Source organism: Pelophylax lessonae (genome assembly GCF_965119305.1).
Source record: "Pelophylax lessonae genome assembly, chromosome: 12".
Lineage (NCBI taxonomy): Eukaryota > Metazoa > Chordata > Amphibia > Anura > Ranidae > Pelophylax > Pelophylax lessonae.
The window spans coordinates 198,548,670-198,620,758 of record NC_138779.1 but is presented as its reverse complement, the minus strand read 5'-3'; the positions used below and the strand labels follow the sequence as shown (position 1 = coordinate 198,620,758).

Sequence of the window (72,089 nt, the reverse complement as noted above, 5' to 3'; positions counted from 1 at the left end):
CAGTCCCTTCTCCTCCATCCCATGCCTCCCTCCTCCATCCCATGTCTTCCTCCTGATCCATCCCACCTCCTCCATCCCATTTCTCCGTCTGCAGTCTCATCTCCCCCATCCCATGTCTTCCTCCTCCAGTCCCATCCCCCCATCCCATATCCTCCTCCTCCTTCACTCCCATTTCTTCCATCCCATGTCTTCCTCCTCCAGTCCCTTCTCCTCCATCAAATGTCTTCCTCCTCCAGTCTCCTCCATCCCATGTCTCCCTCCTCCATCCCATGTCTTCCTCCTCCAGTCCCTTCTCCTCCATCTCATGTCTCCCTCCTCCATCCCATGTCTTCTTCCTCCATCCCATGTCTTCCTCCAGATCCATCCCATTCCTCCGTCTGCAGTCTCATCTCCCCCATCCCATGTCTTCCTCCTCCAGTCCCATCCCACCATCCCATATCCTCCTCCTCCTTCACTCCCATTTCCTCCATCCCATGTCTTCCTCCTCCAGTCCCATTTCCTCCATCCCATGTCTTCCTCCTGATCCATACCATCTCCTCCATCCCATTCCTCCGTCTGCAGTCTCATCTCCTCCATCCCTTGTCCTCCTCCTCCAGTCCCATCCCCTCATCCCATATCCTCCTCCTCCTTCACTCCCATCTCCTCCATCCCATGTCTTCCTCCTCCAGTCCCATCTCCTCCATCCCATATCGGGATGTTTGGGCCCCTTACATGTGTATCGCCTGTGCCCCCCTGATGGCAGCCCTGAGCAGCATAGTAATGATTTAATCTATCACTCCGCTCTCTCCTCATATCAGCATGCCCAGTTATCTCCAGTAATGTTTCCCCCTCCCACAATTTAAGCTCTGCTGTACAAGGACTGATACCAAGTCAAATTCAGGTATTTTATATCTGCTAGTCATCTTTGTTATCTAACACGGTATCTCCTTGTGACTTTCCAGTTTCAGTTCCTGCAGTGAGTCAAAAGAATGCCAACCTGATCTGCAGATCGTGCTACTCAAGCAGCTCTAACACCTGTCTGGTGGACAGCACCGTGCAGTGCCTGGCCAATCAGAATCGCTGCGTCACCTACAGCGCAGTAAAGAATGGTAAGTCCCGCTGTATGATAAATACAAGAGGTTGGGTTGATTCTGCATTCAGTGATTGTTATAATCCTGACTTTGTTCAGATGGGCATTAGGCTGGAAGCACTGATGAATGAAACCTCTGCATTAAACGCAGATAGCACAGTCTGCTTGAAAGCTGAACTCCATCCTTTCCCTCGCCCTTCAGTCTTGCACAGTTGTACAGGCTCCTCTCCCATACTGAAATGGCTTACTCTGATTTCCCTGCACACTCTGAGCTTCTCACAGTGTGCATTAGAAGCTGCAGCAAGTCAGATAGAGCCCCACCTCATTTCCAGGCTGGAGGACATCCATCCAGCCTTGTCTAGCTCGTTCCTCCCCAGCCTGACTGTCCATAGCCTGCCCCTCATTGCATTTCAGTTCTTTCCATTACAGAGGCTGGGCATCCAATCTGGGCATGACTTAGGGTGGTCTGCATGCATATTTAGCCCATCTAAGAACACTCACCTCTCTAGGATGACATTCACCAATCACAGTATTTTAATATTTGCATAACTCCTTCCAAGAACCGACCCACTAGATCCATCAGCCTTAGAGAAGCATAGAGATCCAGTGTTGACTAAAATTAGGTATGCAATGAAAATAGAAGGGTTTTATATTTACATTTTATTAGCATTGTTTTTTTCTTGTTTTTGGTTTTGTTTTTTTTGTTTTTTTTTTTTTAGGGGGGAGGAACCAGAAAAGCCAAAAAAAAAAAAAAAAAAAATGTCAGCATTTTTTTTATTTTTTTTGATGGGTGGGGATCCGTTATTTTGAATAATGTAATGAAAGGTTTGAACCCCTATCAAGTTTTATCAGTTTATGTCCATTCTAGGGAAGCCCATTCTCATTGGCACTGGGGTAAATATACAGTAAACCCCCCTCCATTGCGGGGGTTACGTTCCGGACCCAGCCGCGAAAAGTGAAATTCCGCGAAATAGAAAAACCCTATTAAAATGCATTGTAGGCATGTTTTTTTTACTGTCACTGTACGTGTAAAAGCATTTTAAGGTCTTTAAACACACTTTTAAAACAATAGAAACTCATTTAAACACATAAAAGATACTGAGAGACATAGCAAGAGCTATGGAAAACACAAAAATATTTCATTTCTAATGATTTATATAGTAAAATAACATTACAAAAAAAAACGCGAATTACCGGGACCGCAAAAACTGAACCGCGATGGAGCGGGGGATTACTGTAATGTGATATTAATAATATGATTAGTATTAACAATAGTGGTAGTAATAATAATAATAATAATTACTATTATTATTGCTATTATATTCAGTACTATTGTTAATTATGTTATTATTATCATTATTATTAATATTAGTACTGTTGTTATGTTATTATTATTATTATTATTATTATTATTATTATTATTATTATTAGTAGTAGTAGTAGTAGTAGTAGTAGTAGGGATACTGCTGTTGTTATTATTATTATTATTACTGCTATTAAATTATTATTAACATTATTATCATTATTATTATTATTATTACTATTATTATTAATAATAATTGTATTATTATTATTATTGTTATTATTACTACTGTTGTTAATGTTGTTATTATTTTATTAGTAATAGTTGTAGTAGCAGTAGTAGTAGCAGTTTTAATATTGTTGTTATTGTTATTATTGTTATCGTTATTATTAATATTAGTACTGTTGTTATTATGTTATTATTAGTAGTAGTAGTAGTAGGGATACTATTGTTGTTATTATTATTATTTCTGTTATTATATTATTATTTTTATTAATTGTAGTAGTAATAATATTATTATTATCATTATGATTATTATTATTATTACTGGTGTTATTATTTTATTAGTAATAGCTGTAGTAGTATCAGTTGTAATATTGTTGTTATTGTTATTATTATTAATAATAATAAAAATAATATACAATTACAATAATATACAGTAATAGATTTGTCATTCTCTTTGAGCCTTTTATAATCAAACCTTACTTTACTATATAAACTACCATCATGATCCAAAAAACAATCTTCAGATCCTCCAAAAAATATTGATATACCCTGGCTCAAAGTGGTGATATTAGGTTATAGATATTTTTATTTACAAAGCAGTTTTTTTTTTTGTTGTTTTTTTTTTAGCGCCGGTTCACACTGGCGCGACGCTACTTTCAGGGGCGACCTCCGAGATCGCAGTGCGAGCAGCGCGCCGCGACCTCGGAGCGGCCGCCACAGACTTCATAACATTGAAGTCTATGGCGGTCGCCTCCTGGTCGCCCCAAAGAAGCTCCGGACCCTTTTTCTAGGTCGGAGCGTCTTGTGTCGCTCCTATTAGAACGGGTCCGTAGCTTCCCTATGGGAGGCGACCTGCGGCGACCTGTGAGGCGACCAGGTTGCCTCACAGGTCGCCCTAGTGTAAACCAGGGCTTAATACAGACATACACTGATCAGCCATAACATTATAACCACTGTAAAGTGAATACAATTGAATATCTTGTTACAATGGCACCTGAAAGTGGGTGTGATATTTAAGGCAGCAAGTGAACATGTTGTCCCTAAAGTTGATGTGTTGAAATCAGAAAATAAATGGACAAGTATAAGGATTTGAAGGACTCTGACAAGGGCCACAGTGTTATGGCTATATGACTGGGTCAGAGCAAATCCAATACTGCAGCTCTTGTGGGATGTTCCTGGTCTGCAGTGGTCCGGACCAAGGTGGAGAAGAGCTACTGGAGCTCAAATTACTGAAAAGTTATTGCTGGATCTGATAGAAAGGTGTCAGAACACACAGAGCATCGCAGTTGGTTGTGTATGGAACTGTGTAGCCGCAGACCGGTCAGAATCCCCAAAATGACCCGTGTGAACAGCCAAAGCGCCTACAATGGACACGTGAGCATCAGAACTGGACCAAAAAGAGCAATGAAAGGAGGTGGTCCGGTCTGATGAACTCAAGAATGGCTTGAGGAATACAACAAAAAATTTGAGGTGTTGACTTGGCCTCCAAATTCTCCAGACCCCAATTCAATCAAGCATCTGTGGGATGTGCTGGAAAAATAAAGTCTGATCCATGGAGGCCCCACCTCGCAGCTTGCAGGGCTTAACGGATCAGCTAGTGACGGGTTGGTGCCAGATACCACAGCGTACCTTCAGAGGTCTAGTGGAGCCCATGTCTTGATGGGTTATGATGGGTGGTCATAATGTTTTGGTTGATAGGTGTATAGTTAGAGTGAATAGGCATCCATGTTTGTTTGGAGTTCCAATTTATAAGAAAAAAAAAAAATGTATGTTCTGATTTGATTGCAGGAAGTACATTGACGACCGAGACCATACAAGGCTGCGGAACCGACAGCGCCTGCAATTATGGGGTGACGGGATTAAGTCTAAATGGACAACAGCCTATCCAATTCAAAATATTTTGTAATGATAGTAACATTTTTATTCCCAGCAGTACTACATCCTCACCCAGTACTACTACAACCACTCCTTCTAGCACTACTACATCTATCCCCAGTACTACTACAACCAGCCCTCCCAGCACTACTACATCCTCCCCCAGTACTACTACAACCACTCCTTCTAGCACTACTACATCTATCCCCAGTACTACTACAACAAGCCCTCCCAGCACTACTACATCCTCCCCCAGTACTACTACAACCACTCCTTCTAGCACTACTACATCTATCCCCAGTACTACTACAACCAGACCTCTCAGCACTACTACATCCATTCCCAGCACTACTACATCCATTCCCACTACTGTTACAACCAGCCCTCCTAGCACTACCACATCCATCCCCACTACTACTACAACCAGCCCTCCCAGCACTACTACATCCATCTCCACTACTACTACAACCAGCCCTCCCAGCACTACTACATCCATCCCCACTACTACTACAACCAGCCCTCCCAGCACTACTACATCCATCCCCACTACTACTACAACCAGCCCTCCCAGCACTACTACATCCATCTCCACTACTACTACAACCAGCCCTTCCAGCACTACTACATCCTCCCCCAGTACTACTACATCCATCCCCACTACTACTACAACCAGACCTCTCAGCACTACTACATCCATTCCCACTACTACTGCAACCAGCCCTCCCAGCACTACTACATCCTCCCCCAGTACTACTACAATGAGACCTCCCAGCACTACTACATCAATTCCCAGTACTACTACAACCAGCCCTCCTAGCACTACCACATCCATCCCCACTACTACTACTACAACCAGCCCTCCTAGCACTACTACATCCATCCCCACTACTACTACATCCATTCCCAGTACTTCTACAACCAGTCCTCCTAGCACTACTACATCTATTCCCACTACTACTACAACCAGTCCTCCCAGCACTACTACATCCTCCCCCAGCACTACTAAATCCATTCCAAGTACTACTACAACAAGCCCTACCAGCACTACTACATCCATCCCCACTACTACTTTAACCAACCCTCCCAGTACTACCACATCCTCCCCTAGTACTACTACAACCAGACTTCCCAGTACTACTACATTCATTCCCACTACTACTACAACTAGCCCTCCCAGCACTACTACATCCTCCCCAAGTACTACTAAAACCAGCCCTCCCAGTACTACTACATCTCTTCCCAGCACTACTACAACCAGCCCTTCCAGCACTACTACATCTATCCCTACTACTGCTAGAACCAGCTCTCCCAGCACTACTCCACCCTCCCCCAGTACTACTACAACCAGACCTCCCAGCACTACTACATCCACCCCAAGTACTACTACAGTCAGGTCTACTACATCTTCTCCCAGTACTACTACAACCAACACTCCCAGCACTACTACATCCTCCTCCAGTGCTACTAAACCCAACAGTCCCACCACTACTAGACTTTCTACCAGAACTACTACAACCAGTACCACCAGAACAATTACAACTTCTCCCAGTACTACTAAACCCAGAACTCCCAGTAGTAGTAGCACCACCAAGGCTCTACAAACAACCACTAAAACCACCACCACTACCCCGAGTTTTGCAAACTTTCTTAAAAGTAAAAGTAACCGGAAAATCTGCAATCTCCCATTCACTCTGCTCTTCATGTGTACATTACTTGCCTTTATTCACTGACTTCAGCCCTGCGTACTGTACAGGGGCGTAACTACAGGGGTTGCAGGGGTTGCAATTGCATCTGGGCCCCATGCTCCTGGGGGCCTGAGCGGCTCCCCTGTACACCTGGATAGGAGGGGCGGTGGGAGCAACATGTAGAGAAATCACTGTCCTCCTTTTTCCTCCTGTAGCTGCAGGAGGAAAATGGAGGAGATTGGTTCCTCTGTATGCTGCCCCCGCCACTCCTCCTATCCGGTTCACTTGTGTTCTGCTGTGCCTGGTCCCCTGTGTGCCCCCCCCCCCCCTATTGTGCTGCCCCCCCCCCCCCCCACTGTGCTCCCTCTCCTGCTGGCTGCTGCAGGGGAGGTGTCACAATAGAGAACCAGGAAGGGGTCAGTAAATATGTAATTTACCAGCTCCTTCCTTTTCTGAATGGACAGAGTCATAGTCAGTGACATTGTAAAAAAATTAAATAAAATGATAAAAAAATAATAAAATTAACCACTTTAGCCCCAGGAGGATTTGCCCCCTTCCTGACCAGGCCCTATTTTGCGATTCGGCACTGCGTTACTTTAGCAGACAATTGCGCGGTCGTGCGACGCTGTACCCAAACGAAATTCACATCCTTTTTTCCCCCACAAACAGAGCTTTCTTTTGGTGGTATTTGATCACCTGCGCGATTTTTATATTTTTTTTTGCGCTATGAACATTCTGCTATATAACATTCTCAAAAAAAAAAAAAAAAAAAAAATTTAAAAATCAAAATGTTTTAACATTTTAGGCCAATTTGTTTTCTGCTACATATTTTTGGTAAAAAAAAAAATCGCAATAAGCGTATTTTGATTGGTTTGCGCAAAAGTTATTGCGTCTACAAACTACGGGAAAGATTTATGTAATTTTTATTGTTTTTTTTTTTACTGGTAATGGCAGCGATCTGCGATTTTTAGTGGGACTGCGACATTGCGGCGGACAGATCGGACCCCTAACTGACATTTTCGACACTTTTGGGGGGACCAGTGACATTAATACAGTAATCAGTGCTAAAAATATGCACTGTTACTGTAAAAATGACACTGGCAGGGAGGGGTTAACACTGTGGGTGATCAAGGGGTTAAATGTGACCCTAGGGGGGTGATTCTAACTGTGGGGGGGGGGGGCGTGGCTTTTGAAATGACCATAGACACCTGTGATCCTATATAGAAGGATCACAGGGGCTCTATGATCATTCCAGGAAGAAGAACGGTCAGCTATCTAGCTGCCTGCGCGCGACCAACATAGACCTACGTTGGTTTGCACAAGAGAGCCACCTTGCTGCAGTAAATTGGCGGCGGGGGGGGGGTCGGGAAGCGGATAATGACCAGGCCATTTTTTGCGATACGGCACTGCGTTACTTTAACTTACCATTGCGCATTTGTGCGACGCTGTACCCAAATAGAATTGATGGCTTTTTTTTCCCCCCACAAATAGAGCTTTCTTTTCGTAGTCTTTGATCACCTCTGCGATTTTTATTTTTTTGCTCTATAAACAAAAAAAAGACAATTTTTGAAAAATAAAAAAAATACAATATTTTTTTCTTTATGCTATTATACATATCCAGTAAAAATGTCTTCATCAATTTAGGCCAATATGAATTCTGCTACATATTTTTGGTAAAAAAAAATCTTAAAATAAGCGTATATTGATTGAATTGCGCAAATGCTAAAGCGTCTACAAACTATGGGATATATATTTTTTTTTTTACTAGTAATGGTGGAACTTATAGCGAGACTGCGATATTGCGGCGGACATTCTGACACTAAGAAGCAAAAACTAAAAAAAGCAAAAATAAAAGTAGGATTTTAAACGCCACAAAGGGAGGAATGGTCACAATTATATAAAATGATTCATTTTATTACATCCATAAAGCATAAAAATCATTGAAACAGAACACAAAATATAAACATGATAAAAAATATTCCTCATGGGAGTATTGTTGGGTACAAAAGGTCCCTGCTTATGATGTAGGTCTTCAAATCCGACGCGTTTCACCACAGGCTTCTTCAGGGCTGGACAGACCTTACAGTACTTATCTGACCACTAAATGAGGCAGGAGAGTTCCCTCTGGGGCAGGCGTCGGGACCATATAAACAGGAACGACCAGGCCAGTCAAGTTCCTCCACCCCAAACTCGCTCATCCATGTCTTTATGGACCTTGCTTTGTGCACTGGTGTGCAGTCATGTTGGAACAGGAAGGGGCCATCCCCAAACTGTTCCCACAAAGTTGGGAGCATGAAATTGTCCAAAATGTCTTGGTATGCTGGCACCTTAAGTGTTACCTACACTGGAACTAAGGGGCCAAGCCCAACCCCTGAAAAAAACCCTGCACCCTAATCCCCCCTCCACCAAATAAAATGGACCAGTGCACAAAGCAAGGTCTATAAAGTCATGGATAAGCGAGTTTGGGGTGGAGAAACTCGACTGGCCTGTACAGAGTCCTGACCTCAACCCAATAGAACACTTTTGGGGTGAATTAGAGCTGAGACCAGGCCTTCTAATCCAACATCAGTGCCTCACCCCACAAATGCGCTTCTGGAAGAATGGTCAAACATTCCCATAGACACACTCCTAAACCTTGTGGACAGCCTTCCCAGAAGAGTTGAAGCTGTTATAGCTGCAAAGGATGGGCCAACTCAATATTGAACCCTACGGACTAAGACTGGGATGCCATTAAAGTTCATGTGTGTGTAAAGGCAGGCGTCCCAATACTTCTGACATTTAGTGTATATACATATATATATATATATATATATATATATATATATATATATATATATATATATATACAGGGCTTTTTTTCAGCGGGAACGCGGGGGAACGCAGTTCCGGCACCTCCAGCACTGAATGTATGTAATGGCAAGGGGTGTAGGAATGCTGGCTGCTGGGGGATCTGTTGTCACTGGTGGGGACTTGTTTTTGTGTAAGGGTCTAATTTTGCTGGTGGGGGATCTATTATTGCTGGGAGGTCTTATGCTGCTAGTAAGGATCTACTGTTGAGGTAGAGGTATATTGTTACTGGCTGCTTGGAGATCTGTTGTTGCTGCTAGGAGATCTATTGATGCTAGCTGCTTGGAGATCTGTTGTTTCTGCTGGAGGGTCTATTGATGCTAGCTGCTTTGAGATCTGTTGTTGCTGCTGGGAGGGTCTAATGTTTCTGGGGTCGGTCTTTTATTTCGTGGGGTGTTTTTTTGCTGTGGGTGGTCCATTGTTGCTGTTTGGGGGGTCTATTGTTGTGTGGGGGGACTATTGCTGCTGGGGTAGGGTCTTTTGTTACTGTGCTTGGTTTATTGTTTCTGGGGTGGGGTCCATTGTGGTTGGGGGGGGGTCTAAAATTGTGTGAGGGATCTATTGTTGCTGGAGTGGGGTCTACTTTGCTGGGGGATCAATTTTACTGCCTTTCTTGCTATTAGACCAGAATAAATTCCATACAAATTATTTAGCACCACAAAATGATACTTGGGACGGTACTGAGAGGAGGGCAGGGGGTGGAATCAAGGGACGGCGCTCAGAGGTGGGTAAGGGGGCAGACACATCGGGGGAGGGGCTCAGAAGGGGAGAGTTCCTGCACCTATTTTCTGAGAAAAAAAGCCCTGTATATATATATATATATGTATATATATATATATATATATATATATATATATGTATATATATACTGTATGTGACCTTATAGGTAGATTATCAGATGTCCACGGACTTTGACCATATAGTATGGTTTTGTAGTGTTACATTAAAGAACATGTTTATCCAACATTGCTTTTATATTCCTGATATACGCCTGCTGTACTTGTATGAAATGTATCCTGTGACTGTCCTCTCTCTATTGCTTCCTTTGTGTGAAATCCCTGGTGATCCTGCCAGCCCCTCTGCTTTCTACTAAGAACTGACCACACTAGGCACAGCATGGTCAGTTCTGTAGTTGTGAACTCAGTCTGCTCTCCTCCAATGATCAGACTTGTCCTGACCCCCCCCCCCCCCCCCACCAATTGCACAGCCAATTACTGGAAAGATTAGTGTACTGCTGTTTCTCCCCCCCCCCCCCCCGATCTCTGAGCTCCTTTTGCAGCGGAGAAAATAATATTATGATTATGTGATCACTTATTTAAAAAGAAGGAGAAAAAGGAGGTATTCATATTGTTTAAATATGTATACTCAAATGGTTTGCCTTTTTGTTTCTGTATGTGATAAACATTTTAATTACATAATTTGTTGGCTTGCTAATCAATTAATAAAAGTGTGTTCCTGTTATGTGTGCATGTGTCTGTTTCTTCATCTTCTTGTTACAATGTATAATAGTATTGCAAAACTGGCACCTCATTTAACCACTTTCAGACCGGGAGGATTTGGCTGCTCAAAGACCAGGCCCCTTTTTTCAACTTGGCACAGTGTGACTTTAACTGACGATTGCGCGGTCATGCAATGCTGTACCCAAACAAAATGTACTTCCTTTTTTTCCCCACAAACAGAGCTTTCTTATGATGGTATTTGATCACCTCTGCGCTTTTAATTTTTTGCGCTATTAATAAAAAAGGGTGAAAATTTTGAGGAAAAAATGACATTTTCAACTTTGTCTTTTAAAAAATATCCAATATACTCAATTTATGTCATATATTTTGGCCAAAATGTATTTAGCTACATGTCTTTGACAAAAAAAAAATCTCAATGAGCGTATTTTTATTGATTTGCGCAAAATTTATAGCATCTACAAACTATGGTGTGAATACTGGAATTTATGCAGCTTTTACTTTCTGACTGCCTATCTCATTTCATGAAGTGCTAAAATGGCAGGGCAGTACAGATAAAGTTGATGAGTTTTTTCCTGAAATATCCTTTGCTGATGGTATGGTCGTACATGTATTCCCCTGCTTAGAATATCTTACATTTGGAATACTTATGTGTTGGATATTACCCACTGTCCTCTGTGGCCTTAGGCATCTGCTTTATTTATATTACTACCTCAAACAATATGAACTGAGTCCCTTTCTCGAAGCTATCTCAGACAGGACTACCAATGGCTCCTGCAACCCAAAGGAAACAGCACAAAATCCTCAGAACCCTGAGATCGGGTCAGTACTCGTAATGTCACAGGATCCCCGGATGCCTCCTTCCAATATCCACTCTTCAGTTAGTTAGAGGTTATTGTTCACAATTCCACAGGACAGCCATATCCATTCCAACTTCAACCGGGCACTCTTTAGTAGGCTCTCCAGACCAGGTCCTTGGGTGAGAGTTTTCTTGATTAGCTTCATAAAAAGGATCTTTAGGAGTAGGCTCCCCAGGAGCCAAGAGGAGGACAGGAGGAGAGCAGTGTGATAGGGGAATTGTGGCAGGAGGGGGGCAGTATGTTGAGGGTGTACTGTGACAGGAGGGGGGCAGTGTGTAAGAGGGGGGTAGTGTGATGGGGACATTGTGACAGGAGGGGGGCAGTATGATGGGGGGGGGTGTAACAGGAAGGGGGCAGTGTGATACAAGGGGGCAGTATGATGAGGGCACTGTGACAGGAGGAGGGAAATATGATAGGGGGGCATTGTGACATGAGGGCAGGATGATGAAGGGCACTGTGACAGAAGGGGGCATTGTAACAGGAGTGGGGCAGTATGATGGAGGGCAATGTGAAATGAGGGGGGCAGTATTATGGGGGCAGTGTGACAGAAGAGGAGCAGTATGATGAGGGGGCACTATGACAGGAGGAAGGCAGTGAGAGGGGGGGAGAGTGACAGGAGTGGGCAGTATGATGGGGGCCACTCAGACAGGAGGAGAGCAGTGTGATGGGGAAATGTAACAGGAGAGAGGCAGTATGTTGGGGGTGCACTGTGACATGGGGGGGGGGGGGAGTGTGTCAGAGGGGGGTAGTGCGATGGGGCATTGTGACAGGAGGGGAGCAGTATGATGGGGGGCACTGTGACAGGAAGCGGGCAGTATTATGTGGGGGCACTGTAACAGGAGGGGAGCAGTATGATGGGGGGGCACTGTGACAGGATGAGGACAGTATTATGTGGGGGCACTATGACAGGAGGGGGCAGTATGACAGAGGGGGCAGTATGGGGGGCCCTGTGAAAAGAGAAGAGAGTATGATGGGTGTACTGTGACAGGAGGGGCAGTATGACAAGGGCACTGACAGAAGGGGGCAGTTAGATGGAGGAGGGCAGTATGACAGGAGGGGGCAAAGTGATGACAGGGGGCAGTGTGATGACAGGGGGCAGTGGGACAACATGGGGCAGTATTATGGGGGGCACAGTATGATGGGGCAGTAATAAGAAGGGGGCAGTATGACAGAGGGGGGCACTAAAGAAATATTCTTTTTAAATTTGTAACTTTCATCAACCTGAGGATCTTGCCATTTTGTTCCTTGTGTAGGAGTTGGAACATCCTGTTACAGGTTGACAACATTTTGACCCTATCTCCAAGTAGGGCTCCTGCATTGTCACCCTGTAACATGGGCTCTTGTTGAAGACTACCGGTTGATGTTTCAACTCAGAACTATGCGCAGGCGTGGTCTACTGTTATCACCATCAGAGAGCCCGTCCTAAGAATTGCCATGCCATCATCACAGCAGTGTATGTAGACAGTAAGTGGCTACAAAGATGAAGTTAGTAGCACTGAGATGTAACATACAGTATCTCACAAAAGTAAGTACACCTCTCACATTTTTTAAAATATTTTATTATATCTTTTCATGTGACAACACTGAAGAAATGACACGCAGAAATTTGCTGCCCCCTCAAACAATTGAACACACAGCCATTAATGTCTAAACCGCAGGCAACAAAAGTGAGCATACCCCTAATTGGAAATGTCCAAATTGGGCCCAAAGTGTCCATTTTTTGTGTGGCCACCATTATTTTCCAGCACTGCCTTAACTCTCTTGGGCATGGAGTTCACCAGAGCTTCACAGGTTGCCACTGGAGTCCTCTTCCACTCCTCCATGATGACATCACGGAGCTGGTGGATATTAGAGACCTTGCGCTCCTCCACCTTCCGTTTGAGGATGCCCCTCCAATGCTCAATAAGGTTTAGGTCTGGAGAGATGCTTGGCCAGTCCATCACCTTTACACTCAGCTTCTTTAGCAAGGCAGTGGTCGTCTTGGAGGTATTTGGGGTCGTTATGTTGGAATACTGCCCTGCGGCCCAAGCTCCGAAGGGGAGGGGACCATGCTCTGTTCCAGCATGTCACAGTACATGTTGGCATTCATGGTTCCCTCAATAAATGGTAGCTCCCCAGTGCCAAACCATGATATTCCCACCATCATGCTTGACTGTGGGCAAGATACACTTGTCTTTGTTCTCCTCACCTGGTTGCCGTCATACATGCTTGACACCATCTGAACCAAATAAGTTTATCTTGTTCTCATCAGACCACAGTACATGGTTCCAGTAATCCATGTCCTTAGTCTGCTTGTCTTCAGCAAACTGTTTGCGGGCTTTCTTGTACGTACATCATCTTTAGAAGAAGCTTCCTTCTGGGACGACAGCCATGCAGACCAATTTGATGCAGTGTGCGGCGTATGGTCTGAGCACTGACAGGCTGACCCCCCACCCCTTCAACCTCTGCAGCAATGCTGGCAGCAATCATATGTCTATTTCCCAAAGACAACCTCTGGATATGATACTGAGCACATGCACTTAGCTTCTTTGTTCGACCATGTTGAAGCCTGTTCTGAGTGAAACCTTTCCTGTTTAACCGCTGTATGGTCTTGGCCACTGTGCTGCAGCTCAGTTTCAGGGTCTTGGCAATCTTCTTATAGACTAGACCATCTTTATGTAGAGCAACAATTTTTTTTTTCTTCAGAACCTCAGAGAGTTCTTTGCCATGAGGTGCCATGTTGAACTTCCAGTGACCAGTATGAGAGAGTGAGAGCGATAACACCAAATTTAAAATTCACACCTGAGACCTTGTAACACTAACGAGTCACATGACACCGGGGTGGGAAAAAGGCTAATTGGGCCCAATTCGGACATGTTCACTTAGGGGTGTACACACTTTTGTTGCCAGCGGTTTAGACATTAATGGCTGTGTGTTGAGTTATTTTGAGGGGACAGCAAATTTACACTGTTATACAAGCTCTACTTTACATTGTAGCAAAGTGTCGTTTCTTTAGGGCTCTTTCACACGGGCGGTCCGATCAGATCCGCCTGTCAGTTTTTTAGGCAGATCTGATCGGATCCTCCATGCAGCTCTATGGGGCAGCGGGTGTCAGCGGAGGTGACCTCCGCTGACACCCGCTGCCCTCCGCATCCGATCCTGTGCTGAAATCTGGACGGATGGAAACCCTATTTTTCCATCCGTTCAGTAATCGGAGCGGAGCGGATCTGATGAGAGCGGACAAGCGGTCCGCTCTCCTCCGATCCCCCATAGAGGGCAGCTGGTGCTGAGACACCTCCCTCTCCGCTCTGCAAGCGGAGACGGAGCTGTCATCCGCCCGGCTCAGCGGGGATCGCGGATCGATCCCCGCTGAGCAACACGGATCCGCCTGCGGAGGCGGACCGTGTGAAAGAGCCCTTAGTGTTGTCACATGAAAAGGTATAATAAGATATTTAAAAAAAATGTGAGGGGTGGACTCGCTTTTGTGAGATACTGTAAGTTAAATTTATTTATGATACAGAGTTATTTAGCAAATAAATGCCATTCACTTAGCAGCAACATCTACTTTTGAAACAAGATTTTTTTTATTAAAGAAGCCAAAAGTTCACATTTATTATACAATATTGTGAATAATGTTTAGAGGATCAGAAATATTTTACCCTTACTAATCTAAAAAAAAGCAAAATGAGAGAACATCATACTAAAGGTCAATTTAATATATCACTGATACTTTTCGGTGTTCCGTCATAAGCCTTCTATGAACAATAATGTAATTACCTCTGCTTGTCTAAAGTACCCCGCAATTAGGAGATTGTCACACGTATTTCTCAACTGGAGTTGGCTAATGTTTTGGAAGAAGTATTGTTTGTTCCGATTCCCTGTCAATTACATCACCTGATATATATTAACCTCTTCCATACTCTTATGAATGAAGACTATCTGGCCAGGAGACAGTATGTCCAATTATTTGTCGTGGTTCTTCACTTATTCATGGCTTTGCTAAAAAATGCCTGGACAAAAAGGAAGCAGTCAGGCAGATTTGGGAACAGTCATTAGTCTTTCAGCCACCGCAAAACTAGCCATGCAACCCTAAACTATTGGATTTCATAGGAACAACTGATTGCCCAGGATCAATTATTGCTGATAATCTCTATGCAACCCAAAATCAGTAGATTTTATAGGAACAGTCAATCACCCAGGACCAACTATTGCTCATAATCTTTATGTAACTCCAAACCAATGGATTTCAAAGCAACAATCGACCACAAAGGACTGACTTTTGCTGATAATCTCCATACAGCCCCAAACCAATGGATTTCATGGGTGGATTTGATCACCAAGGAGCAAATATTGCTGAAAATCTCTATGGCATACCAAATCAATGGATTTCATAGGAACAATTGACCAGCAAGGACCAACTATTGCTGATAACCTCTATACAACCCCAAACCAATGGATTTCATGGGAACAATGGATCACACAGGACTGGCTATTGCTGATAATCTATATGCAACCCAAAACCATTGTTTTTTTATAGGGAAAATTACCACCAAGGACCCATTATTACTGCTAATCTCTATTCAATTCCAAACCAATAGATTTTATAATAACAATTGATGACCAAGAACCCACTATTGCTGATAATCTCTATGCAACCCCAAACCAATAGATTTCATATCAACAATAGATCACACAGGGTCGACTGTTGCTGCTAATCTTTATGCAGCTAATCTTTCTGCAACTATGAATTTCATTGGAACAATTAATCATCCTGGGCTTTTTATTGCTGCTAATCTTTATGCAACGCCAAACCAATAGATTTCATAAGAACAGTCGATTATTGCTGATAAACTCTGTGGAATACCAAACCAATGGATTTCATAGGAACAATTGACCACCAAACACTAACTTTTGTTCATAATCTCTATGCAACTCCAAACCAATGGATTTCATAGGAACAATTGATCACCCAGGACCGACTGTTGCTGATAATCTCTATGAAGCACCAAACCAATTGATTTTATAGGAATAGTTGATCACCCAGAACCACTTATTGCTGCTAATCTGTACTGTTAGCCAGATATAAGGCTGGCACTGGCAAAGTCTATCCCCATGTAAAAACAAAAGCCTAAGCTTATTTTAGTTTTGAGTAGAGTGAAGAAGGATTATCTGCTGTAACCTTCCCCATTCATTAATAATTTCACATTTTAGCATATGGTACATTGGACTATATACAGTAAAACCTTGGTTTGAGAGTAACTTGGTTTAAGAGCGCTTTGCAAGACAAGCAAAAATTTCAAATACATTTTGACTTGATATGCAAGCGATGTCTTGATATACAAGTAGCCTCAAGTCACAGCTGAGTATAAAAGAGAAGAGAGGCGCCTCCAAGTGTAGCAACATGGTTACATTTAATGAAGGTACAACATTTAGCAACTCCATACATGGTTGATGATTGGAACAGACACATCTAAGGATGCAGGCATCCGGGGTAAAGCTGTCCACATAGACCATCCTCCGCACCACCATCTACGTTATCCCTTCCATGCTGCCCCTCGCTTTCAGATCGCTTTAATGCAGGTCTTCCCGGTCAGGATTACAGACTGGCAGCTGGCGGTGCAGAATATAGTCCATGTGGACAGCTTTACCCCGGATGCCTGCATACTTAGATGTGCCTGTTTTATTCATCAACCATGTGAGTTGCTAAATGTTGTACCTTCATTAAATGGAACCATATTGCTACACTTAGGGGCGCCTCTCTTCTCTTTGATACTCTGTAGCTCCTGCTGGATTTTGCTTCTAATCCCCTTGTGGAAGCGGCTATTTGTGGATGGACATTTTATGGTTACACAACCTATCACATTGCTTTAATCTTTTTTATATGGACTATAAACTGAAGGATTTATGAATAAATGGTTGTGGAACGAATCATCTGAGTTTCCATTATTTCTTATGGGGAAATTCGCTTTGATATAAGAGTCCTTTGGATTACAAGCATGTTTCCGGAACGAATTATGCTCGCAATCCAAGGTTTTAGTGTATAAAACTAAAACTTTGTAATTTTTTTCTTTTAGTTGTGGATGGAGTAGAGAAGATGTATAACCCCTGTCAGGGTTTATTGGTCCCAAAAAACATATTTAAGGGGTGCTGAGACTTAAAAAAAATATGAATTCAGTAAAAAAAGGGAAACCATAATTATTCAGTGAGCTCATGGTCTCCACTGAAAGTGCTCAGGTGAGGCAAGGCTCTTTTTTAAAACCTGTATGCTCTATAAAGGGGTTCACCTTTTTCTCCCTAATACAGGTGTGCTTGTGCAATTAGAAGGGACAGTATCAAAGAGTATTCTTCCTGACATATATTTGATTAAAAACTGTATAAAGATGTACTCATCAGTATCAACAAATAAAGATTAACAAGAACACTAAGTGTCGGTTCACACTATGGCGACACGACTTCAGGGTGACTTAATGAAGTCTCCGTGCACCGCGACTTTGGCGCGACTTGCACCGACTTCACATAATGGAAGTCAATGCAAGTCGCTCCGACTTTGTCCAAATGTAGCGCAGGAACCTTTTTCTAAGTCGGAGCGACTTGAGTCGCTCCTATTAGAACTGTTCCAATTGCACAGCACGGTCCACGACTTGTCAGACGACCAAGTCGCCTGACAAGTCGGAACAGTGTGAACCGGCCCTTAAACAATGTTGACACGAGAATGGAATAAATAACTAATTAGAGTTTACTTTCCAACACAGCAGTTGGAAGTTGCCTAATTGTTGTCCCAGGTTTAGAACTTTGCCTAATTGTTTGTTAGTTGAAGTAGTTTGGATTTTATTTGGACGAGTGTATTCCCTTTAAGGCCCTTGCCCTATGGATAATTTCGGACCCTTGACCATAGTTAATACATTTGGAAACTCTCTGCATCCAGGTAGAGGAACTGTCAAAGGACACATTTTACAGAGTATATGATACTTCTTGTAAGGGTTGATAGAAGGGTTGATGGATGGAACCATGTAAGAGTTTATGGATGAAAGGGTTAATGGATGGAACCATGTAAGGGTTGATGGATGGAAGGGTTGATGGATGGAACCATGTAAGGGTTGGTGGATGGATCCATGTAAGGGTTGATGGATGGAACCATGTAAGGGTTGATGGATGGAACCATGTGAGGGTAGATGGATGGAACCATGAAATGCCAAAGGGCAGGGATGGAAATTCCACTTGTAAGCTATTTAATGGACCCCTTCCCACCTAGCCCAGGTGTCGCATTAAGTGGGTCCGTACACCAGGTGTTGGGATGGACTTCCCGATTACATGACCACTGTGACTGGCTCTCACAGTAGTCACATGACTGGGAGCCCGTCCTGATGAGAGACAACAGCTGTCTTTAAAAGCTCAGCCATGGTGCCTAAAGCACCCTGCAGTGCCATCTCAGCTCATCAGGGGTGTTGAGCTGCTTCTAGTATTTTCGCACAGCAATTCCATGGTGCAGGACAGCCAGCATTCTTTAGAAAGGGGAGGGGCAGTGGGCTGAGGACTCTAATGTAAAAAGAGAAGGGGGGGTAGACTAAAGGCTCTCATATAAAGTGGGGGGGGGCTAAGGGCACTGATTTGAAGGTGGGGGGGGGGGGTAAACTGAGGACTCATATGTGAAAAGGAGGTTCCTGAAGTCTCTGATATGAGGGTTAGAACATTAAAGGAGGGAAACTGGGTACTCTGATGTAAAGTGGGGGAATGGACTAAGGATATTGATGTGAAGAGAGGGAGATTGGTGAACCGAGGACTCTGATGATTAATGTGCTGGAGGGCAGCGAACTGAGGGCTCTGACATGAAAGGAAAGGAAACTGGGGACTCTGATGTGAAAAGGGGGGAACTGAGGGTTCTAATGTGAATGTGAAAGAGGGGTTGATGGCCGAGGACTAGCAGAAGGCTAAAAAGCTCATACCACTGTTACTCTGCTCTCCATGTTTTTTTGTTAGAATAGGAGCACTACAGCACAACCGACTGGCTCCTTGTGCTGCTTTTCCCTCTCCCAGCCTGAGTTCTGATGTACAGAGTTTAAAGGAGGCGGATACTAGGTCAAATTCCAGTACTTACACTCAGGGCCATCTTTAATATTGACTGGACCCTGGGCAAACATTTTCTTGGGCCCTCCCAAATGCACTTATCAACTATTTGCAGGAAGTGCAGGCTCAAGAGGCAGCTGCTTTGGGCCCCTCAACAATGACTGGGCCAGGGGCAGCTGCCCCTTTTGCCCTGTGGTAAAGAGGGCCCTGCTTACACTCCTTGCATTAATTAAAATACATTTAAGGATTCAATAATGATAACAGAGCTGATTTGATTTGTTTCTTTTATAGCTTCCTGGACTTGGTATTTAAATGCATATATAACTAGATTATATGGACACATTTTATATCTTATGGGAGTTAATAACTATATGTCAACTTTGAAGACAATTAGGGCAGTTACAATAAGCATTAGGGAGGTGTAACTCTCACTGCGAAGTGTGATTGCACTATTACAGTAGATATCAGTCTTGATGGTCTTGTAATAATGTCCATTTGGAAGCACCAGGCTGGATCCGGCCTCGCAGATATCATCAGTGGTACAGCCATGTAAGCTTTCCGTCACAGTGTACATATCTGTAGAGAGAAGAAAGCAGATGAAGGGATGTATAGGTCAGGTCTTGCACTCTCCATTACTCCTTTCCTTGCCAGAGGTTTGTTTTTTTTCGTTCTTTGTACACATTTAAAAAAAAAAAAAAAAACATTTTAGGCCTGAAGATTAGTTAAACCCCCCCCCCCCAAAATATTCATTATTTTCTGAAAGCAGACACCCAGCAGAATAAAATAGTTGTAGTCCCTGTTTTTCTGTGACACCATATTATTGCAACAGTTTATCTAGCGCAAATTTTCAGTAAAAATGCACTAAAGTCTATTTTCAGGTACACCAGCTCAATATATTTCCCAATTTTTTGGTAAAGAAACAAAAGATGAGGTTGCGTTGAGTAATTAAATACCAAACATGACAAGCTTCAAAATTGGGTGCATCCGTAAAATGATGATGAGCTTTGGTACCCTAAATTTTCCATAAGTAATGCTTTAAAACCCCTACAGGTCATCAGTTTGGAGATATCAATTAATATTGGCCCTAGAATTATGGCTCTCACTCTGGCATGCAAGATGATATGTAATGTGCAGCGGAAGCAACCTTTTTTGTATGTAGGCACCCAAACAGGTGTGTTAACTAGGGTTGGTGAACAGTTCGGCGTGAGCATGAGTTCGGGCCGAACATTTGCCTGTTTTTGCAGGGTGTTCACCCCGACGAACACCCTGCAATGCATTGAGAGCTGCACGGGGCATTCTGCGCCCTAATTGGGCAAAGCTTTGCCCAATCAGGGTGTCAGGGTGCAGTGTAAGTTGGTTGTTAAGGAGCGGGGCTGAGAAGGCGGCCGCAGCATCTTTCACAACCAATGACTCATCAGTTGTCAATGGGTTTCCCCGCTGACAGCTGAACGAAAAATGAAACTGTTAAAAAAATAAGGAACAAAACAGCGTAGCCCCCCTCCCAGTCTATACCAGGCCTTTTGAATCCGGTTTGGATTTGGATGGGAACCCTGCTCCTAATAAAAAAAAGAAAAAAACGGCTTGGGGTCACCCCCTAAATTCCCTTATATGGGCATGCAGCCTGCTAGGTCAGGAAAGCAGGGGATGACTGAGCGCCCCCCAACAATACCAGGCCACATGCCCTTAACATGGGGGGTGGATGCTTTGGAGCAGGGGGGCTCTACCACCCCACCCTAAAGCACCTTGTCCCCATGTTGATGGGGAAAAGGGCCTCATCCACACAACTGTGTCCGGTGGTTGTGGGGGTCTGCGGGACTGGGGGCTTATAGGAATCTGGAAGCCCCCTTATGTGAATGAGTATCAGGTACATATTACCCCTACCCATTTACCAGAAAAGTGTCAAACAATTACACCTGGTTACGTTACCCATTGACACCACCCCCTTCTGATGTCACATGCCCAGCATGCACTAGTCTGTGATGTCAGAAGGAGGTGATGCCACCGGGTGATGTGGCAAGGTGGGCCGTCCCTTTTCAATATAAGAAATGTCAAAATGCAGGGTAGACATTTGGCGGGAGGCCTCCTAGGAGGTGGGATCGTGTTTTTTTTTTTTTCGGGTCAGCGGCAGCATAATTAATGAAGGATTTACATCGAGGGACACTATTTTTTTATTTTTTAAAAAGGAATTGTCAAAAATTTGTCTCTTGTGTTTATTACTTTTTGACACTTTTTTGGTCAATAGGTAGGGGTACTATGTACCCAATACTTATTCACATAGGGGAAGGGATCTGGGGGCCCAGATCAAGTTGTAGAAACATCTCAAGGATGATCAGTGGAAACATGATGCACCTGAACTCAAGTCAGTCCAGTCGTGGCAAAGGCTATAAAACTTATGAACATGTGATTTTTTTTTTTTTTTTTTTAAATAATTTGCAAATATTTCAAACAAACTTCTTTCACGTTGTCATTATGGGGTTTTGTTTGTAGAATTTTGAGGAAAATAATGAATTTAATCCATTTTGGAGTAAGGCTGTAACATAAGAAAATGTGGAAAAAAGTGAAGCGCTGTGAATACTTTCCAGATGCCCTGTATATTTAAAGAAGGCAACCCCTGGACTATTATGTGAGCCATAAAGAGTGACTGTTGTGTGCCTGGCTGCAGTTGCACTATTCTGGGAAAAGGAACCCGTGGCAAATCACTGGGCCCTTTTGAGGGTGAGCGCTACAATAGAAATGTTACAATAATCTCATATAAAATGTGCAGTTACTGAAAAAAATATTATATATAGATTTATAGATTCTACGTAACTGTGCAATCATCATTATTTTTTCACATACCTTGCTTTTCGGTCTTCATATAGTGCAAGCAGCGTTTTTCATTCCCAGTGCATTTTAAATCACTGCGGCCAAGACATCGATCAGAGTTGGGGACAAAGCAAGCCGGACAGATCACCCCATTGGTATCATCGTCGATAGAAGGCACTAAGGACAAGAGAAGGGACAGTCAATACAATAAAAAATGTATTAAAACAAGGGCCATCTCCAGCCTGAAATAAAGTCTGAAATCTGTACCTGCACTACAAGTGTTAACTGCTTGTTTAGTCTGGAAGAAAGGAGGAGAGGACCTTACCTTGTCCTCCACTACCTCAGCAGATGGCTCTCTCCCACGTTCTGGTGGTGGAACCTCCTTTGACTTAAAACATATCCAGTGAACCCTGCATTGATGATATCTTGATGACATCACTCATCCTAATCTTCTTGATGACATCCCTCCCCTACGACTTAAAGCGGAGTTCCGGGCACAAAATCGATATTTTTTTTTGTGCCCGTCCGCTTCTACACCTACACCTGAAAAGGAATTGGATAGTTAGGTTTTTTTTTTTTATTTACTCACCTTGTAATTGAAGATCGAAGATACTCACCTAGTCTTCACTTCCTCCCTCTGTGCCGAGGCTCAGTCGTCTCTTCCGGGCTTGCACTGATTCCTGGGAGCTGAACGTCATCGCTCCCAGGAATCAATGCGACGGCACCGGCCCCGCTCGTCACTTCCGGGCAACGCCGCACTGGAAGTGACGAGAGGGGCCGGTGCAGGCGCATTCTGGGAGAAGAAGACGCGGAAGAAGACGCCGAAGAGGACCGCGCCGGCTTCAGCTGCCCACAAGAGAGATGGAAACGCTGTGGAAGAAATTTTATAAGTGAGTATTTCTTCTAAAAGGTAAATGTGAACCGGGACAGATCAGAGGCTAGCCATTGTGGAATGTACTAGCCCTGACTGTCCCGGGGGTATGTTTGTTGAAAAATGACTTCTGTGCCCGGAACTCCGCTTTAAACAGATAGCTCTCCCCCACATTCTGAAGGTGGAAACCCCCTTGACGTCATCACGTTCAGTGGACCCTGCTTTGAGGACATCCTGATGACATCAAGGTCTTAGAAATTTGGAGCATGGGGAAGGAGAAGCTTTGGTGAGTGGTCTAGCAGCACAGATAAGTAAAGTGGATAAGTAAATGTTTAACTAAATGAGCAATTAACCATTGCACTGCACATGCAGTTGGGTATTAAAGCTGAACGCAAACAACTATAAACACAGATGAAATACATATGTTAGCTGTTTTAACATGCCACTCTCTACAGCAGTGGTCCCCAAACTGCGGCTCTTTGCTATCTTTTATCCAGCCCTTGAGGCACTATTCCTCCCAATGATTTAAGGCACTAATCCTAACACTGTCACCAGCAGTGCAGCATAATTCCCCAAACTGACATCAATGATTCCTCCCACTAATATCAATGATGGGGCACTATTCCATCTACTGACACCAATGATGGGGCACTATTTCTCCCACTGATAGCAATGATGGGGCACTATTCCCCCCACTGATAGCAATGATGGGGCACTATTCCTCCTACTGATAGCAATGATGGGGCACTATTCCATCTACTGACACCAATGATGGGGCACTAATCCTCCCACTGATAGCAATGATGGGGCACTATTCCTCTCACTGATAGCAATGATGGCGCACTATACCTCCTGGTAATACTAATGACGTGGCATTATTCCTCCCACTGATGCCAATGATGGAGCACTATTGCTTCCACTGACCACAATGATAGGGTACTGTTCCTCCCACTGACTCCAATGATGGGGCACTATTCCTCCTCCTACTGACCACAGGTACTATGCAACTGAACACCACACCTGAGGCATTGTTTACTCCCACATATGCTGGGCCCGGGACATTTTCTACCCCCATCAACCACAATCTGCCCCCCTAAAGCCTGAAGGACAGTAAACTGGCCCTACAGGAAAAGAGCACGTAACATGACTGTACTAAAGGCCCTGGGAAAGTGCTTCAAGGGGGGTTGGGCAGGAAACAGTGGAGACATCCTAGAATTCGGCATAACGTCACCCATGTTTGAGGCAGGACTATTAATATTGCTGATATGTTTTTTGATGCAGTACTTACCTTCTACGTGGATATCATGCCTACACATGAGGAATTATCATCACTCATCAAGATGAGAAGTGATCTCTTTGTAATTCATCATTACTAATCATGGAAAATTGAGAGCTGTGGCAAAAGTGGTGAAGAAGAGACAACATTGAGGGTGGTTGCACGTGTTGCAGGGAAGACCTAAAATGTAAATTGTGCCTAAGTATCCTGAAAAAGATACCTTTTATCTAGAATTCCCCCTGAGAAATATCAGTGCACTTCCTGGTGTGTGAGTGTGCCTAGGTAGTGTGAGATCTAAGGTACTGATGCCTTTGACAGTTAAGGCCCGTACACACGATAAGAAAATCTGTAGGGAAAATTCGTCCGCCGACCGATCTGCCGATTTTCGGATTGTTAGTATGGTGCTTTCGACAGCCAACTCCGACTTTTCAGCCGACAAAATCCTGATGTGCAGGCTATAAAATGTTTGTCGTCCGTAATACAACGTCCGATTTTCGTCTCATTAGTACAGATTTAGATGGAAAAAAATCTTAAGAGCAAGACTAGGCATGCTCAGAGATGAAAGAACACATACAAAGCAATCCAACACATGACATCACTTCTGAAGTAGAATTCTGTCGTACAGGAAAATTTGTATAAAAATAACCTCTTCACTTTCCACATCAGACTAGTATGCCACAAAAAACGGACGACAGATCGTTCGATAATATGATCGTGTGTACGAGGCTTAAGTCTCAAGAAATTTGGAGTGAGATTTGGTGATATCACTACTGTACTGCTCATTGATCTTCTTGCTTGAGGCCGTGACATGAGAAAGTAAAGTCCTGTCTCCAGTGTTAGAGATACAACAACTTTAAAGCTTAGCCTATTACAGATTAACTGCAGTTCACAAATAGGACACTAGATGTCGCTAATGCTTAGTGATATGCTATGCATTCTCTATGATGTGTTGTCATTTCCTGTACACTGCACTGTACTTGTTGGTTATCTCTTTCTGTCTGTGTTCTTATTACAGTGAGGTGACATGTTTGATTCCTGTGTTATGTTCTAATAAAGAAGCCAGTTCCTGTTTACTCCACAATGTCTGATCTAAATGGACTCCGCTGCACCCAGTGATCGCACTTTGCAACATCCAGTGCCGGGAGAAGGTCATCCAGCGCCCAGGGCAAGGATGCCAAACTGCGCCCCCCTTCCCTTAGGGTTGGGGTCAAGGCGCCCCCCCCCCCATCCCTGCAATAAACCATTGCGCCCAGGGCAACCGTCCCTCCTGCCCACCCCTTGTCCCGGCCCTGCCTGTCTCTACAAATATGGCAGCCTCCACACAGAGACACAATGCAGAACAAGTCATGGAAAGTCAATAATGGGGAAAGATCAGCTGCTGGAGGACCATGGGCAATACTGGTCACAAGTCTTTTGTCCCCTGCCTTCCTTCTTTTGGAGCTTCCAAAATTTTGACCCCCCTTTTCAGTCAGATCACAGAATGTTTTATGATTTTTAACTTTAATAAAGATAAATTTTTCTATTGGTCTGTTTTCCCACCGCCATATTTACCTTACTTTGTAATTACAGTGGTGAAACATTTAATCTTTTCTACAACCAGAAAGATCTTCGGTAGTCCCAGCATTGGAGGGCAGGATGTATTTTTGTACCTGGGGTGAACTGAGACCAAGTGATCCTTGGAGCCTCTTTTTTAGTGCATCTAATGATCCACCATGAATTTTATGAATTTCAGAGCAAACAAAAGCATACGAATATAAATTCCTAAAGTCAATTGTCTTTATGTGACGTAGGTCAGGATGTATAAAGGATACGTACAACTTGGCAAGGGTGGCAAGCATACATTCTCGTCACAGCAGGTAGTGTTTATCAGGATGGTCTTGGTTAAGCTGCGGATGCTTCCGGCACGGTTGCATTCATGGGATTTGCCACATCGCCTGGTTATCTCAACTTCATCCCTCCCATCTGAAACAGAAGACCACTGTAGAATAATATCTGCGCTTCCTTCCTGGATAGCCCTCATGTTTATTTGTCCCAAGAAAAGCCAGTGAATTGTATGCTTTCAATTTATTATGGGCTTTGGCACCTTAGACACTATACTAGCCAAGCAAGCATCTGATCAATCTGATATCAGTTTGATCAGATGCTTTGGGTCTTATAGACTCCTAATCTATTAATAAAGAGTTCCTGTCACTGCCCCAGCTATCATAAGGGATGTTGTTCATCCGTTGTGGTAGCAATAAAGTTTAATTTAAAAAAAAAAAAAATGAAAGAAACAGTGTAAAAAAAAATTTAAGTCAAATAAATAATATAATTTAAAAAATAAAGCACCCCTGTCCCTCCATGCTCAAACGCAAATGCCAACATGCATGCACAACAGTGATTGCACCACACATATGAGGTATTGCCTCGAACATCAGGGTGGGGGAATTAATTCTAGCACCACATTTAACTCCTAACTGGTAACCTAAAAAGGCTTTTTTTTTAAAAAGGATGCCTAGGGAGATGTTTGGGTACCGTTGTTTGTCGCCATTTCATGGTTGTGCAAAATTTTAAACCTTGACATGTTTGGTGCCTATTCGTTTGGTGCCTATTCATTTTGCAAAACTTCATCTTTTATGTGTTACCAAATACTGGGTGTTATATTGTGCACTAAAATTCCTTTAGTATATTTTTTCCTGGAAATTTGCATTTGATAAAGGGCTGCACTGATTTTGTGTGAAATAAAAGAATTGCAGCAGCCACCATTTTACTCTCCAGGACCTCTGCTTTCAGAAAATATATAATGTTTTGGGCGTTTTAAGTAATTTTCAAGTATGTAATAGCAAAAGAAATGCTGTTTTTAACATGCATAGGAAAAATGTCAGAACTGGCCTTGGTAACAAGGGCCACAAACCAATAATGTCACAGTACCCAAAAACTTTACTCAGGTAACACAGATCTACAACATGACATTCCACTTGTTATCCCCCTGGTCCAACACGTTTCGCCCAAATGGGCTTACTCATGGCTAGTCTCGATGAGTACGTCCTTTGGAGGGAAATGTTTTGGAGTGGCTTGATTAGCGAAACCTCTCTCTTCTACATTATGAGCACACAACATTATATATCTTTTCGCCAGATTGCTTTTTATTATATTTGTTATAAAATCATTCCTTTCCAGACTTTGATGGTCACTATGTGTGCTCACACATTTCTGGATATTCCTGTGGTGTCCAACATTGCCCCCTTCTTGGGGCGAACACCTTTCCACCTCTCCCTCCCCCTCCTTTTTTTGTGGTGACTTCGGCTTACACCCGCCTCAGCCCCGGGTTAGACAGTTGCTTTGGGGGTTGGTCTTTTGTTCTCCCATAGTCATTGGATCATTCCTCACCATTTGTGAGTAACTGCTATTTATTTATATTCACATATACTTTGAGAAAATTGTTTACATTTTTTTCATATTTTGTTTTTATGAGTATTTTTTACTCTGATATTGGCCTTTATTTACAGATATAGATTTTAAATAGCTCCTGATGAGTGGTCCTTGAGCCACGAAACGCGTAGAGCCTTTGAATAGAAGATATACCCTGTTTGGAGACCGACCTCATGTTTATGATATATAATATTTATTAATTATGTATGTATGTATTACTATGAAATGTATTTGTATGAATCTATTTATTATATGTCTTGTTCTTCATCTGTATATATCCTTATTTATTATCTCTATCTGTATTCTGATTATTGTGCCAATCATGTTATATTTAATAAAGTATCTTTTTTTTATGTGATTTCATATTCTTTTGATATTTTTTATGGTGACTGTCTGACCTTACTCAAAGTGCAGCGACCACTGTTCCTTTCTCTTTGCATATTTATTAGGGATGGAGGTCAGCCACAGCGCATACCTCAGATCATACTCTTTCCGGATTAGCGAAACGTCATCTTTTACCAAAATACTGGGTGTTATGTTGTGTCTTTGTGCACTAAAATTCCTATAGCAGATTTTTTCCTGAAAATTTACATTTGATAATCGGCCACAAACCAATAATGTCACAGTACTTAACCACTTGCCGACCGCCGCACGACTATCTACGTGGGCGGTCAGCCCCTCACAGGCAAAGTGACGTAGGTCTACGTCGCTCGCCTGTGAGGGTTTAGGGAGCGAGCGCGCGCCGCCGGAGGCGCGCTCCCGCTCCCGCGTGGTCACGGACCCCCCCGCGCGCGTGACCGGCGGACCCGATCGCCGCCGGCCACTCTGCGATCGGCGGGGGAGAGGGAGATAGTCAGGCAGCTTGTGTAAACAAGCTGCCTGTCATTCTCCTCTCTGTATGAGAGCTGATCACATGGATCTACTATGTAGATCCATTGATCACTCTGCATACAGTTGAAGCCACAGCCAATCACAGTTAGAATCACGCCCCTAGGGACACACACAGCCCCTCCCTCTCAAATAAAGTTAACCCCTTCACTACCAGTGCATTTTTACAGTAACAGTGCATATGTATAGCACTGATTACTGTAGAAATGTCACTGGTAACCCCAAAAGTGTCAAAAATGTCAGTCAAGGGTCCGATCTGTCCGCCGCAATGTCGCAGTACCGCAAAAAAAATCGCAGATCGCCGCCATTACGCGTTAAAAAAAAAAACAACAAAAATGACAAAAATCTTTCCCTTTGTTAGTAAACGCAATAACTTTTGCGCAAACCAATCAAAATACGCTTTTTGCGATTTTTTTTACCAAACATAGGTAGCATAAAACAAATTGGCCGAAAATATTAAAAAATTTTGATTTTTACATTTTTTTTTGGGGGAATTTCATATAAAAAAAAGGGAAAAATATTGCTATTTTTGCAAAATTTACGCTCTTTTTTTGTTTATAGCGCGTGATCAAAAAATCGCACAGGTGATCAAATACCACCAAAAGAAAGCTCTGTTTGTGGGAAAAAAAGGACGCCAAATTCGTTTCGGTACAGCGTCGCACGACCGCGCAATTGTCCGTTAAAGTCACGCAGTGCCGAATCGCAAAATGCCCTCTGGTCGTTTAGCAGCCAAATCCTCCGGGGCTTAAGTGGTTAAAAACTTTACTCAAGTAACACAGATCCACAACATTACTCTCCACCTGTTATCCACCTAGTCCAACACGTTTCACCCAAATGGGCTTACTCATGGCTAGTCTCGATGAGTACGTCCTTTGGAGGGAAATGTTTTTGAGTGGCTGGATTAGTGAAACCTTATCTTTTACCAAAATACTGGGTGTTATGTTGTGTCTTTGTGCACTAAAATTCCTATAGTAGATTTTTTCCAGAAAATTTGCATTTGATAAACGGCTGCACAAATATTGTGTTACATAAAAAATTGCAACAGCCACCATTTTACTCTCCAGGACCTCTGCTTTTAAAAAAATATATAATTTTTGGGCATTTCAAGTAATTTTCAAGTGAGTAATAACAAAAGAAATGCTGTTTTTAACATGCATATACAAAATGGCAGAACTGGCCTTGGCAGCAAGCGGTTGAAGAGGAGTGGAAACTTTGGAGGAAAAGGGCCACAAACCAATGACGTCATAGTACTTAAAAACTTTTTTCAGGTAATACAGATCCAGAACATGACATTCCACCTGTTATCCACCTGCTCCAACACGTTTCGCCCAAATGGGCTTACTTATGGCTAGTCTCAAAGAGTAAATCCTTTGGAGGGAAATGCGGCTGAGTGGCTGGATTAGCCAAACTTAATCTTTTACCAAAATAATGGGTGTTATATTGTGTCCCGAAAATTTCTACAGTATATTTTTTCCTGAAAATTTGCATTTGATAAACGGCTGAACAAATATTGTATGCCATAAAAAATTGCAACAGCCAACATTTTATTCTCCAGGACCTTTGCTTTTATAAAATATATAATGTTTGGGCGATTTAATAAATTTTCAAGCAAGTAATAGCAAAAAGAAATGCTGTTTTTAACATGCATATAAAAATCACAGTACTTAAAAACTTTATTCAGGTAACACAGATCCACAACATGACATTCCACCTGTTATCCACCTGATCCAACGCGTTTCGCCCAATTGGGCTTACTCATGTCTAGTTTCGATGCGTAAGCCATTTGGAGATAAATGCGTCTGGACGGCTGGTGTCAGGGCTTACCTTTGTTGGGAGTCATTCAGGCAGAGATTTATGCTCACCCTTGCAAACAAACACAGACCAGGGTGACCAGGTAAGAAGCCACCTGGCCTGTGAGTTTGTGCACGGGGGCTGTGCAGGATAACCAGGTCCAAATACAGGCAAGGACTAGAGCAGGAGAACCGTCAGGTGAAGCCAGAGGTCAGATGCCGGAAACAAACAGGAATTCAGGAACTCAAACAACAGGAACCAAACCAGGAAACCAGAGTCAATGAACTGACACTGCCCTTAGGGAGGGGCAGTGTCTTATACCTTGTTAATTAGGTATCAAATACAGCTGGAGAGTTACTGACAGGTCTGAGCCTCTGGTGAAATCCAGCCCCCTAGTGCTGCAGGCAATACAGGAATAAACAGGAGTTCTCCAAAGTCCTGAAGTGGCTCAGAGGCTAGTTTGCAGACTGGGAAGCCAGAAGGACACAGGTTCAATACCTCTGAATGGCACCAGTGGGGTGGCCACGCCTAGCCGTCTGGCGGGTATGACTAGAACCCTGACAGTACCCCCCCTTTAGGGACGCCCGCCGGGCGTGAACATTTTCCTCAGCAGGAGTGGAGCGTCTGGCACGCAATGCCTCCTCAAATAAACACAAGTCTTTTTTGCAGACTACAGTACCATCAGAAGCATAGGTACAGTCTGGTGGTATATCTTCTTCGAGCAGGCTTGAAGTAGTGTTGGTACTAATAAGAACTGCATCTTTAGGAGACAGCGTTGCCTCTTCTGTGGCTTTAGACAGAAGTGTCACAGAGGTCACGTTATCAGGTACCTGAAGGACATTGGTGGTTTCAATCACAGTGGTCTGAGTACCTTTGGCCATAGACGAACATGAACTTGTGTGACAACAATGTTGGCAATTCACAGACAGAGGTGTATTGCTGACTGGGTATAACTGAACAGCACCCAAATGGAGAGCCCGAGGTCTAGGAGGGCGCGTAGGGCACAGAGAGATAAAGTGCCCTCTTTCTCCACAGTAAAAGCAGAGACCACGGCCTCTCCTCCGGTCTCTTTCATCAGGTGTCAATTTGGTCTTTATCTTTATGAGACCTATCTCCATGGGTTCTTCAGAGTCGGCAGGAACATGGGAAACCTCTGGAGTTTCTCTATGAACAGGTTCACAAGATGGCAACATTGACGTGTGGTGTTGGTTTTCCCTGTCTCTGGGTATCTTGGATTCTCTGAAACCTGACCTTGGAGTAGACGGTTTTCTAGAGGTCTTACACTGCAAGTCCAATGCAGTCAAGAAGGACACCCAGCTGTCAAGGACAGGATTCTGAGCAAGCAACATCTGGTGTGCCCATGTCTTGATCCATCCAGACAGCAGATTGATAGCCGCGCGGACCTTGATAAAGTCACTGGCATATGTCCGAGGCTTTAAGGCAAATAAAATTTCGCAGTCCACCTTAAAGCACTGGAAAGAAGCACGACTACCATTGAATCTCTCAGGCATGACAACAAACGGCTCTGAATATGCAGGTTCCGAGACTGGGCGTACTGTGCCTTTAAGTAACAGAATTTCACGCTGCAGCTCTGAAACAGTCTGGGCCAGGCTGGACACTTGCAGGGTTAGCATCTTGCACATCTCTGCTGACTCCATGTTTGGTCAGTTCATTCTGTCAGGGCTTACCTTTGTTGGGAGTCATTCAGGCAGAGATTTATGCTCACCCTTGCAAACAAACACAGACCAGGGTGACCAGGTAAGAAGCCACCTGGCCTGTGAGTTTGTGCACGGGGGCTGTGCAGGATAACCAGGTCCAAATACAGGCAAGGACTAGAGCAGGAGAACCGTCAGGTGAAGCCAGAGGTCAGATGCCGGAAACAAACAGGAATTCAGGAACTCAAACAACAGGAACCAAACCAGGAAACCAGAGTCAATGAACTGACACTGCCCTTAGGGAGGGGCAGTGTCTTATACCTTGTTAATTAGGTATCAAATACAGCTGGAGAGTTACTGACAGGTCTGAGCCTCTGGTGAAATCCAGCCCCCTAGTGCTGCAGGCAATACAGGAATAAACAGGAGTTCTCCAAAGTCCTGAAGTGGCTCAGAGGCTAGTTTGCAGACTGGGAAGCCAGAAGGACACAGGTTCAATACCTCTGAATGGCACCAGTGGGGTGGCCACGCCTAGCCGTCTGGCGGGTATGACTAGAACCCTGACAGCTGGATGACATGTTGTTGATCTGTGTTATCTAAATACAATTTTACCTCTTGGGATGTCAACAGTGTTGCCATATTCTTCACTATGTTTTCAGCTAAAAAACAAAGTTACAAGCTCACTGGATTTCTGGTAGATCAATGGGTATCTTTCTGCATTTAATAATTACAAGTTCTTGTTCCCGAAACACATTCATCATATTATGTGTATACATAATACAAAATTACCATATATACTCCTTGTTCTTTCGAACACACAGACATCCTCATTCGGGGAGCATAAGTGTTGATCATCTATACAGTTATTGACATTGAAATCGTGACATATGATACACCAGATGAAATTACCTGGAAGAGAAGCAGTTAAGCATCAATTTCTATACATTGTAGGTAAAAGGAAGATAAAAAACCCTTATGTAGCACCCTCCTAGGTAGGTGCTAGTGAGAAAGTTTAGTTTGAGCTCTGTCTGCTTGCCAGAAGAGCTGCAGGTAAATCTATATTGTTCTCTGCCTACCAGGCTCTGTTAGTGAGGTCTGCTCATTGTGCTCAGGATGAAACTCATTCTAGTCTAGAGAGTGTTTCACACTGGTCCAATAGAGAGGCATGTTGGACAGTGGAAGGAAACTTGACGAATGGGTGCATGGGTTTTTGATACAGTCCTGAAAATTGGCAGAGGGAAAGTGCCTCGGTGCATGTTGGGATACTGTATAAAAGCCAGGAGCACATGTGCTCAAGGTCTGTTGTCTGGATAGCAGACTCCCGGAGGGAGGGGGGGAGGCTGCTTCCTCCTCTATAGAGGGGTCATGTGGCCTCAGGGGGTCGTCCTGAGGGCCTGGAGCGTAGCAGTGAGGAACTGAACCCAGAGGTCCAGAGAAGCTGTCGGAGAGGGGGAGATACTGGAAGATCTGTCTCTGCAGTACAGTGAGTACAGAAGCTCGTGTCAAGGGACCTGACCTAAGGGGGACCACCCCTGCTCCTAGGATAGCTATGGGACAGTGTCAGTTGAAAGGGGATGCTAGTGAGAGTGTCCTGAAGATAAGTGATCATCCACCAAGTTGTCTTGTCAGAGAGTAAAGAAAGCAAGAGACTTAACCCTTTATACACTTGTGGCAGTGTGGATCAAACAGCCTAGCTGTTTACAATTGACATAGAAGTCCTCAACCAATGTGAATATTTTAGCCGGGGTATCCCACTATTCCCTTCTCCTATCCCAATTACAGATATACACCAAAAAACCAACACCCCTAGACTGTTTATTTGTGGGACAAGCCATCAGGAGCAAGAGGGATTCATTGACTATTTCTCAAGATAACTGTGTGCTGGCAATTAGGGGAGCCCATCACTGTCCTATGCGGGGACAGTGCTACACTTAGGAGTCCAAAGTCTTTATTATTCAACTGGTTTTCTGGTTAGTAGAGCCAAAGACGCCAAAGACATGCAACACAGTACGGGGGCCACACAATCCCTCTTCATCAGGCCTGGGTGAAATGGGAGAATGTTAAAGGGACTCCTAAGTAGACTGATCTGCTGGTGGAGAATGTTATAAATAACAGTCAGTGCTGGTTTTCACACTAGGAGTGGTAAGGGCCCTTGCCTGCAGATCAGTCTGCTTAAGAATACTTCCATTGGATGGGTAAAATGTTGTCATATTTGAGGGTATATTTAAATGAGTTATACTTAACTGAGCCCCATCTCTATCCAGTGAGGTTAACGAGTACCTCAGCCATCTGGGACTCTCCCCTGATTGGCTGAGACAAAGCAGCATCGTCATTGACTCCAGCTGCTGTCAAAGTCAGTTAGCCAATCAGTAGAGGCAGTGGACGGGGCTGAACCATGGCTCCATGTCTGAAAGGACACGCAGAGCTTCAGCTCAGCTCAGGTGTCCCCATAGCAAGCTGCTTACTGTGGGGGCACTCTACAGGAGGGAGGGGCCAGGAGCAGCCAAGAGGGACCCAAGAAGAGGAGGATCCAGGCTACCCTGTGCAAATCCACTGCACAGAGCAGGTAAGGCAGTTTTTTTTTTAAGTTTAACAAGCATGTTATACTTACCTGCTCTGTGCAGTGGTTTTGCACAGAAAAATAAAGGACATAAATTTTTCCTGAGTACAGTGCCACATGGCCGCGCTATTGTCAGTTAAAGTAACGCACTGCTGTATCGCAAAAAAAGGCCTGGTCATCGTGACGGTATTAACCACTTAAGCCCCGGAAGATTTTACCCCCTTCCTGACCAGGGCCTATTTTGCGATTCGGCACTGCGTGACTTTAACGGACAATTGCGCGGTTGTGCGACGATGTACCTAAACGAATTTGACGTCCTTTTTTTCCCACAAACAGAGCTTTCTTTTGGTGGTATTTCATCACCTGTGCGATTTTTTGATCATGCGCTATAAACAAAAAAAGAGCGTCAATTTTGCAAAAATAACAATATTTTTTACATTTTTTTATATGACGTTCCCCCCCCCCCCCAAAAAAAATGTAAAAGTCAAAATTTTTTAACATTTTAGGCCAATTCGTTTTCTGCTACATATGTTTGGTAAAAAAAAAAAAATCGCAAAAAGCGTATTTTGATTGGTTTGCGCAAAAGTTATTGCTTGTTACTAACTAAGGGAAAGATTTTTGTCATTTTTTTTTTTTTAACGAGAAATGGCGGCGATCTGCGATTTTTTTTGCGAGACTTGGACATTGCGGCGGACAGATCGGACCCTTGACTGACATTTTTGACACTTTTGGGGTTACCAGTGACATTACTACAGTAATCAGTGCTATACATATGCACTGTTACTGTAAAAATGACACTGGCAGGGAAGGAGTTAACTTTATTTGAGAAGGAGGGGTTAAGTGTGTCCCTAGTGGCTTGAGGTGTAAGAACAGAGATCAACGGTCCTACATAGCACAACCGTATGATCTCAATTCTTACACAGGGGAGAATGACAGGCGGCTTTGTTTACATTAGCCGCCTGCCTTTCTCCCGCTGTAACGGATAATCGCGAGTGCCCGGCGGACATCGGGTCCGCCGCTCACACGCGCAGGGGGTCCGTGAGCGAGCTGGAGCTACGTCGCTTTGCCTAGTCGTTAGGCAGTCGGCAAGTGGTTAACCGTCACTGCGAGTGAAAGACTGATGGTTTGGATTGCTTCAAATAGGGTCTGTATTTACAAGTGATGCTAATGTGTATTGTACTTCAATGTCAGACAGGCTCCCCCTATTGTTTGTGTTTTGAGATGGAATGTGTATTGTGTTAAAGTCTGCCTGTCCCATTGTTAAATTATAATGACCTCACATTGCTCTGTCCAGATGGTCAGATAATTAGTTTAGGTTAATTCTGTTTCTGTATACAATTTCATCTGCATATGATAATGCAATCATTCAACCCCTGACCTGTGTGTAGTAATTTGATGAGGAGGGGGATGTGTGCTCATGTGTGTATAAATTGAGTGTGTGTCTGTTCAATAAACAGTCTGTTTTTACCCCTTCATGAAGTCTTGACTCATGTTTGGGGGAATCTGCTACAAGGGATTGCAATGTTCTTCATACTCCCTTGGATAATCACTAAGCTCTTGTAAGAGCTTTTTCCCGCTTCACTCTCTGGGGAAAGAGAGGTTCACCCACTGGAACCTGGAGCCTTGTCGTAGGTCCAGGGTGGGTGGGAGGCTGCGAGACCCCAACCAAGCTGCAGCGGTTTGTGGGGTCCGAGGTGGTTATGGTGTCTGGGGGAGTTCTTGGAGCCCTCGGGAAGCACTAGGAGCATCCCAGTCGGGGTGTCGGTTGATCCGTTAAAGTCATGAAGGGGGGTACATTTTCCGGAGGTCAAGTGGTTAATAAAGTTTGTCTTTAAGATAGGCTCAAATAAAGTTCTAATTTCAGAGTGCACAACGCCATATGTAATAGAAGAGTCCCATATATATATATTTTTTTTTTTTTACTGATTGTGTTAAGGTTTATATGTGTCTGTATGTCTCTTGCTTGTGGCTCAACAATTAAACCATATTTTATAAGTACAAGGAAGCCTGGGTTTTGTATAATCATGCCCCCCTAAGCCCACCCTCCCGCCACTGTTAACAGTTTGGCCGCACCCAAAATTTAACCACACCCACTCTTCACGGGTCACTTACCCCTGCAATGTCCCTCATTCTCAAGTTCTAAAGTTGGGAGGTATAGGTGTGTGTATATAGTGTGTACAGTATATGTACACTGTACAGTATGTATCAATTAAAAACAACAGTGGTTATTATATACCATCCAGCTCTGTCTAAAAATTATTTAAAATGTATTTGGGTACAATACGACATGATGGAGTAATTGTCGGTCAAATGATCCCAGCACTGAAAACTGAAAAAAATGGCCTGGTAATAAAGGGATATCACAGGCTTGTGCTCAAAGTCATTAAATTGAAATAAACTAAAACTCAGTAAGCTTTCTCTTAATGCAAATTCCATTTTCATTTTAAAAAAAATGATGAACTTTACTCACCTGTTCCTTGATCGGGATTACTGTTCGTTTTTTTGCAGAAATGGTTTTCTAAACCCTGCGGTCTGTTTAAAAAATCCATACCTTCTTTGCACACATTCTTAGTGGAGCAACCACTGATATAAACTGCGTTCAATTCTGTGATAAGAAATTAAAATATACAAATATTCAGTCTGCTTGTTTCTGCAGAACATTGGCTCCCATCTAAATTGACCATAGTATGTGTAAGTATGCATGTGAGATAGGGACCTTAGATCAGTGGTTCTTAAAGACCAGGCCACCTCCCCTTTCCGGTGCTCCAGGTTGCAGACCTCTTAACCTCCCACAGTGCTTTCCAGGTCTCATAGTAACCCCCAACATCCCATAGTGACCCATAGTGCCTTCAGGACACCTGAGAGTGCCCCCTTAACCTCCCACAGTGCCCTTTAGCCTGCTGCAGGGCCTCCAGTCCTTCATAGAACCCCTAACCTCCAACAGTGTACCGCAGTGTCCTCAAATCTCCCCCCAATGCTCCCCAGCCCTTTCCAGAATTCTCATACCCTACAGCAGTGTTTCTCAACATTTTTTCAGTCAAGGCACCCTTTAAAAATTATGGACTATCTCAAGGCACCCCATTCTAAAATGTAAAAGATATTCTCGTAGTTTTACATAATGCAGCAACATCCACAAGTCCAAGTAGGACACCCCCCGTTAAAGGTGATTTATTCTTCCGAAGCAAATATACTTTTGTAAACTGGTACTGACTAGTATTCCAGTGTTTCTCTTCTCCCTCAGTTTTTCTCCATCACTCAAGCTAATGTCACCCCAATGCTGATTGGGAGGAGCAGGGGAGGGTCAAACAAGGATGCTATGCAGGCGACTGACATCCTCCTTATCAACTGATGATGTCATTGGTCATTAGAACATCGACAGCTAGAAGGTTGTAATGGTGCACAGTGAAAACCTGTGTAACTAAAACCGGCTTGTATACAATTTTTGGGCAATTTTCAGGCAATTTGCCAAGGCACCCCTGAAGAAATCTCAAGGTACCCCAGAGTGCCTGGGAACCCTGGTTGTGCCTGCGAACCCTGGTTGAAAAAGGCTGCCTTTCAGGGTCACCAAGTAAGCTGCAGATCCACCTCACAACCCCCATTACCCTTCCCCGCCATAGTGATATCCTGCCCCAACCAGAGCCTACCAACATTTCAATACATGTTTTGCATTCCCATACTTTTACTATTTGAGTATAAACTCTAAACTTTACTGTCTGGGACATTAAAAGTTTTAGAAGAATTTACAGGGTTCTGGTCTCAAAAAGGTTGGGAACCCCTGCCTTACTGGTTTATTTAATTCTGTAAGGGACTGCATCTGTAGAAGGACTCTGGCATTCAGTAGGCTAAGTGGCGATATTTGATGCCAAGCCAGTAAAATCGTGGTATGTCAAAAAACAGTGATTAAGAATTTATAAAGGAATGGTCTCTTTTTTAAAAAAAGGGGCCAAGTACAGGATGAATTACAAAGGATGTTGTAAATATTCCTAAAATGATTTAAACCAGATGCATAAAACTCTTTAGAGCTCTGAGGACGTCACCGGATGTGACGAAACATGTCAGCTTGGACCGCATTACGTCATCACGCTACCCTTGGGTGGAACGCAAGCCAGAAGTAGACCGCTGATTCCGCGAGGAGGACGCGCGCCCGCACCGCTAACCACCAGGGAGTGTCTTTTACTTTATTGTTGTATCCAGAAACCCGATGTATGGGTAATAAACTATATTATGCTATCTGGAGCTTTCTTCCCTCTCCCCATCTCATTGGGCTGATTATACCCTGGATCCCAGAGGAAGCTACATCACTCCATAGGATCGTTAAAAAGGGGGAGCTCTTTGGCCCAGGAGGCCACCAAAGCTTGAAAGGTCTCAATGTCATACGACATATGAGACCCACTGCATCTGGTAAGTGATCCAATTCTTTCACTTTCACCTGGGAGAAGGAATCGACACCATAGTCAATCAAGCCACAGCATTCGCACTTTTTTTATTGCAAAGAATCACTTACACTAAGGACATTTTTTTTTCACTATAAGTCACTATTTGATTTTAATTTTGGACTGTTTTTTGGAATTATATATAAATAGATATAATAGAGTTGAAATTCTTATCAATGATGTCACAGTCACCTATGTATTAAGGGAAAATATGAGCACATAATCACTTTAATTTTTTAGTTTTTTATTGTGGAATTTACAAGAGTTTTATGCATCTGGTTTAAATCATTTTAGGAATATTTACAACATCCTTTGTAATTGATCAGCAAGCGCTGTGCTTGGCCCCTTTTTTAAAAAAAGAGACCATTCCTTTATACTATACCTTTATTGTACAGCAGCTCCTTTTAGTTTTGGATATTCTCCTATTATATATATAATTATTAGACTTATTTATTCTTTTATACATCATCTGCTATTTTATCCTTGGCGCGTGGTATATACTCTGTATATATTTCCACATTAAGAATTTATGCCACATTTAAAGACATATAAGTCACTAGTCCCATCTCAAGGCTCCCCTCAGATTGCCATCCTAGCATCCTACCATCCTGCAGCCCCAACACTAACCCTTCCTGTAAACCTAACCTTCACACTAACCCTCCCAATTCAGGGCAAACCTGAAAGGATTTCAGAGAGAAGCACAGGTGACAGAGAGGAGCCCATGCATTTGTGTAAGAAGGCGCAGCTAGCTAGTCTGCCACTAGGTGGCTGTGTCCCAAAATAGTAAAGTTACAGGGACTCATGTAAGTGGGTGTTAGGTCCCCTTTGAGATGAAACTTTCCTACAGTGACATAACAGGTGGAGCTAATGTCAATATACTGTATATGCCAGGATGGGAGGAGTCTGAAAGCGTTGGGGCATGGGAGCCAAACACCCCACAGCCATGCAGATATAGTCAGCTACTGCCAAGGGCCTTTCACAGGCCTGAAGCCAGTGTGAGGTAGTTTAACACCCAGAAGAACCAGCGGTAGCTGCCCTCATTTGAAATGTTGTTGAAGTGGACTATGAGAGCGATGCAAAAGGTCTTTTAGGCCAGGCTAATTGTTCTCTGATGCAAGTACTAGTACACCTGGAAGTGAGGGTAAGATCTTGGAGTGTGTCTGGCTGGTCAGAGTGCAGAAAATATACTTTTTATTATGAATACAAAGGCTCATGGCCGAGGATGTCATGGGTAGGCCTATAGCAAGGAGTTGGTCACAACATGATAAAGGCTTCTAACTACCAGCAGCGGGTCACTGTCCTATCGGAAAAGAAGCAGAGTGGGGACTTGCACATTTTGACGGCAACATATAGCCAATCATAATCTGGGAGAAGTTTGGCCATCCCTACAGAACTGTATAAAGGTATAGTAAATTATGAGAATAGTGATAATAAGGTAAGAGAAAGCCAAAAAATATATACCAAATTATTTTATTGAATATTGTTGTGTAACCATATATGGCCAGCCTTGGATGTCCAGGCCCCTCTCTGTTGCCCCTTTTGTTGGTCTTGTGTCCATCCTGGGGATACATTGAAGTAACTGTGTCCTGGTTGAGCTTACAGTCATGTGTTTGAGAAGCCTTTCAGCATCTCCTGTCAAATTAGGGTTAGCCTCAGTCTCCTAGCTACTCCCTTCAGCCGTGGGATAAGGAGACGGGCATAAGGCAAAAAAGAGATGACCGCACTCCGTATAGATCAAAAATTGGAGTAAAATTTATTCCACATCAAACAAATAGCCAACTGGAACAACACACTGTGGATGCAGAACACCAAGGCAGACGCGTTTCACGACTTAAGCATGTCGCTTACTCATTGCTGGCATCCAGCTCACCTGGAGCGGTCTTTCCCCAATTGGATTTCAGATAAGGAGACGGGCCACATGCCCACTATTTGAATTGGTCCTCAGAATAGGAGGCACCTTATTTAGACCTCATCTGCCTGTGCTTGTGATAGGGTTTGTTGTTGTTTGGCTCCAAGTTTGCTTCTCTGCCTGACCCGTGCTATTATTTTAGCTTCTTTTATTGCCAACGTTTGCCTTGTACCTTGATTGCTCTTTGGATTTCATCCAAAACTTGATTGTTAACTGAACTACGTTTGCTCTTCGACCTCAGAACTGTTTTTTGACTACACTTGCTCACTTTCTGCCTTGACCTTGGACTGTCCAAGGAAACAACTACCAATCTATTGCCTGACCAGCCTTGGGACTACAGATACCCTTCCTTGACAGCCACGGTGCCGTCTGCCCAGAAACTACAGCATCATGTTCTCAGACCTGATTGTAACCAAGTATCAGTAAGCCTGCTTTCCTTGAGAGACCTGCTATAGGCAAAAGAAAAACTGGCCAGCTATAATTCCTGACCTAAGCATTGGGGTATAAATGACATCATTTGACCAGGTGATTAGAAGTTTATGCATATTGTAATTATAAATGTGTCATTGATATAACTCTATAATCATGTTAGAGATAGCTTCAGTTGTGTTTCTGAAGAAGCGGAATGTATCCGTGAAACTTATTGCCACATAACGAAGACAAACATTAAAAATGTATAGTATGCATGATTGCTTGACTGAGGAATTCAATGTACGAACGCATCAAAAGCTAATGAGTACTGGAAGGAGATGCCTATAAAACTGAGATAAAAAATTGATGTATCTGATAGCAACATTTTTTTAAATGTTTTAGTGCAATAACAATAACACTATACTGTCTTACATAGTACTTCAATAGGTCTTTTTTCAATACCTTAAAGTCTTTCAACTTTCAATGCTTATTTTTAATTTTTGGCAATCAGTGCCACACACTGGATATCTACAGGTTGTCTTCCACCTAATTAGAGTATGAAGTTAAATTCAGAATGGTTTGACAATACTTACTAAATGCAACCGTTCTTTTAAACTCTAGGCAATTTATTTCTTCCCCAGTACAATGCATTGCATACTGGGGTTTACACTCTTGATCTTCGGAGTAGCAGGCTGGGCACGAGACTCCATTCTTAGTTTTGTTTTCTGCTTTTACTTAAAGTAGTAACAAAAAAAGAACAGAAAGGTTTTCGAAAGAGTAAGTAATATATCATGTATAAAGTAGGCAATACCGTCATTACTGCATTATCGCTCTAACAAAATGGTCGAAATAGTCAGCAATCGTTTAAGCAAATGTGGGCATGACTAAAGGATTTGTCGACCATTAAAATAATAACACGGAATGTGTTACTATGTGTTTAAATGCCCACATCAGCCATTTCATTTACAAAAATGAAATACTATAACATTAACATAAACAACAATTAATAGATTATTTTATTAACTCTTCGGTTGAACTTTGCATACCCAGAAGCCCTCACAGGAAGAACCCTTGCATCTCCACCTTTCCCACCTGACCTTTAGCCACCAAATCTAATAGGACCTACACCCCTTCCACATTAACTTCAGATTTTTTAACCTTTTCTGACCTGTTCTTCCCCTTAGTCATTCAGCCCATCCATCCATTTGCTCTTTTCCAGGTCTCACTAGAATTGTCAACTAAGCCTTCATTCAGGCCTCCTCTTAGGAAGGCTCACAAAGACCCACTGCTTTCTGAAATACAGTTTTGGTACTGACCACTGCACCAGATAAAAAGTACATGCTGCTATTATTAGTGATGTGGAAATGCACTTTAACTCTAGCACAAAAATGCCAACAGTTGCAATGCTGGACTTTGGTAGGAATTCAAAGCAACCTTTCAGTAACCTTAAGCCCCGCACACACGAGTCGAAATTCGGCCGGGAATTTTCGTCCGACGACCGATCTGCCGATTTTCGGCTTGTTAGTATGATGCTTCCAACAACCGACTCCGACTTTTCGGCCGAAAAAATTCTGGTGTGCAGGCTATATAATTTTTGTTGACCATCAAAACACGTCCGATTTTTGTCTCATTAGTACGAATTTTGATGGGGAAAAATCTTATGAGCAAGACTGGGCATGCTCAGAGATGAAAGAACACATACAAAGCAATCCAACACATGAAATCACTTCTGAAGTAGAATTCTGTCGTGCGGGAAAATTCGTGTGCAGTCTAGGCACATTCCAACCAACAGACACCACTCTGGACAAAAGACAGACGACCGGTCAGCGGAAATATGTTGCTTGTGTATGAGGCTTTAGACCTGTAGACCCCTTACTACTATTCTTTATTGTTTGTCCTTTATTGTTTATTTCTTTTTATATTGTTGCTTTATTTTATTTATTTTTTTATTTTACTTTTTTTCTGTCTATTTCCTTTCTCTGGGGAAAAAAAAAAAATTTAAAAATGAGTCTACTGAGGGACTTTTTTTTTTTTTGACACAAGAACAGGTCCAACATAGTACACAGCACTAAATAAACAGTGATATAAAAATAATTAATAGCTCAAATAAACCAGTGACTTGTATAAGATTGAATAATAAAAGTGTCCAAAATATATATATATATATATATATATATATATATATATATATATAATAGATATAAATATAAATACAGAGAATCGGAAATTGGTGGTTATAAATATATATAAATAATGTCCAAATAGAATTCCTTGTTATGAAACACAAATGTCCACTGTGAAACTTTGGCGCAAAAAATGAAAAATATAAAAAAAGGTGCTCCCGAGTGCTTTACGGATATATTCCACACGTGCCCTTGTTCCCCACACGTGAATCCACTTACCAGATGGTGTGGACCCCTTAAGGCCTTATGGTCTTGGGGTCTAACAGGCTTTAGGGTAAGTGGATGAGCTTGATGCCTTCGGAGTAATCTCCCATAAGAATATGCAAATAAGCATAGAAAGACCAATGGTGCAGTACGTTCCAATAAGGTAAATTTAATTAAACAAAGTAACTTTAGGAATTACACTCACATTTCAAAGAGTATAGACAAGCCTTATATAAATAGAATATCCCCGGCGTCTAGTGGATGGTGTTCCTACCTTCCTCCTAGATGTGGAAAGCGGCTTGCGTTCCAACGCTACTTCCACTTGCGTCCCACTAAACCGGAAGTGACGTGTTATGTTGGCTGTGAAGACCGGACATACGTCGACGCGTTTCGCCCCTCCTTGTGGGCGTCATCAAAAGACATTCTTTATACAAGTCACTGGTTTATTTGAGCTATTAATTATTTTTATATAACTGTATTAATTATTTTACTTGTTGATGAGCAGCAGCTACAGTATTTAAGGATTTTTTCATATATATTTTATATATATTTTTCACTTATTTAAATACACCTATTAATCTATCTCACATATGCACAGGGTGGACCTTTTGGTTTATTTATTTTTTATAGAAGGAAAGAAGCTGTCAGTGCCGGGCCAGTCAGGTGTGGCCAAAGCATTCCTCACCCAGCAGCTGCACATATACAAGAAACAGGGATGCGCATGATGTCGTTGACCTAATAAGGCCACATGGCTAAAAGAAGTCAATATCATTGACCTAATATGGCTATGTGGCCATATTAGGCCAATGATGGTGCAGCTGTGGGGCGGATAAAGTTTCATCTGCTCATAATTGGACAAGCACTGACAGTTTCCTCCTGCGTTTAGCCGACCATGGGTTTCAGACCGCACCAAAGCTCATCCCTACTCGACACTTATTTAAAGTCTGTTTCACCACAGAAAAAACTACCTAAATTTTGCCTTCTCTATTGACTCTAATGCATTGAGCAAAATTCTCCCAATTTTCCCTGAAATCTTAGGAAAAATAAACCTCTCCCTTTTGCTTATCCTATTTAATAATCAATGCTGTGCAGCAATGTTCAGCACGTCAAAAACTCATGTTATGGCACAGATGTTATCAACATGAACAGTTCAGGTAAAGAGCAAAATACTTAACAAATTTTAATGTTTCAAACTAAACCCTTACACACTGGCTGAACCGGTGTACAGCCATCCGTATTGCAGCAGGTTATACTGTATGTAATCTTCCCCCCAGGCGAAGAAATGCTCTCGCTCACATTGCAGTTCTCTATCTTCAAACAATCCCTTTTAAAATAGGATTCTTTTGAATGATCATCTAAAAAAAAAAAAAAAATAGAAATACTTTTTTCACTTTTTCAGAAAAATAGAAATAGAGAAAAATAAATAAATAAATATATATATATATATATATATATATATATATATATATATATATATATATATATATATATATATGTATATACACACACAGTATCTCACAAAAGTGAGTAGACCCCTTACATTTTTGTAAATATTTGATTATATCTTTTCATGTGACAACACTGAAGAAATGACACTTTGCTACAATGTAAAGTAGTGAGTGTACAGCTTGTATAACAGTGTAAATTTGCTGTCCCCTCAAAATAACTCAACACACAGCCATAAATGTCCAAACCACTGCCAACAAAAGTGAGTACACCCCTAAGTGGAAATGTCCAAATTGGGCCCAAATAGCCATTTTCCCTCCCCGGTGTCATGTGACTCGTTAGTGTTACAAGGTCTCAGGTTTGAAGGGGGGGGGGCAGGTATGTTAAGTTTGGTGTTATGGCTCTCACTCTCTCATACTGGTCACTGGAAGTTAAACATGGCACCTCATGGTAAAGAACTCTGAGGATCTGAAAAAAAAGTTGTTGCTCTACATAAAGATGGCCTAGGCTATAAGAAGATTGCCAAGACCCTGAAACTGAGCTGCAGCACAGTGGCCAAGACCATACAGCGATTTATTAAGACAGGTTCCACTCAGAACAGGCCTCACCATGATCGACCAAAGAAGTGGGGTGCATGTGCTCAGCGCCATATCCAGAGATTGTCTTTGGGAAATAGATGTACGAGTGCTGCCAGCATTGCTGCCGAGGTTGAAGGGGTGGGTGGTCAGCCTGTCAGTGCTCAGACCATATGCTGCATCAAATTGGTCTGCATTGCTGTCGTCCCAGAAGGAAGCCTCTTCTAAAGATGATGCACAAGAAAGCCCGCAAACAGTTTGCTGAAGACAAGCAGACTAAGGACATGGATTACTGGAACCATGTCCTGTGGTCTGATGAGACCAAGATAAACGTATTTGGTTCAGATGGTGTAAAGCGTGTGTGGCGGCAACCAGGTAAGAGTACAAAGACAAGTGTGTCTTGCCTACAGTCAAGCATGGTGATGGGAGTGTCATGGTCTGGGGCTGCATGAGTGCTGCCGGAACTGGGGAGCTACAGTTCATTGAGGGAACCATGAATGCCAACATATACTGTGACATACTTAAGCAGAGCATGATCCACTCTCTTCTGAGACTGGGCCACAGGACAGTATTCCAACATGATACCGAACCCAAACACACCTCCAAGACCACCCCTGCCATGCTAAAGAAGCTGAGGGTAAAGGTGATGGACTGGGCAAGGATGTCTCCAGACCTAAACCCTATTGAGCATCTGTGGGGCATCTGCAAACAGAAGGTGGAGGAGCGCAAGGTCTCTAACATCCACCAGCTCTGTGATGTCGTCATAGAGGAGTGGAAGGGGATTCCAGTGGCAACCTGTGAAGCTCTGGTGAACTCTATGCCTAAGAGAGGTAAGGCAGTGCTGGAAAATGGTGGCCACACAAAATATTGACACTTTGGGCCCAATTTGGACATTTTCACTTAGGGGTGTACTCACTTTTGTGAGATACTATATATATATATATATATATATATATATATATATATATATATATATGAGAAAGAGAGAGAGAAAGAGAGAAAATAAACTGAATAATTTGGAATGTGTTGAAAGGTTTAGTGTAGTATCACTTATATGAGGGTTTAGAGAGATACAAAAGAATTGGGGGGGGGGGGTGAGTAGAGAGAGAACGAAGAATAAGAGAGTGTGGGAGAAGAGAGAGAAGAGAGTAAGACAAGAGCGAGAAGAGCAAGAGAGGGAGAAAGAAGAATGAGAGAGTGATGGAGAAGAGAGAAGAAAGGGAGAGAAAGAGAGAGAGGGAGAGAGAGAATGGAGAAAGCGAGGGAGAACGAGACTGACAGAAGGGAGAAAAAGAGAAAATACATTTAATAATTTGAGGGATTGTGTTGAAAGGATTAGTGTGGTATGGCTTATATGATGTTTTAGAAAGATAAAAGAGAGACAGAGAAAAAAGGTAGAAAGACAGAGAGGGAAAAAAAAATAAACTTAATTGTTTGGAGTATGTCCTAAAAGGTTTAGTGTAGTATGCCTTATGTGAGGGTTTAGAGAGCTATGAAAGAAAGAGAGAAGAGAGGGAGAAGAAAGAAAGTAGAGAGAAAGAAGAACGAGAAACAGAGAGAGCAAGAGATAAGAATAGAGAGAAAGAGAGAAGGAAGAGTGAGCTAGAGGAACGAGAGAGAGAAAGAGAAGAGAAAGAGAGAGAAAAAAGAATGAGGAAATTATATAGCAGAAAGAGAAGGGAGCGAGAGAGAGAGAGAGAGAGAACGAAGAAAGAGAGGGAGAACGAGAGTGAAAGAAAGGAGACAGAGAGAAAATAAAATTTACCAATTTAAGGTTTGTGTTGAAAGTTTCGTGTAGTATGGCTTATATGATCTTTGGAGAGATGGGAGAGAGAGAAAGAAAGAGTGAGTGTGTGGAGAGAGAGAGAAGAGAAAAAAGAGACATTTGTAGAGAGAAAGAAGGGGAAAAGAAAGAATGTTGGAGAGAGAGAGAGGGAGAAGGAAAAAAAGAGAATGTTGGAGAGAAAGAGGGAGAGAGATGGAATGTGGAGTGAGGGAGAAAAAGGAGTGAGAGCGAGAGAGAATAAACTGAATAATTTAGAGAATGTTGAAAGGTTTAGTGTAGTATGGCTTATGTGAGGGTTTAGAGAAATTTGAGAAAGAGAGCAGAGGACAGGGAGAATAAATAGAGAGTAGAGGAGAAAGAGGAAGGAGAGAGATAAGAGAGAAGAAAGAGAGATGAAAGAGAGAGGGAAGAGTGGGATAGAAGGTTGAGAGGGTGAAAGAGAAGAGAAAGAGAGAGAGAAATAAGAATGAGAGAATGATATAGCAGAGAGAATAAAGGGAGAGGGGGGGAGAGAGAGAGAGAGAGAGGACAGAGAAAGAGAGGGAGAATGAGAGTGAAAGAAGGGAGACAGAGAAAATACATTTAACGATTTAAGGTTTGTGCTGAAAGGTTTAGTGTAGTATGACTTATATGATGTTTAGAGAGACACGAGAGAGAGAAAGAGAGAGTAAGAGTGTGTGGAGAGAGACAAGAGAGAGAGAAAGAGAGAGTAAGAGTGTGTGAAGAGAGACAAGAGAGAGAGAAAGAGAGAGTAAGAGTGTGTGAAGAGAGACAAGAGAGACGAGAGAGAGAGACAAGGGAGACAAGAGAGACGAGAGAGAGAGACAAGAGAGACGAGAGAGGGAGACAAGGGAGACAAGAGAGAGAGACAAGGGAGACAAGAGAGACGAGAGAGAGAGAGACAAGGGAGACAAGAGAGAGAGACAAGGGAGACGAGAGAGACGAGAGAGAGACAAAGGAGACGAGAGAGAGAGAGAGAAGGGAGACAAGAGAGACGAGAGAGAGAGAGAAGGGAGACAAGAGAGACGAGAGAGAGAGAGACAAGAGAGAGAAGGGAGACAAGAGAGACGAGAGAGAGAGAGACAAGAGAGACGAGAGAGACGAGAGAAAGAGAGATGAGAGAAAGAGAAGGGAAAAGGTTTGTAAGTCTTAATTACTCACGTGATGTCGCCTAGGTATTTTCAAATGTAAATTACTTTTGTGTATATACAATAGAAGAAAAGAAGTTTGAGCAGCTAGTCTAAACAACAATAGGTTGTGTAAAATGTGGTAAATGTGAGACAGCGCTCAATATTGTGAATCAAATTTGAATATGTAAATAAATGAGTGAATAAATTAAATACACAAATCACAAAAAACACAATCAGTGAAAGGAAAAAAGGGGGATATTTATCCCCAAAGTGCCCAAATATTAAAGTGATTGTGCATATATTGGCAGTCTTTGTAATTCCAACGTGCAGGTGCAAAAACGTGCAGCAAAAACAATTATGTGCTCATTCTTAAAGTGCTTCATGTGCAGCAAAATTGCATTTCTGCATGCCAATGGGGAATCCTTCACCTGATGCTCAGCTCACTTACCAGACGACCCCTTGGGGTCTAACGTAGGTAAATGGAATCTCTTACTCCTAGTGTTTCCTATCTCCCCGCTGGAAAATATCCAGGATCTCCTACGGTTGGTTACAAGGGCTGGCTCTGGATCCCAATCTCTGTCCCGTTCAATCGTAGGGTGGTATTAGCATGACATAAAAGATGCAAAGAATATCATGGTGTAGTATGCATAAATTCTGCTTTAATAAAAGAAAGTAGTCACTTACAATTTGAGTTTCATAGAATCAGCTGAAAAACAGTGCCGCGGCCTGCTGTGTTCCAGAACCTGGAAGTGACGTAGGGCGTAGCAAGTGATCCGACGCATTTCGTCATCAAGCATATGATGTCAATCACTTTAATATTTGGGCACTTTGGGGTTAAATATCCCCCTTTTTTTCCTTTCACTGATTGTGTTTTTTGTGATTTTTTTGTGATTTGTGTGTTTAACTACTTGCCTTCTGTGCACTTAAACACCCTTCCCATCCAGGCCAATTTTCAGCTTTCAGCGCTCTAACACTTTGAATGACAATTGCGTGGTCATGCTACACTGTACCCATATGAAATTTTTATCATTTTTTTCACACAAACAGAGCTTTCTTTTGGTGGTATTTAATCATCTCTGGGTTTTTTATTTTTTACAAAAAAAAAGAAAAAAGACAGAAAATTTTGAAAAAAAAAAAAAAGTTTTTCTTATTTTCTGCGAGTAAATTTTGAAAATAAATTTTTCTCCCTCACTGATGTGCGCTGATGAGGCGGCACTGATGGGCACTGATAGGCTGCACTTATGGGCACTGATAGGCTGCACTTATGGGCACTGATGAGGTGGCACTTATGGGCACTGATTAGGTGGCACTTATGGGCACTGATGAGGAGGTACTAATATGCCGCACTGATGAGCACTGATAGGTGGCACTGATAGGTGGCACTGATAGGCGGCACTGATAGGCGGCACTGCTGGGTACTGAGAGGTGGCACTGCTGGGCACTGAGAGGTGGCACTGACGGGTGGCACTGATGGGCACTGATAGGCGGCACTGATGGACACTAACGGGTGGCACTGATGGACACTGACGGGTGGCACTGATGGACACTGATGGGCGGCACTGATGAGCACTGATGGGCAGCACCATCAGTGCCCACACTCAGTGCCCATAGTGCTGCCAGTCAGTGCTCATCAGTGCCTAGATGAGCAGGCACTGATGGGCACTGACTGGCAGCACTATGGGCACTGATTGTGGGCATTGATGGGGCACTGATGGCGGGCACTGTGGGCACTGATGGGGGGGCAATGTGTGTGTTTTTTTTACCTTCAGTAATCAGGGCACTGGTGATCGGTGCCCTGATTACATGTCTCTGTGTCCCCAGTGGCTGTCGGCTCCCCCTCCTTCCTCACACTGCAGGCTCCGTGTGAGGAAGGAGCGCCGGCGATGAGAGATGATCTCATATGTTTACATATGAGATCATCTCTCATTGGACGGCTTGATCACGTGGTGAATGGCCGCTGTGATTGGCCATTCACCACGATCTGTGATCGGCCGTGTCCCTTGGACACGGCCGACACAGATTCTCCCCGCTGCGCGCTCGCAGGAGCGCGCGGGGGGGCGTGTCACTGGAGGCCGTTTAAAAACGGCCTCCCGAAAATTCGAGTCCGCGCTGCAGCCGTATATAGGCTGTAGCGCGGATGTGAGGAGGTTAATGTATTTACTAATTTATTTACATATTCAAATTAGATTCACAATATTGAGCGCTGTCTCACATTTACCACAGAAAGAGAAGGGAGTAAGAGAGATAGAGAGAGAGTGCATGGAGAGAGAGAGATGAAAGTAAGAGAGCAAGAGGAATGAGAGAATGGGAGAGACAAGATATAATGAGGGAGAAGAGAGAGAAGAAAGGGAAAGCAAAAAAAAGACAGAGAGTGAGAAGAAAGAGAGAGATAGAGAGTGATAGAGAAGAAAAAGAGAAAGAGAGGAGAGAGAAGAAGAGAGAGAGAGAGAGATTGAAGAGAGAGAAAATGACAGTGAGAGAAGGGAGAAAGAGTAAATAAATTGAATAAATTGAGGTAAGCATTGAAAGGTTTGGTGTAGTATGGTTTATATGATGTTTTAGAAAAAGAGAGAAGATAGAGAGAGAGAGAGAAAAAAAAGGCAGAGAGGAGAGAGAAAGATGAATGAGAGAGGAGAGACACATAAGAAAGGGAGAGAGAGAGACATAGAAGAAAGAGAGATGAAAGTGAGAGAGCAAGAAGAGTGAGAGAGAAAAGATAGAATAAGGGAGAAGAGCAGTGCTTCCACTTCCAAATATGGCTCTTGAGCATACCGCCACCTCTCCATGTGCCTTAGCGTACCAGTACGCTCATTTTGGACATCTGCGCCCTCAATTGCCCCCCCCCCCCAAGAATATTTTCCACTCTGGAGCCAGACCAGTGACCACCAGTGAGTCCCCCTGCTCCGGAGTCCCAGCCCAGGCCAGGCCAGGCCAGGGGGGTACTCTGTGGGGACCCTGATGTGGGGTGGGGGTTGACAAAATTTATAGGCTATAATAGTGTACCGCCACCTCTTTTGGGCCACTTAAAGCACTGGAGAAGAGAGAGAATAAAGAAATAGCAAAAGAAAGAAAGAGAGTGAGAAGATAGAGAGAGAGTGATAGAGAAGAGAAAGAGAGAAGGAGAGGAGAAAGAGAGCAAGTGATAGAAAATAGAGTGAAGAGAGAGAAAGCAATAGTGGAAGGAGAATAAAGAAAGAGAGAGAAAATACATTCAAGTTAAAAGGTTTAGTGTATGATGGTCTACATGAGAGTTGGGAGAGATGGGGTTTAGAACAACCTAACCTAGATGATAATCGCATGGTGCAGTTAATAAAAAAAAAATGTCATATGAATGATACAAATATCTTTGTAGGTAGAACTCACATTTTGTGGAGAAAACATATATGGATGCACAGGCGGCCCCTTCTGTAGTGCAATTGTATTTATAACCATCACAGTACGGCTCTGAACTCATTTGAACATTTAAACCGTAGGATAAGCCTTTGTCCTTGATAATTACCACCCCGCAGTACGTACACGTGAGGGTGGAGACTAAAATAAGAGGAATAAATATTACAGTGATGTCTGGTAATGCATGCTATATGGCTGCTTAGATTCATCAGCAAAAATATACTAGAAGGAAACAGAAGATACATGATATACTGGTATAGCACTGTCCCCGCGGGGCCTGCTGAATAGTGTCTTGATAGGCTCCCCTACTTACCAGCACACAGTTACCTTTAGATGAAGTCCCTGGATCCCTCCTTGCTCCTGATGTCTTGTCACACAAATGAACAGTCTAGGGGTGTTGGTTTTTTTGGTGGTGTTTATTTGTAATTAGGATAGGAGAAGGGAAGAGTGGCATACTCCAACTCAACTATTCACATTGGTTGAGGACTTCTACCTTTAAGACATTTATATCAATTATAAACAGCCAGGCTGGTAATCCACACTGCCACAATGATAGAAAGGGTTAAGTCTCTTGCTCTCTTCACTCTCTGACAAGACGACTTGGAGGACGATAACTTATCTTCAGGACACTCTCCCTAGCATCCCCTTTCAACTGACACCCATACACTGACTATCCTATGAGCAGGGTCCTAGGACCCCCTTCAGGTCAGGCCCCTTGACATGAGATTCCGTACTCACTGTACTGCAGAGGCAGATCCTCCAGTGTCTCCTCTCTCAGTCAGATTCTCTGGACCTCTGGGTTCAGTTCCCCACGTCTACTCTCCAGGTCCTTAAGACAACCCCCTGAGGCCACATGGCAGCTCTACAGAGGAGGAGGCAGCTGCCCCCTCTCTCTGGGACTCCGCTATCCAGATGGAAGTCCTCAAGCACATCTGCTCCTGGCTTTTATACAGTATCCCAGTATGCACCGAGGCACTTTTCCTCTGCCAAATCACCAGGGCTGTATCAAAAGCCTGTGCACCCATTCGTCAGGTTTCCTCCCACTGTGTAATATACCTTCCTATTGGACCAGTGTGACACACCCTCCAGACAGAATGAGTTGCATCCTGAGCACAATGAGCAGACCTCACTAACAGATCCTGCTCTCTGGTAGGCAGAGAACAATATAGATTCACACGCAGCTCTTCTGGTAAGCAGACAGAGCTCAAACTATACTTTATCACTAGCACCTACCTAGGAGGGCGCTACACTCGGAACTGCAATCACTTGACATTGTGTAGAATACATGACCATGGGCTGACTTTTGGAAATTAGGGGATATTTCTTGGTCACTAGAATAAAAAACATTTTTTTTAATTAACGGTATTAAAGCTGAACGCTAAGCAGATATAACAGACCCTAAGTGATGCAGCTCTCCATTCATTAACCTTTTCGCTGCAAGGGTCGTTTTTCCTTTTTTTGTTTTTTTTTTTTTCTTTCTATTTTGCATTTATTTTTAATCTAAGTAATTCCAAAGTTATCACAAAATAAACATGTCAATGCAGAAATATAAATGCTGCGCTGGTCTATAAGATATACAGTGCATTGCGAAAATATTCGGCCACCTTGAACTTTTCGACCTTTTGCCACATTTCAGGCTTCAAACATAAAGATATTAAACTGTAATTTTTTGTGAAGAATCAACAACAAGTGGGACACAATCATAAAGTGGAATGAAATTTATTGGATATTTCAGACTTTGTTAACAAATAAAAAACTGAAAAATTGGGCGTGCAAAATTATTCAGCCCCTTTATTTTCAGTGCAGCAAACTCTCTCCAGAAGTTCAGTGAGGATCTCTGAATGATCCAATGTTGACCTAAATGACTAATGATGATAAATAGAATCCACCTGTGTGTAATCAAGTCTCCGTATAAATGCACCTGCACTGTGATAGTCTCAGAGGTCCGTTTAAAGCGCAGAGAGCATCATGAGGAACAAGGAACACACCAGGAAGGTCTGAGATACTGTTGTGGAAAAGTTTAAAGCCGGATTTGGATACAAAAAGATTTCCCAAGCTTTAAACATCCCAAGGAGCACTGTGCAAGCTATAATATTGAAATGGAAGGAGTATCAGACCACTGCAAATCTACGAAGAACTGGCCGTCCCTCTAAACTTTCAGCTCATACAAGGAGAAGACTGATCAGAGATGCAGCCAATAGGCCCATGATCACTCTGGATGAACTGCAGAGATCTACAGCTGAGGTGGGAGACTCTGTCCATAGGACAACAATCAGTCGTATACTGCACAAATCTGGCCTTTATGGAAGAGTGGCAAGAAGAAATCCATTTCTTAAAGATATCCATAAAAAGTGTAGTTTAAAGTTTGCCACAAGCCACCTGGGAGACACACCAAACATGTGGAAGAAGGTGCTCTGGTCAGATGAAACCAAAATCGAACTTTTTGGCAACAATGCAAAACGTTATATTTGGCGAAAAAGCAAAACAGCTCATCACCCTGAACGCACCATCCCCATTGTCAAACATGGTGGTGGCAGCATCATGGTTTGGGCCTGCTTTTCTTCAGCAGGGACAGGGAAGATGGTTAAAATTGATGGGGAGATGGATGGAGGCAAATACAGGACCATTCTGGAAGAAAACCTGAGGGAGTCTGCAAAAGACCTGAGGCTGGGACGGAGATTTGTCTTCCAACAAGACAATGATCCAAAACATAAAGCAAAATCTACAATGGAATGGTTCACAAATAAACATATCCAGGTGTTAGAATGGCCAAGTCAAAGTCCAGACCTGAATCAAATCGAGAATCTGTGGAAAGAACTGAAAACTGCTGTTCACAAACGCTCTCCATCCAACCTCACTGAGCTCGAGCTGTTTTGCAAGGAGGAATGGGCAAAAATTTCAGTCTCTCGATGTGCAAAACTGATAGAGACATACCCTGAGCGATTTACAGTTGTAATCGCAGCAAAAGGTGGCGCTACAAAGTATTAGCTTAAGGGGGCTGAATAATTTTGCACGCCCAATTTTTCTGTTTTTTACTTTTTAAAAAAGTTTGAAATATCCAATAAATTTTGTTCCACTTCAAGATTGTGTCCCACTTGTTGTTGATTCTTCACAAAAAAATTACAGTTTTATATCTTTATGTTTGAAGCCTGAAATGTGGCAAAAAGTCGCAAAGTTCAAGGGGACCGAATACTTTCGCAAAGCACTGTATATATGTGTATATATATATATATATATATATATATATATATATATATATATATATATATATATATACACACACACACACACACACACACACACACACAGTATTTCACAAAAGTGAGTACACCCCTCACATTTTTGTAAATATTTTATTATATCTTTTCATGTGACAATACTAAAGAAATTACACTTTTCTACAATGTAAAGTAGTGAGTAGTGTTGAGCGAACACGGACTGTATTATTCGTGTTCGTACCGAATAATTGGATTTTTGTTACCCGAACACGAACACGGACACTTTACTGTATATTCGGGTAAAAATCCGTGTTCGGTCGTTTTATTTCCGGGTTTTGCATGCTTTGGCGCTCTTTTCATGGCGGGCTTTCAACAGCCAATCAACAATCGTTTAACTGGTGTGCCTTAAGCCATCCCAGCCATGCCTGCAAATGTCTCAGTAGCTGTGATTGGCCGTCTGAAGCATGTGACCAAGTCTTTATAAGTTCGAGGCAGCCGCAGCGGCGTCATTATGCTGCTTAGATCAGGGACAGAGCACACATCAACGTGCTGGCTGCTGATTAGGGAAAGATAGGCAGGAAAAAAACATTTGTGTCCGGATAGAATTGAGGGACAGGTCGGAGTGTTTAGGCAGGGCGAGTTGTAGGCATTTTAGGGATAGAGTCTGCTGAATTATAGGGTCAGTGTGTTCTACAAACTACAATCGATATTGCTGTGTGGGGTGGGGTCTGCACTTAGTTCTCCTGATCTACGATCTCTTCTCAATCCTGTTAGGGACAGAGTCTGCTGAATTTTAGGGAAAGTGTGTTCTACAAACTACAATCGATATTGCTGTGTGGTGTGGGATAGGAGATAGGCAGGTGTCAGTGATCCACATCCATTTTTCTGTGTGTGGGCTGCAGTGAACACAATCTTTTTGGGGTGCAGTGAACACAATCCTTTTGGAGTGCAGTGAAAAAAATCTTTGGGGGGTACAGTGAACACAATCTTTGTGGGGTGCAGTGAACAAAACCTTTGTGGGGGTACAGTGAACACAATCTTTGTGGGGTGCAGTGAAGACAATCCTTGTGGGGTGCAGTGAAGACAATCCTTGTGGGGTGCAGTGAACAAAATCTTTGGGGGGTACAGTGAACACAATCTTTGTGGGGTGCAGAGAAGACAATCCTTGTGGGGTGCAGTGAACAAAACCTTTGTGGGGTACAGTGAACACAATCTTTGTGGGGTGTAGTGAAGACAATCCTTTTGGAGTGCAGTGAACACAATCTTTGTGGGGTACAGTGAACACAATCTTTGTGGGGTGCAGTGAACAAAACCTTTGTGGGGTACAGTGAACACAATCTTTGTGGGGTGCAGTGAAGACAATCCTTTTGGAGTGCAGTGAACACAATCTTTGTGGGGTACAGTGAACACAATCTTTGTGGGGTGCAGTGAACAAAACCTTTGTGGGGTGCAGTGAACAAAACCTTTGTGGGGTACAGTGAACACAATCTTTGTGGGGTGCAGTGAACACAATCTTTGTGGGGTGCAGTGAACACAACCTTTGTGGGGTACAGTGAACACAATCTTTGTGGGGTGCAGTGAACAAAACCTTTGTGGGGTACAGTGAACACAATCTTTGTGGGGTACAGTGAACACAATCTTTGTGGGGTGCAGTGAACAAAACCTTTGTGGGGTACAGTGAACACAATCTTTGTGGGGTGCAGTGAACAAAACCTTTGTGGGGTACAGTGAACACAATCTTTGTGGGGTGCAGAGAAGACAATCCTTTTGGGGTGCAGTGAACACAATCTTTGTGGGGTACAGTGAACACAATCTTTGTGGGGTGCAGTGAACACAATCTTTGTGGGGTGCAGTGAACAAAACCTTTGTGGGGTGCAGTGAACACAATCTTTGTGGGGTGCAGTGAAGACAATCCTTGTGGGGTGCAGTGAAGACAATCCTTGTGGGGTGCAGTGAAGACAAACAATCCTTGTGGGGTGCAGTGAACAAAATCTTTGGGGGGTACAGTGAACACAATCTTTGTGGGGTGCAGTGAACAAAACCTTTGTGGGGTACAGTGAACACAATCTTTGTGGGGTGCAGTGAACAAAACCTTTGTGGGGTACAGTGAACACAATCTTTGTGGGGTGCAGTGAAGACAATCCTTTTGGAGTGCAGTGAACACAATCTTTGTGGGGTACAGTGAACACAATCTTTGTGGGGTGCAGTGAACAAAACCTTTGTGGGGTACAGTGAACACAATCTTTGTGGGGTGCAGTGAAGACAATCCTTTTGGAGTGCAGTGAACACAATCTTTGTGGGGTACAGTGAACACAATCTTTGTGGGGTGCAGTGAACAAAACCTTTGTGGGGTACAGTGAACACAATCTTTGTGGGGTGCAGTGAAGACAATCCTTTTGGAGTGCAGTGAACACAATCTTTGTGGGGTACAGTGAACAAAACCTTTGTGGGGTACAGTGAACACAATCTTTGTGGGGTGCAGAGAAGACAATCCTTTTGGGGTGCAGTGAACACAATCTTTGTGGGGTACAGTGAACACAATCTTTGTGGGGTGCAGTGAACAAAACCTTTGTGGGGTACAGTGAACACAATCTTTGTGGGGTGCAGTGAACAAAACCTTTGTGGGGTACAGTGAACACAATCTTTGTGGGGTACAGTGAACACAATCTTTGTGGGGTACAGTGAAAACAAACTCATACTTCTGAAGCTTTGAGGGTGCTGCCTGTTCTATACTCCTCCTCCTCCTCCTCCTCATCCATCCTTTTAGGTGTACAAACAATAGTAATTGGGGCCTAGTGTGCTTCTGTACGTGTGAAAAACATACACTTTTTTTGATCATATTTCCTATTCCGCTATTCAATAAAAACCTTTGGGGCTCAATTAAATTGCGGAATAGTCTGTGTCGGTACGTGTGAGATCCACCTTTCCAAGTTTTTGGGGTTCATCTCATACTTCTGAAGCTTTGAGGGTGCTGCCTGTTCTATACTCCTCCTCCTCCTCCTCCTCATCCATCCTTTTAGGTGTACAAACAATAGTAATTGGGGCCTAGTGTGCTTCTGTACGTGTGAAAAACATACACTTTTTTTTGATCATATTTCCTATTCCGCTATTCAATAAAAACCTTTGGGGCTCAATTAAATTGCGGAATAGTCTGTGTCGGTACGTGTGAGATCCACCTTTCCAAGTTTTTGGGGTTCATCTCATACTTCTGAAGCTTTGAGGGTGCTGCCTGTTCTATACTCCTCCTCCTCCTCTTCCTCATCCATCCTTTTAGGTGTACAAACAATAGTAATTGGGGCCTAGTGTGCTTCTGTACGTGTGAAAAACATACACTTTTTTTTTGATCATATTTCCTATTCCGCTATTCAATAAAAACCTTTGGGGCTCAATTAAATTGCGGAATAGTCTGTGTCTGTACGTGTGAGATCCACCTTTCCAAGTTTTTGGGGTTCATCTCATACTTCTGAAGCTTTGAGGGTGCTGCCTGTTCTATACTCCTCCTCCTCCTCCTCCTCATCCATCCTTTTAGGTGTACAAACAATAGTAATTGGGGCCTAGTGTGCTTCTGTACGTGTGAAAAACATACACTTTTTTTTTATCATATTTCCTATTCCGCTATTCAATAAAAACCTTTGTGGCTCAATTAAATTGCGGAATAGTCTGTGTCGGTACGTGTGAGATCCACCTTTCCAAGTTTTTGGGGTTCATCTCATACTTCTGAAGATTTGAGGGTGCTGCCTGTTCCATACTCCTCTTCCTCATCCTCCCTTTAGGGTAGGAAAAAATTTAATCGGGCCTAGTCTGTGTTTGTACGTGTGAGATACACAGTTTTTTATCCTATTCCGCTATTCAATACACACCCTTTTGGTGTAAAAAACATTAAATTGCGGCATAGTTTGCATATTTGACTGTGAGATACACCCGTGCGATACTGTTGTTCTTTTGTTCCGCTATTCAATAAAGACCTTTCTAGGGCAAGATCTTAAATTTCAGAAATATGAGGAGAGCGTCAAATAGGGGCCGTGGCCTGGGTCGTGGTGGTGCTGCTGCTAGAGCTCCTGTTGCAAGGAGAGGACGTGGTCGATCTGTGCCAGCTACACGCACAAGTGAAACACCTTCCTCAAGTGTGAGTAGGCGACAGAACCTGCATCAGTATTTGGTAGGGCATCATACGCCTCTAGAAGTGATGAGGCCAGAACACAGAGAGGCGATAGTAGATTGGTTTGCTGCTGACAGTGCCTCCAGTTCCTTCACATTGTCTCCCACCCAGTCTACTGCAGAAAGGTCAGAGTTGGCACCTGCAGCCAATGTCCAACCGTCTTTCACCTCACCCCCTTGCAAATCAGGCAAGCAGTCTGAGCCCCAAGCCATAGAGCAGTCTCTTATTCTTTTTGAGGACTCTGTCAGCAGGGTTTCCCAGGGCCATCCACCTAGCCCTGCCCCAGAAGTGGAAGAGATTGAGTGCAGCGATGCCCAACCACTTATTTCTCAAGATGAGTACATGGAAGGACCATCACAGCACGTCTCCGATGATGACGAAACGCAGGTGCCAACTGCTGCGGCGTTCAGCATTGTGGAGACCGACAGGGAGGGCAGGGGTGAAGACTGGGTGGAAGATGATGTGGAGGACGATGAGGTCCTCGACCCCACATGGAATGAAGGTCATGCAGGTGACCTGAGTAGTTTGGAGGAAGAGGCGGTGGTCGCACAGAGCCACCAGCACAGCAGAAGAGGGAGCAGGGTGCAGAAGCGGAGCGGCCGTGCCCTAGACACTACGCCTGCTACTGCCCAACGCAGCAAGGGAACGAGCGCACCAAAGTCAGCTCAAAAGAGTTCTCTAGCGTGGAAGTTCTTTAGAAAATGTGCTGATGACAGGACACGAGTGGTTTGCACCCTGTGCAATCAGAGCCTGAAGCGAGGCATAAACCTTCTCAACCTGAGCACAACCTGCATGATCAGGCATCTAAGTGCAAAGCACGAGCTGCAGTGGAGTACACACCTTCAAAACCAAGAAACGTCTCTGGCTCATCCTGCTTCCTCTTCTGCTGCAGTCTCGGCCGCTCCAGCCACCTCTGTAGTCATACCGGCACCTGCCACCCCGCAAACAGACGATCTGTCAGCAACACCACCACCTGGGTCACCAACAACCATCTCCACAATGTCCCGTGGAAGCGTTCAGCTTTCCATCTCCCAAACACTTGAGAGGAAGAGGAAGTACCCCCCTACCCACCCGCGATCCCTGGCCCTGAATGCCAGCATTTCACAATTATTGGCCTTTGAAATGCTGTCATTCCGTCTGGTGGAGACGCCCAGTTTTAAAAAGCTTATGTCGGTGGCTGTCCCACAGTACGTCGTGCCCAGCCGCCACTACTTTTCCAGGCAAGCCATCCCTTCCCTGCACAACCAAGTGGGGGAAAAAATCAGGTGTGCACTGCGCAACGCCATCTGTGCCAAGGTCCACCTAACTACCGATACGTGGACCAGTAAGCACGGTCAGGGGCGTTATATCTCCCTAACGGCACACTGGGTAAATGCAGTGGCGGATGGGCCTGAGGCGGATAGCAATTTGGCACATGTCCTTCCACCACCGAGGATTGCAGGGCACTTCAGTTTGCCTCCTGTTCCTAACTCATCCTACTCCGCTACCTCATCCTCTACCGCCTCCTCATCCGGACAGCGTAATACCTTCACCACCAACTTCAGCACGGCCAGGGCTAAACGACAGCAGGCAGTTTTACAACTTGCCTGTTTGGGGGACAAACCACACACCGCGCAGGAGTTGTGGAGGAGCATGGAACAGCAGACAAATGAGTGGTTGCTGCCAGCGAGCCTCAAGCCCGGCCTGGTGGTGTGCGATAACGGGCGAAATCTCATAGCAGCTCTGGGCCTAGCCGGTTTGACGCACATCCCTTGCCTGGCGCATGTGCTGAATTTGGTGGTGCAGAGGTTCCTTAAAAACTACCCCGATATGTCAGAGCTGCTGCAGAAAGTGCGGGCCGTCTGTGCGCACTTTCGGCGTTCTCACCCTGCTGCTGCTCGCCTGGCAGGGCTGCAGCGTAACTTCGGCCTTCCCGCTCACCGCCTCATATGTGACGTGCCCACAAGGTGGAACTCCACCTTGCACATGCTGCAAAGACTGTGCGAGCAGCAGCAGGCCATAGTGGAGTTTCAGCTGCAGCAGGCACGCGTGAGTCGCTCTGCGGAACAGCACCACTTCACCACCAATAACTGGGCCTCCATGCGAGACCTGTGTGCCTTGTTGCGCTGTTTTGAGTACTCCACCAACATGGCCAGTGGCAATGACGCCGTTCTCAGCTTAACTATCCCACTTCTATGCCTCCTTGAAAAAACAATTCGGGCGATGATGGAAGAGGATGTGGCACAGGATGAGGTGGAGGAGGAGGAGGAGGATGAAGAGATAACATTTCAAAGGCTTTCAGGGCAGTCATTCGCAAGGGGCTCCGAGGGTGGGTTCCTGCACACACAAACGCCAGGGACACAATTGTCCAGCAGGGGCACAGTTCTGGAGGATGAGGAGGATGAGGAGGAGGAGGAGCTGGAGGAGGAGATGGAACCATGTTCACAGCAGGGTGGCACCCAGGCCAGCTCATGGCCATCACTGGTGCGTGGCTGGGGGGATACAGAGGACACGGACGATACACCTCCCACAGAGGACAGCCTTTCGTCGCCTCTGGGCAGCCTGGCACACATGAGCGATTACATGCTGCAGTGTCTCCACAACGACCGCCGAGTTGCCCACATTCTAACTTGTGCTGATTACTGGGTGGCCACGCTGCTGGATCCCCGTTACAAGGACAACGTACCGTCCTTAATTCACTCACTGGAGCGCGATCACAAGATGCGCGAGTACAAGCGCACGCTGGTAGACGCGATGCTGCTGGCATTCCCATCTGACAGCGGGGCCACAGTGGAAGCACAAGGCAGAGGAGGAGGAGGTCGCCAACTCAACCAGGGCACAGCCAGCACCTCAGAAGGCAGGGTTAGCATGGCCGAAATGTGGAAAAGCTTTGTCAGCACGCCACAACAAACAGCAGCACCAGCAGCTCAGATGGAACGTCTTAGCAGGAGGCAGCATTTTACCAACATGGTGGAGCAGTATGTGTGCACACGCCTACATGTAGTGAATGAGGGGTCTGCCCCCTTCAACTTCTGGGTCTCCAAATTGGGCACATGGCCTGAGCTTGCCCTTTACGCCTTGGAGGTGCTGGCGTGCCCTGCAGCCAGTGTATTATCTGAACGGGTATTTAGCACGGCTGGGGGTGTTATAACAGACAAGCGCAGCCGCCTGTCCAGAGACAATGTGGACAAGCTCACGTTCATTAAAATGAACCAGGCATGGATCCCACGGGACTTTTCCGTACCTTGTGCAGAATAGCAATGGATACCGACCTTACCCAGCCATTGTTCCATTTTTGCTCTTTCTCACTCTTTTGGGGTGTACCCTCATTTAAAATTTGTGAAAAGAAGCAGTGTTGGCTACCTCGTCCTCCTCCTCAGGGCCAGATTAACGTAGGGGCTATTGGAGCTGCAGCTCCATGCAGGCCCCTACCTTTTATATAGGCCCCGGGTTGGCCATATTCACTGTGACCGCTCTTCTGTCACTTGTAAACACAGAAGTCTGGCTTCTATGCTCGCTTCCCCAGGCAGCACCCTCAGGACCTCCCCACACAGCGCGAAGGCCGGACAAGGAGGGACAGTTGCCGATGCATGGATGTGTTTATGGGCTTCAGAGACAGCATCCCATGTTGAATTAGGCATGCATGGCTGCACCCTTCCTCCTCTGGGTGCATGCCAAGGCACGGCCCTTAAGGCCCTTCAAAATCCTCAGCACCAAGACCATGATGCTCTTAATCCGGCCCTGGTCCTCCTCCACCGCCGCTTCCACCTACACCGCCCATAGGTGTGCGCAGCCTATTGCATTAGGGTGTGCACCCCAAAGTTGAAATACACATGCATGTGTTTGCCTACATGTACATGGCCCCGATACATTACTCTCCCTGCTGGCAAAGAGAAATAGAGCAGAGCAGGTGCGAGGGAGATCTTTCCCATCTCCTCACTGGCAAACAGAGCGATAATGCTATGTGCCCTAGGTGATTAGGGTGTGCCCAGGTACACCAGGCACACCCTGTGCGCACGCCTATGACACCGCCACATCCACCACCACCTCAACCTCCCTCCTACTCCATATGGGCCTCGTCCTTCAGAGATGAAGAACATTGTTTTATTTTTCTGTTTTTTTTTGTTGTTTTAAGTTATTTCCCTATCCAAATTTGTTTGCAGAGCACTTGCCATGCTCTTAACTACGTTTTGCTGCCATTTGCAGCACTCTAGCCCTTTCCATTGGTATTTTAGAGCCATTTTAGTGCCTTAAAGTTCGGGTCCCCATTGACTTCAATGGGGTTCGGTGTCCGGGAAAAGTTCGGTAAAAGTCCGGGACACGGACCCGGACTTTTTTTTAAAGTTCGGCCGAACCCGTCGAACACGGACATCTAGGTGTCCGCTCAACCCTAGTAGTGAGTGTACAGCTTGTATAACAGTGTAGATTTGCTGTCCCCTCAAAATAACTCAACACACAGCCATTAATGTCTAAACCGCTGGCAATAAAAGTGAGTACACCCCTAATGCCTCGTACACACGCAACGATTATCGGCCGACCGATCGTCCGACTTTTGTCCAGAGTGGTGTTTTGTTGGTTGGAATGTGCCTAGACTGCACACGAATTTTCTCGGCCAACAAAAATCTACTTCAGAAGTGATGTCATGTGCTGGTTTACTTTCCATGTGTTTTTTCTTCTCTGAGCATGCCCAGTCTTGCTCATTAGATTTTTGTCTGCCGAAATCTGTACTGACTGACGGAAAATCGGCTGTTGTGTTGACAGCCAACAAAAATGTTATAGCCTGCACACCAGATTTTATTTGGCCGAAAAGTCGGAGTCGGTTGTCGAAAGTATCAACAAGCCGAAAATCTGCCGATTGGACGTTGGCCGAAAATTCCCGGCCAATAATCGATGCGTGTGTACGAGGCATAAGTGAAAATGTCCAAATTGGGCCCCAATTGGCCGTTATCTCTCCCCAGTGTCATGTGACTCGTTAGTGTTACAAGGTCTCAGGTGTGAATGGGGAGCAGGTGTGTTAAATTTGGTGTTATCACTCTCACTCTCTCATACTGGTCACTGGAAGTTCAACATGGCACCTCATTGGCAAAAAACTCTCTGAGGATCTGAAAAAAAAAGAATTTTTGCTCAACATAAAGATGGCCTAGGCTATAAGAAGATTACCAAGACCCTGAAACTGAGCTGCAGCACAGTGGCCAAGACCATACAGTGGTTTAACAGGACAGGTTCCAATCAGAACAGGCCTTGCCATGGTCGACCAAAGAGGTTGATTGCACGTGCTCAGCATCATATCCAAAGGTTGTGTAGCACCCTCCTAGGTAGGTGTTAGGGAAAAGCATATATTGGCCCTGTCTGCTTATCACGGGGGCTAGATCTGTTAGCTGTGCTGTCACATGCCTCCAGGTGTGGCCTGTTGAGTCTGGGGAGTCTCCCCACTGTATCCAATCAGGGATCTTGTTGGACAGTGGAGGAAACCTAGCCAATAGCACACCAGGGTTTATGACTGTCCCAGTGGGTGGGGTTTGCCGCAATGCACCCTGGGATTGGAAATAAATATGTGGGGAGCATGTGACAGAGTGTCTTTTGGCGGGAGCAAAGTCCCAGGAGGAGCTGATGGTTGTCTCTCCTCCTGTAAATGTGAGAAGGTGGTCCAGGCAGATGGCCTATGGACTGGAGGTTGAGATGGGCTGCAAGGGATCCAGAGTTGCTGACCCAGTGGAGCTGCTGTTTGTCAGAGATCTTCAGGAAAAACAGTGTTGTGAGTATTCAAGATCTGCCCAGGGGTCTGCCTAGGAGAGGGGACCACTCCAGAGAGGTCAAAGGGGATCCAGGAGCCAGCTAACCAGGAGTGCACAGTAAAGGGGGTGCCAAGTAGTAAAGCCCTCAAGTTTGGGGAGTAAAAGGGACGCCAGGAAGGGCCCTGAATTGTTCAGCAGTACAGTCTACACTACAAGTCAGCTACCTCAGGAAGGAGTACCCTAGGGACCTTAAAGGACTTTTCCACAGTCAGAGGTGAAGTTCTAGTAACTGGCTTAGCCGAGGCCAGCATCAGTCAGTGTTAACCAGCGTCAATGAAGCATTAATCAGCATCAGTGAAGTGCTAACCAATTAACATTTTTCAGTGTCCCTGCCTAATTGTGCATATTTCAGTTGTTGGAGTATCCCACTTCTCCCTTCTCCCATCCAAGTTCTCAAATAAATCCTAAAAACTAAACAAACTGGACTGGTTCTTGTCGGAGGTGCTCACACTTGAAAACATGCTTAAAGGTACTGTTGTTGCTAGCAGTGATCCAGGGGGATCCACACTCAGCAGCTCCCTTGGGAGTAGTGCTACAATTGGGAAATTGATGTATGAGTGCTGCCAGCATTGCTGCAGAGGTTAAAGGGGTAGGGGTCAGCCTGTCAGGGCACAGACCATAGGCAGCACACTGCATCAAAATTGGTCTGCATGGCTGTTGTCCCAGAAGGAAGCCTCTTCTAAAGATGATGCACAAGAAAGTCCGCAAACAGTTTGCTGAAGACAAGCAGACTAAGGACATGGATTACTGGAACCATATCCTGTGGTCTGATGAGACCAGGATAAACTTATTTGGTTCAGATGGTGTCAAGCGTGTGTGGGCGGCAACCAGGTGATCCATGTCCTTAGTCTGCTTGTCCTCAGCAAACTGTTTGCGGGCTTTCTTGTGCAACATCTGGGACGACAGCAATGCAGACCAATATGATGCAGTGTGCAGCGTATGGTCTGAGCATTGACAGGCTGACCCCCCACCCCTTCAACCTCTGAAACAATGCTGGCAGCACTCATATGTCTATTTCCCAAAGACAACTTCTGGATATGACGCTGAGCACATGCACTCAACTTCTTTGGTTGACCATGGCGAGGCCTGTTCTGAGTGGAACCTGTCCTGTTAAACCACTGTATGGTCTTCGCCACCGTGCTGCAGCTCATTTTCAGGGACTTGGCAATCTTCTTATAGCCTAGGCCATCTTTATGTAGAGCAACAATTTCATTTTTCAGATCCTCAGAGAGTTCTTTTCCATGAGGTGCCATGTTGAACTTCCAGTGACCAGTATGAGGGAGAGAGAGCGATAACACCAAATTTAACACACCTGAGACCTTGTAACACTAACGTGTCACATGACACCGGGGAGGGAAAATGGCTAATTGGGCCCAATTTGGATATTTTCACTTAGCGGTGTACTCACTTTTGTTGCCAGCGGTTTAGACATTAATGGCTGTGTGTTGAGTTACTTTGAGCTGACAGCAAATTTACACGGTTATACAAGCTGTACACTCACTACTTTACATTGTAGCAAAGTGTCATTTCTTCAGTGTTGTCACATGAAAATATTTACAAAAATGTGAGGGGTGTACTCACTTTTGTGAGATACTATATATATATATATATATATATATATATATTTTTTTTTTTTTTTTATTATTATTATTGATATACAAGAATAAAGAAGTTATTAAACACATGTAAAAATAGTTCTGTTCTATAGGAGGTATATAGGTTTGAGAGCAATCAGTAGGGTGGTTAAGTTAGTTGCACAGATCCCTGCCTACACACTCTATTCCAAAATGCTTACTTTTTATCTAGTGAATTTTATTTGTGTCTATAGATTTCATAAAAGAAATTGCAAGATAATATCACCAAAATAAATTTTTGTTTGGCGAACCAACGACAGAGTCATGGGTGGCCAAGGCTCAATGATGCACATGGGAAGCGAAGGTTGGCCCATGTAGTCAATTCCACACAGATTCCCTATCTGCCATGCACTCTCTAGTCCCAAAGCAAGCAATCTGTCAAAACCTCAGAAATGTAATCAGGAATGCAGCAAATAACCCAATCAAATTGATAAGGTTTTCAGTCTGTTATAATCAGGTATAAATCTGCACTTACCTGTAGATAAAAGGGCAGGGATGGTGCACAGAGCAAGGATGGTTGCTTTCATTGTGCTGATATACCTGGGGGAAGATCAGCTTTCCACACCCTACAGAGCACTGACAGTGACTGAGAGCAAGTGGCTCAGACATTGTTGGATAAGAAAATACGACAGCTCCTAAGAGACCCAGGCTAATGATAAGTGAACATAAACAGGTTACAGAGGAAGAACACCTATAATTTACACCTACACATGCAGATCTGTGCTGGAAATGTTGTTTCTCAGTTAACTACTGCTCTAGATTCTATTCTATTTGGAATGATGGTACAAATGAAATGCCACGGCCCAACTAAAATCAAAATCATTTTTTATTGACCCAGCAAATCCCTTAATGGATTTCAATATGAGCAATATAAAAAGGTCAATATTGGACAAATGAGCAAAATAAAAAGGTCACAAAATACAAATTAATTATATTTTAGTTGAGTGGACACTAGGCCAAACACTGAATAAAGGAAAAAAAAAAAAAAAAAAAGCTAAATCTTACAGTCTTACAGTCTTACAGTAATGGCCCCAAAAACTGATGATAAAATATTAGTGAAATATACGTAGGCCCAATCTCAAATATCTTTAAAAAAAAAAAAGAAAGCAGAAAAAAATACATATACATTATATATATATATATATATATATATATATATATATATATATATATATATATATATATACATATATACATATACATATACAGTGCTTTGCGAAAGTATTCGGCCCCCTTGAACTTTGCGACTTTTTGCCACATTTCAGGCTTCAAACATAAAGATATAAAACTGTAATTTTTTTGTGAAGAATCAACAACAAGTGGGACACAATCCTGAAGTGGAACAAAATTTATTGGATATAACAAACAGAAAAATTGGGCGAGCAAAATTATTCAGCCCCCTTAAGTTAATACTTTGTAGCGCCACCTTTTGCTGCGATTACAACTGTAAATCGCTTAGGGTATGTCTCTATCAGTTTTGCACATCGAGAGACTGAAATTTTTGCCCATTCCTCCTTGCAAAACAGCTCGAGCTCAGTGAGGTTGGATGGAGAGCGTTTGTGAACAGCAGTTTTCAGTTCTTTCCACAGATTCTCGATTGGATTCAGGTCTGGACTTTGACTTGGCCATTCTAACACCTGGATATGTTTATTTGTGAACCATTCCATTGTAGATTTTGCTTTATGTTTTGGATCATTGTCTTGTTGGAAGACAAATCTCCGTCCCAGTCTCAGGTCTTTTGCAGACTCCCTCAGGTTTTCTTCCAGAATGGTCCTGTATTTGGCTCCATCCATCTCCCCATCAATTTTAACCATCTTCCCTGTCCCTGCTGAAGAAAAGCAGGCCCAAACCATGATGCTGCCACCACCATGTTTGACAGTGGGGATGCTGTGTTCAGGGTGATGAGCTGTGTTGCTTTTTCGCCAAATATAACGTTTTGCATTGTTGCCAAAAAGTTTGATTTTGGTTTCATCTGACCAGAGCACCTTCTTCCACATGTTTGGTGTGTCTCCCAGGTGGCTTGTGGGAAACTTTAAACAACACTTTTTATGGATATCTTTAAGAAATGGCTTTCTTCTTGCCACTCTTCCATAAAGGCCAGATTTGTGCAGTATACGACTGATTGTTGTCCTATGGACAGAGTCTCCCACCTCAGCTGTAGATCTCTGCAGTTCATCCAGAGTGATCATGGGCCTCTTGGCTGCATCTCTGATCAGTCTTCTCCTTGTATGAGCTGAAAGTTTAGAGGGACGGCCAGGTCTTCGTAGATTTGCAGTGGTCTGATACTCCTTCCATTTCAATATTATCGCTTGCACAGTGCTCCTTGGGATGTTTAAAGCTTGGGAAATCTTTTTGTATCCAAATCCGGCTTTAAACTTCTCCACAACAGTATCTCGGACCTTCCTGGTGTGTTCCTTGTTCCTCATGATTCTCTCTGCGCTTTAAACGGACCTCTGAGACTATCACAGTGCAGGTGCATTTATATGGAGACTTGATTACACACAGGTGGATTCTATTTATCATTATTAGTCATTTAGGTCAACATTGGATCATTCAGAGATCCTCACTGAACTTCTGGAGAGAGTTTGCTGCACTGAAAGTAAAGGGGCTGAATAATTTTGCACGCCCAATTTTTCAGTTTTTTATTTGTTAACAAAGTTTGAAATATCCAATAAATTTCATTCCACTTCATGATTGTGTCCCACTTGTCGTTGATTCTTCACAAAAAATTACAGTTTTATATCTTTATGTTTGAAGCCTGAAATGTGGCAAAAGGTCGAAAAGTTCAAGGTGGCCGAATATTTTCGCAATGCACTGTAACTGACCAGATTAATATCCCAGGAGTTTACTTTACTTGATGCTACACTCTGTTTAAAAAGTGTTCCTTAAATTTTTTTACACAGTGTATATATATATATATATATACACACAGACACACACACACACTGCCTGCACAATTATTATTAGTCAAATTGTATTTGTGAGGATTAAAAGTGAGGATTTGGCTTTCTTAGGAAAATAGATATGTGTGCACAATTATCGGATGTGCACAATATTAATGCAACTAAGGCCTCTTGCACACTGCAGCTTAAAAAAGCTCAGTACAGCTTTTTATTTTTTTTTCTGAGCTAAAATACAGCTCATTAATTGTAAAGCCCCTATGCTCACAGGCAATTAACGAGCACCGTGCATTCCTCAGTAAGAATAAAAATAGAAAATCTGCATTTTTGGTCAGTAATTTACTCCTCATGTGCGCAAATTCTTGCAAATACGCACATTTGCGCACACATGTGCGAAAATGGCCATTTACATATAGTGCAGTATAAGAAACGCGAGAATAAGTTTACACACAATTATGCGAAAATGCGAGAACGCATTTTCGCTACAATATGCGCGAATGCATACAAAAAAAAAAGTCTGAAAAAGTAGATGGAGTATGGTGTGCAAGAGGCCTAAATAAAAACTGAACATTTTCCCATCTCACTTGTTTATTTTCATCTGTTAAAGTGAAAATTATAAACAAACCCAAAATAAGCATTTCTGACATAGAAAAAAATCAAAAAAAAATCAGTGACCAATATTATCACCTTTTTCAATAACAGTCATTATTCATTCACGGGATCGGTCAGTTTCTCGATCTGTGGACTATCAACTTTATGTGCAACAGCAACCACAAGCCTCCCAGACACTGTTCAGAGAGGTGTACTGTTTTCCTTCACCGTAAACCTCCCATTCAAGAAGGGCCCACAAGTTCGCAATAGGGTTTAGGTCAGTTTAGGGAGGAGGCCATGTCATTATTCTTCCATCTTTATGTCTTTACTGGCTAGCTACTCGGTGGAGTACTTCGATGCATGCAATGAAGCACTGTCCTGCATAAATATCATGGTCTTCTTGAAAGATGCAGAGATTTTTCCTGTACCACTGCTTGAAGAAATTGTCTTCTAGAATTTGGCAGTAGGTTTGAGAGTTGATTTTGAGTCCATCTTCAAACTGATAAGGTTCAACTAGCTCATCTTTAATAATACCAACTAGTGATCAACCAATATCGTTTTCTTAGTGCCGATACCGATAATTTGGTCATCGGATATCGGTATCGGCCGATGTTGGCCGATATTTTCGGACGTTTAAAAAAATTTTTTTTTTTATTTTTCACAGGTACAGTTGTGGAGGAATTTGGGGGTCTAAAAGAACTCCCGTCTTATGTTCATGCTCAAGCTTGAAGACAGAAAGTGAGAAATGTGTTGCACGGACCTCTTCATTAGAACCTGGAGGAGAAGTCGAGGAGTTCCCTCAGAAGAGCTAGATGAATCTCCTCTGCACAAGCAAAGAAGAAGTTGATCTGGCTGTTTTGAATGCTGTCATTTTTTTTAATCTGGCGCCGAATATCGGAAGTGATGTCACTTCCAGGTTTTTACATGGAGACCTGATCAGAGCCTAATGCGGCTTTGATTGGGTCTTCTCTTCGGCGGCCGTGGAGGACGTATGCCCGGATCTCCCGGTGGGATGGAAGACTCGGGCGAGCCGCGGAAGGTGGTGGGAGGGGGGAGGGACGTCCCCTCCCGCTCCTTGTAATGACAGCCGAGTGGCTTCTTAGCAGCATCGGTTTTCATTACCATGGTGATGCCTCTAGCTGCAGGAATCACTCCCGTACAGCACTTTCCTGGAAAATTTGGCAATATCGGTAACCTCAGGGGCCGATTCCAATATATCGGGGAAAGTGCATATCGGCCCCCCGATATATCGGTGTTGCCGATAATCTGTCGATCCCTAATACCAACCCATACCAGTACTCCACCTTGCTGGCATCTGAGTCGAAGTGGAGCTCTGTGCCTATTACTGATCCAGTCACAAGCCCATCCATCTGGTCGGTCAAGAGTCACTCTTGTCTCATCAGTCGATAAAACCTTTGAAAAATCTGTCTTCAGACAAGAGGCCGCTTACTTGGCATGGGCACCATTCACAGATCACCTTGCATTTTTTCAATGAATACAAGGCTGGTTGAACAAGGTGAAGGTTGTGACGCTACAGCCCTACCTTGTCCAATCAGAGAATGTCTTGTATTAATTGAGAAAAATGTAAGGTGATCTGTGTATGGTAGCCATGAGTTCCCCATGGTTACTATGCAGCAGAGTGCGGACAGGGGCCTGCAAGACAGTAGAGATGTCTGGTAGTAGCAGCTAATACTACTATAATTCTCTACTTCCACAACAGTCCCACAG

The 72,089-nt window shown here is 43.6% G+C and overlaps 1 protein-coding gene across 1 annotated transcript; it reads right to left on the bottom strand.

Annotated features, from left to right (window-relative positions):
* Nucleotides 1-19,731: 19,731 nt before the first annotated feature.
* Nucleotides 19,732-67,430, bottom strand: LOC309568963 (uncharacterized protein; the record flags this gene model as incomplete). Its single annotated transcript, XM_082274727.1, has 8 exons — nt 67,346-67,430; nt 44,964-45,113; nt 41,965-42,105; nt 37,089-37,223; nt 32,848-32,967; nt 26,132-26,278; nt 22,203-22,346; nt 19,732-19,940 (listed from the first exon to the last, which is right to left on the bottom strand). Exons 1-8 carry the CDS (start codon nt 67,395-67,397, stop codon nt 19,732-19,734), a joined length of 1,098 nt encoding a protein of 365 aa, XP_082130853.1. The 5' UTR covers nt 67,398-67,430.
* Between the last annotated feature and the right edge of the window lie 4,659 nt (nt 67,431-72,089).